Consider the following 71,452-nt stretch of genomic DNA (forward strand, 5'->3'; position numbering starts at 1 on the left):
AAATCGAATCTGGTCTTTCGGTGTTTTCGAATTCAGTAGCGTGTATTTTCATCACATCAAAGATTCTTTTGTAAAGAGAATGAGCTTTTCATGCATTTAAGGAAGAGGCAAAGCATGTATTGGTGGGTGGGGTTCTGAGCAGAGACACAAATCTGGACCACAGGTGTCACACAGACATTTGTTCCTGGAGTGTCTAGGTCACTGTAGCATGCCCTTTCTCTTTCCAGACCCCCAGTTTTCCTCTGCAGTGGATAAAATCCGAAGGTCCCGAAATTATTAGCATTACTGGCTCCTGGCGGCTATAGAAAGGTCTCGTCTTCAGTTCTCAAAGGCCGTCTGCTCGTTTTCATTCGGGACAGGACACTGCTGCGCGAGCTACAGTCTCGTGAGTACCAGAGAACTCTGCACGAATGGAAATACTAACGACCCACGACCCACACAGGTCGCTTTTGGCGAAAAAATACGTCACAGGTCCGAAGCACCCACCCGGACTCGGAGCATGCGCAGAATGGCCGGCGGCCACTCAGGAACCGGGGGTCTTTTTTTTGGGTCTGGGAAAGATTCGGCTTTCTCGTCACTCTCAGGAGATGCTTGGCCGGGGCTCTCCGGGCTTAGCATTTGAAGAGAAACCAAACAAACTGTTCCCTTGTCCTTCTACAGCACATTTCCGGCTTCAGCCACACACTTCCGGTCCGCTCGCCGGTTCCGGCCCCGCCCCTTACTTCCGGTTTCCTTAGGTTCCGCTGCGGCCGGCTTTGGCGTCCGCTGTGGCTGGTTCCGCCGCGCTCCAGGTGAGGGGACGCGGGATCCGGCGGCCGCCTGCCTGTGAAGGCGACGCCGCGGCTGGGGAGTGCTACCGAGTTGCATGCGCCTCGTGGTTTGTCTCGCTGACGGGACGGGCGGGCTGGGACCGCGGCTGTCCCGCCTGGCACTCAGAGGCCCCTGTCCCGCCGCGCTGCGGGTCGTGGCCGCCGCCTTCGCATCCGGCCTTCTCACCTGATCCCAGGGCTCCCCACATCCTAGAATGTTCTGCGTCCCGCAGGCCTCATTCCTCCCTCTTGCTGGGTCTGTCTCGCCGTCCCCTCAAGGTGGTTGTTGAAGGCGTCCCAGGCAGTTTGTGTCTGGGTCTCTGCCTGCCTTCGGATGCTCTCCCGGTCCAGTCTCAGCTGTACACCGCGCGGCGGCTGCTGGCTGGTGCCCGGGCCCGGAGCCCGCCACCGCACACTCGCTCTTGCCGGGCTTAATGAAAAGTTCACACTGTTACTTTTGAAATTGCCGCCTTTAAGCTACTTTTCGATGTGCGGTGTTGGGCGAGTCGCTGTGACTTCTTTGGCAGGTTTCTAGCCTGTACAGCGAGGGCAGCTGTTCAGGACTGTGAAGATTGAGACAGTTACGATGTTTAGCATGTCCTTCTCTCGCTACTACGGCTCATCTAGCTCCTTGCACCTTACAAAGTGCTTTCAGTGTTATCGCTTATCGAAACACGTAAATTTGAATTGACTCGTCTTAGGGTTTAGCAGGCTGAGGGACAGAGGTAAGAATTGACTAGGCAAAGCCAACACTGGATGTTGGGCAGAACTCCGACCTAAATATATATTCTTTACATATCCCATAAAAATATGCTTCTGAGTTTGATTGCTCTTACCCCTTATTGCTCCCATCCCCAATTTGGGACGGTCTTATGTAATAATAAACTATTAGAATTTTATAAGAAAAAGTATAAAAATGCCATGCTTTTACGTCCTGCATGATTCTCAGTAGTGATGAAATAAGATTCCAAAATTAAAAAAAGAAGTTTTAGGAACTTAAGCAATGTAAGTGTGTAACCTTCGTTTTCTATGCTCGGCTTTTTAGGGCATTCACCTAAGCTTCTAGTCAGTATTTGTGGCAGAAGTTCTTTATGAAGTTGTGCTCTGTTTTGCTAAGCACATAGAGCCCATGCCGTTGGCAGATTTTTCTAAAGCTGATAACATGTAAGAGTCTAGAGGAATGGCGTGCTCAGGTTTCAGCATGCTTCAGAGACTGCAGAGCAAGACTGGTTAAGATACACATTATCAGGCCCCTTTCCCGTTCATTACCTTCTGATGGCACTTCCAAGAAGTCTTCTCCAGTTAGGTTGGTGCTCTTGATTAGGAACCACGAGTTAACACTCTCTCATGGTCTCCAAGCGCTACTCTGCCCATCACAGCATAAAGAAGTGGTAGATGCCTTCCTAACTCTTAGGAAGTCATTCCCATTTCTGTGTCTTACAGAAAAATAACATATATAACTATTCCAGTTTGACTCACATGCCTTTTTATTCAAGGTCATAACACTTTTGGGGGCAGATTCTGCCTAAAGTGACATTTATTTCCCCAATTAGCAGGCTTGCTGCAAATTTTCTGTAGAACATTATGAACATATGAGTAAGTATAACTGACTGAAGGGAACCGCAGAAGCCAGTGTGAGTAGGGATTTCTTAATATTTTATAATGAGCATGGTGACAGACTTTCCAAGTTAGGTTTTTGCAGGTTGTCATTTAAGGTTTACCTTCTGTCGTAGTAGGTTGTGACAATCAAATGTTTTCATTACGTAGGTGAAAGCTTTGCAGAGTGCCAATAGAAAGCTCAGTTCCCCAACCAATGAAGGAAATGAGTTTATAAATTCATGGGACAAGCAACTTGCATTTCGTTGTTAGAATAGCAGCTGCCATGTAACATTTTTATGGTTGGATCTATATGAGCAGGTTTGTTTTTTGAAACGGAAATTTGATGGCTTTAACTCCTGTAGATCCACTTAGAGTTATTAGATACCTTTACTAGATGAGATGATCTTTGTACATCTGGTCAGTTTGTAAAACATAAAGCACATAATGGTGTATTATCTAGGACTGCTTTAAATTTGTTTAATTAAGACATACAGTGCTTCCCAGGTAGAGTTAGAAATGTTACCCGATTTAATCATCCCAAGAACCTTAGGATGCAAATAGCATTCCTCTGTTCTACAGACGAGGGAAGGTGTGTGCTAAGCAGAGTAACTTCAGGAGTGAAGTAGTAGGTGGGAGGTCTCGGGTCTGACCCCAGGTAGTTTGTTCTGCATTCAGTGCTCCCAGTGACTGCCTCTCTACCATTTAATGAACACAGATGTCTGCTGTGGAGGGGTTTGCCTCTCCAGCACAAACCCAACCAAACCAAGCAGGATGGGTAAGCAGCTCATTGTTCTTCGCTAGGTGAACAAGAGGAAGAATCTGAAAGAGTGTTAGGAAATACTAACCTTAAGCCAGAATGAGTAAGGAAATTGTAGCGTGTGGGATTCTGTGAGCCCCCTTTGCAGGAGGCACACCCATCTCCACCGTTAGACTGTACAGTAGGGTTCAGGCTGCAAGCACTTACTGTGTGTGTGCCTGTCTCCTAGGTGTTTTGTTCTGACAGAAAGCTACCACTTCATATGTGCGAAGAATGGCGCTCCCCATCATTGTGAAATGGGGTGGGCAGGAGTATTCAGTGACCACGCTTTCAGAAGATGATACTGTGCTCGATCTCAAGCAGTTCCTCAAGACCCTCACGGGAGTGCTCCCAGAGCGCCAGAAGTTACTGGGGCTCAAAGTTAAAGGTAATCTCCCCACTTGGAGGTTTTTACACTGGTGGTTATGGGTTTTCCTGTTTGCTATTATGGTTTATGTTTTTTTTTTTTAAATAAAAGAAACTTTTTTTTTGAGTTTCCTAAACGTGTTTCAGTGATAAAAATAAGGATAATGAACAGTTACTTGAAAATCCTGCTACTGTTTGGATGACTTTGCTCCCCTGACAGTTGGTATTTGCTTGTTAAGGCTTTGACACAGAAATCCCAGGTGAGAGTCACTTGTTTCTGGCATCTATGATTTACCTTTCATTATTACTTGGGTTTGTATTCTTCCCAAATCGTCTCTTGTTTCAGAAGTGGAGATTATACTTAGTTTATTGGCACTGTCCCTGGCTAGCTTACTTGGATCTTTTATGTCATTGACAGGTGAGTTTGAGGTACTAGAGAATCTATAGTTTATTTAGTCTTGGGCTTCAAGGCTTCTAGCACGGTGCCATCTTTATCTTGAGCAATAAAACATGAGTTGATTTTGCTTAGGTAGGTCCACTGCCAGGCCCAGATGGGACTCAGGGAGATAATCCTTGTATTACTAATGACTTACTATGCTAAGTACATACTCAGTAGTAGGATTATTATTATTTTTTTTTAACTGTAAGAAAGAAACAAAAGAAACCCAATACTATCAGACCTGTTGATGTTTGGCTTTTATGTAATGGGATAGTGGAACCAGCACTTGAACTTTAGTGAGAAAACAGTCATTTGCTTGTATTGTAGGCAAACCTGCAGAAAATGATGTTAAGCTTGGAGCTCTCAAACTGAAACCAAATACTAAAATCATGATGATGGGAACTCGTGAGGAGAGCTTGGTAAATGTTTACTTTTGTTACCATATGTCCCTTTGAAGGTGTTACAATAGACACTGCACTGTTATAGTTTTAATTTAATGTGTTAAAACTTTCCATCTCATGATCGGTGAAAAATGACTGCACGATGAATGTGGTATTAACTCAGCAGAGCTAGGTAGTGGGGACCTTCTTAGTATATAGTTAGTTGTAAGTATATATAGCCTATGTGTAAAATTTAATATGTCAGATCTGTCCAGGGGGCCTACAGAACAAGTAATTAACAGTGGAGATTTTCCCACACTCTGTGCTTGAGCTGAGATTGCCAACATGTGTGCTTGTTACAACGAAACACAGCTTTCCTGTCTTAATAGGAAGACGTCTTATGCCCTCCTCCTGACAATGATGATGTCATCAACGACTTTGACATTGAAGATGAAATAGTTGAAGTAGAAAATAGGTAAGTGCTCTTGGCCTTCAAAGAGATTGTTATGTGCGAAGAGAGGGGGTTTTCATCTGATCTTACCTTTTCTGTTAGGGAAGAAAACTTACTGAAGATCTCTCGCAGAGTCAAGGAGTACAAAGTGGAAGTGCTGAACCCTCCCAGGGAAGGGAAGAAGCTTCTGGTGCTGGATGTCGATTATACGTTATTTGGTGAGTCCGTTAAGGTACACTCTGCTGTTCTTTTACCTGTAACAGTTTTCCTCCCGGCAACTCCATGTCCACACGAAGTATTTGAAAGCGTCCTTATTGTTACAAAAATAAATCATTCATCTAGGAAATATAGATAAGCGAAGAAGGCATTACCTATAATTTTAAGAGCCAAAGATGGCCGCTTTTAATGTTTTAATTTTTCTTTTTAGTGTGTTTGTGTGTTTCTTTTTTTGTTATTGTTAATTGCTTTGAATTAAATATATATTGTGCTGGCTGGTTTTTATGCCAATTTGACTCAAGCCAGGATTGTCTGGGAGAAGGAATCTTAATTAACACAAAAATACCTCCATACAGTTGGCCTGTAAGCAGCCCTGTGGTGTGTTTGATGGGTGATTGATCTGGAAGGGCACAATTTACTCTGGGTGGTGCCTTCCCTGGACTCGTGGTGCTGGGTGCTATAACAGGCAGGCTGAATAAACTGTGGGAGCAGAACAGCAAGTGGTGTTCCTCCATGGCTTCTGCTTCAGTTCCTGCCTTGAGTTCCTGCTCTGCCTGCTCTCCATATAGAACTGTGACCTGAGAGCCGTAGGAGCTTTGTGGTCATAGTGGTTTATCACCAGTAGAAACCCTGACCAAGCCACATGCTTAAAAATATTTGTATACACACATAGGTTATTTGTGAGGGCAAAGGATGTTATAATTTAACCAACTTAACCCTGATTGACACTTTAATGAGGACTATTTTAAAAAATAGTGTTTTTATTTTACCCTTGTTTTCTTTTTAAATATATTCAGGTTCTTTTCTTAAATTTAAAATTAGCCATATCAATTGAACACTAAAAACATTTGTTTCGTCTTCTAGTATTGGCAATAAATATATACTTTCTGATAGTGAAGTTTTCTTGCTTGTAACCCTGAGCATGTGTTATAACTTAATGTGCACTTTGCTTAAGAATTAATCAACTGATTGCACTTGTTGTGCAGTGATGTTGTTGATTTTCTTAGGATGATGAGTATATGTGAGAATGGGGGGCTTTGCTTACTGTTCGTTATTGAGAAAAATACTCAAACTAGATGAAAAAAATACAGTGGTCTATTTAAGTTTGAATTGTCAGTGTCGCCCGTTGCATGTTATATAGAATTGATCCTTTGACACTGCAGTTCAAGGGCGTTGAATTCTGTGCCTTGCAAAAACATCCGCTCATCCTCAATGTCCTTCAGCCTCAAGCTTTGTGCAGTTGTGTGTATTCTATCCCATGACAGGTTACCTTTTTATAATAACTTCATTCTGCCCAGTACTTGTCCCTGATAATAAACTAATAATTGTTTTTATGATCCACTTTCTTTTTAGATCATAGGTCTTGTGCAGAGACTGGGGTAGAGTTAATGAGACCCTATCTTCATGAATTTCTAACATCTGCATATGAAGATTATGACATTGTTATTTGGTGTAAGCCTAATTTTTTTAATTAGTTTTCCATGGAAATAAGTTTGTTACTTATATTATTTTACTGTACAAAACACTACTAGAAAAGATTTCTTTAAATGTGAATGTTTTTTAAGTGAATTTCTAAAATGATGTTTGACTTCCTTACGTCATTATATGAAGTACATGTATATTTTCTTAATAGTAAGAAGATAGTTGAGTATAGGACAAGAATGGGCCATTATGTTAGAATAAAAGTGCTTATTCATTTGTTTTTTGCAGTGCTGGGACTTGAACTAGGGACCCTGTGCAGGCTAGAGACACTCTGCCACTGAGCTCTATCCGCAGCCCTTAATCCATAATACCTCCTCTTTTTTTTTCTCACTCTAGTTTCAAAAATATTTGGAGACAGACATTTCTTTACAAAAATATCTTAGCAATGTAGCTAGACAGGAGTAAAGAAGAGTGTGAATTGCTAAGGGAAAGTTAATACATGGCAGAAGCAGTGTTTCTGATGTTGGGTTTGTAGACACACGATAGATCATAAGTTTGCTACAGAGCAGAAGCTTGCTGTATTAAGGTCACACTTTGAGTTTGGTTGACATTTGTCTTTCTGTTTCTTGGTAAATGAGGCAGACATCCCACCCCTATGCAGACATTGAAATTACTTCTTGGCAGTTTCATAATCAGAGAGTTACCATGACCGGAATAAGATTCCATCAAATATAAAAGTTTCCCATGTAATTGTAGTGGGTATTTGATGAGAAGCCGGATCGTTGGTTGCAGTCTGTAAGCTTTCTTTGTCCTTCCCTTGTAATGGAGAGTATATCCCTTGCTCATTGACGCTTAGTTCACAGCTGGTAAGATTAAAAACAAGGGAAAGTGTGGTAATTTCATTTTTGAAGTTGGGAGAAGAGAGCTAACTGAAGCAATTTTTTCCCCACCTGATATGACATCAGAGAAAAGAACTTAAACATTAGTGTTTAGAGAACTTTTTTATATCATATATTTAAAATAAGTTATTGGTAAATTATTTTATGGCTGTAGGTTGAAAAGGGATATTTTAGAGCTAAATATGCTAGGAAGTGGTGTCCTTTGTGGAGTCAGGCAGGTCATTTAATCTCTGTGAGCCTCCCTGTCTTCACCTGGACGTAGTACTTTGACCTATATTTTAGGTTGAGGTCTGGTAACTAGCACCGTCGCTAACACACAGTGATGCCTTAACAGTGAAGAGCTCTTTACTCTGTGTCTCCTCGCTTTTCATCCGGAAATCACTTGTACAGAACAGCTGCTAGTTAACTTTTCTTTACGATTGTTTTCATTGGAAATGCGACATTCTCTAAACTTGGAGTTTTACCGACCAATTCTGCATGTAAAGCGTAAGCTGAGACCAGGAGAGCATGGAAAGATGATGATTGGCCTTTGTGTCAGTGATTGTGTTGGTGCAGACATGTAATGTAACGTAGGGGACTTCTTACATTTGTCTCAGGTTTAAGATGCTGGGCCTAAGAAGCGTCATTTGCTAAGCCTGAATAGCTGGCTAGTCTTCCACACAGACTTTTGACACAAACCATAGGTATGTTTATGCTGACACCATAAGTGCTTATACATTTCCTGGATCCGCTGCCAGAGAAAGTTGAGATCCACACCTCTCAAACTACTTTGGAATGAATAAAGAATAGTGGCAGGGCTGGTTTAAATGGAGTTTGGGTTTTACTTATCGTGGTTACCTCTGTGGTTTAAGTATTATTCTTTTTAGAAGACACACTAATGTAAGTCTATTAGGGACCATTATTTATGATGTTTTAAAAGTTGTGGTCTTGCTTAGAAAGTTTATTTATTCAGAAAAATTCTTTTTAAAAAAAATGAAACTCAAACTTTTCATATGTATTGTATTATTCCTCATGTTTTAGCTGCAACAAATATGAAGTGGATTGAAGCTAAAATGAAAGTAAGTGTTAGAAACAAGCCATTTCACCATGTTCTAAAATCACATTAGACAGATGAAAGATTCTAAGACTGAACCAATTCCATTTTTACTGGCTGTCTTTTAATAGCTACAGAATGCCAGTGTTGGGAGTAGGGGTGTGTTTGAGCCTGCTTAATGATGGGTTGATCTGAATGCCTAAGCTGGTTCCAAGGAAAAGCTAAGCCCCGTTTTTACCTCCCTTTTACTCCAGTAATGTTTCTTTGCCCTTTGCTCTGGTGTGCGATATTGATGAGGCGATTCATTCTAAAATGGGCAGTTAGGAATGAATCCACTTCTGATTTGCTCACCAACACAATTCAACAAAACAAATACTTCCCAGTTGTATAGCAGAATGTGGCTGCAGTTGCTGTAGAAAATTAAATTGACAGTTTGAGAAATTGCAGATAGAATGTTCAGACAGCCCGGGATTTTCCACTCCTGCGTTTTAACCTCATGAACGTTTGTGTTCCAGGAACTGGGAGTGAGCACGAATGCCAATTATAAGATCACCTTCATGCTGGACAGTGCTGCCATGATAACGGTGCACACGCCGAGGAGGGGGCTCATCGATGTAAGAGCTCCTGTTGCTTTCGTTAAAGATGAGTGTAGTTTTTTGTATTTAAACTTTCAGAAAAGAAAAAAAACAGTAGAATTTAGAATTTCACCTGAACAGATCGTAAAGTGGCAGCAGAATTTTGACAAAGACATTATATTTTAAAAGATTTTCAACACTCAGAAGGCAGGCAGATCTTTCTGAGTTCAAGGTCAAGCATGGTCAACATAGTTCCATACCGGTGAGGAGTCAGGGCTCCATAATGGGACCCTGTCTCAAAAATATAAACTAAATGAATTAACTTAAAACATTGAAGTGAAATCTAATGATGCAAGCAAAGCTGTTGAAAGGCTGTCTAGAAAGGAACTGTGTGAAGCCTAGCTGTAGTGACGGCGAAGAACTGCCACACAGGTAGAAGAGAGAAACTGAATATTATCAGGAAGTATGTTGGAAACAAACCAGAGTGTACTCACACTTCTCTAGAAGAAACTGATGTAGAATACATGGACCAGGTTACATCCTGGAAAATAAACGCAGGACATCAGAGAAGAGGACTGGACTTTAAAAATGAGGAATTTTGATGTGGCTTACTCAAGTGACTGCTCCTACACAGCCCAGCCACAGGCACAGTTAGTAATAAAGATGAGGGAAATGTTGTCCCTGTATTAGGAAGGAAGAGAGCTGGTGGTAAAGTGTAAACAGTGGCCTGCATGCACGAGGACTTCCTCAGTGCAAGAGCTACTCACACACCAGGAGAGATGTGTAATTATGACCTGCTGCTTGCCTTCTGCCGTCTAAGTGTTGTGGAGCTCAGGAAACCTAAGCCCAGCAGGGCTGCAGCGGTGGGGCATCAGAGGACAGCTCACTCCCTGTGGTTGGGCGTGGAGAGCTGAGATTGGTGCAATCTACTTCCTCCTTTGATGCAGGAATGGTTAAGGACTTCAAATAAAGGCAGTCTTAATGATGTTTGCAGACCAGTGGGAATGTGTACTTTGTGTACTCTAGGATTCCCCTTAGGGAACTTTCTGAGGCTGGTTTTTTATTGAAAAGACAAAAAGCCAAGCCTGGAGGTGAATGGACTAGACTGTCTAGTTGTTACCTGTCATGTTAACACATGATTTGAAATTTCCCTTTGCATATTTCTTTGTTTTCAGATTATTGTGTGGTCATCAATATTAGTCCATGTTTGGGAGAACAAAGTGTGCTAGACTTGAGATGTAGGATGTCTAGTCCTGGTATCTGAACAGTCTCATCGTCAAACCTGAGACAAGTTCCCTGCAAACCCCTAGAGTTTGACTTACTGTGTTAGTTTCTATATTCTTGATTCAAAAATTGGGCAATTGTGTTTCAGGAATAAACAAATAGTAGAAAAAATTTAGGTGAAAAAATGTTAAAATAGTATTCCTCGGAAGAAGGCATTGTCCTGGTGTTAAGCCGAGCGCTCCTGCAGCCTCTCTCCTCGCTGCTGCTCATCTCACCGTGACTCAGTTCATGGAGTGGAGTCCTGCCACTACCTAGGAAGAGTCTGCTTTTTAGAAATGGATTATTTTAGGCATTTTCTGAATGCTTTGTTCATTCGTATTTATTCTCCAAAATAAAAGGTTCGTAGTTGGTGAACGCCTCCTCCTACCTAGCACAGTGATTCTCAGCCCTTTCACTGGGGTTGCCTAAGACCATCAGAGGAGACAGACATTACAATATGATTCATAACAGCAAAATTACAGTTATAAAGTAGCAGTGAAATTTATTTTATGGTTCGGATCACCACAGCATAAGAAACTGTATTAAAGGGTCACAGCATTAGGAAGGTTGAGAACCACTGCTGTAGGAAGATATTACTCCACCTCATGAATAGCTGGTGAATGGTGATGCTTCTATATGGAAGCGTTGTTGTCAGTTTGGGTTTTGAGAGACTTTTGTAAACTATGTGAGTATCAGCAGATAGGTCTGTAGTGTTTTGTCCCTTTGTAGTCCTGGATTAGGAATTCTGAAACAAAACCAGGAATTAAATTCTGGTGCCTTTGAAGTTTGTAGATCAAATGTCCTAGAAATCAGGCACTGGTGCAGTGACTTAAAGACAAAATCACTGGGACACAGTGACATCCACCTCTGTTCCAGTACGCAGGAGGCTGAGACTGGAGGAATATGAGTTCAAGGCCAGCCTAGGCTGCAGAGTAGGGCTCTGAAATGGCAAAAACAAAGAAATACAACAAGAAAAACCATATATATTTGCAATAAGCTACCTAACTTATTAATTGAAAGAGCCTAGGGTTTTCCTCACTGAGATGTCCCTAGTTTGAAAGATCTTGAGAGAAGCGGGTCTCTATTAGCCCAGAAAACACCTGTGTCTTTTGCCCTAGAATCTTCATGTGAATATTGTGTAAAGTTTTATGGCAGGGCTAGATGTGGTAGACATGCACAAGCCATTGAACATTGTAGTCTCATGTGGTTCCTAGTGGTCATTCAGTACAGCCCTACAGGTAGGAAGAAGCTTGCTCTGCTTTTAGGGGTGAGCTGTTAACTAACACTGAGTAAATATAAACCTTTATTTTAAGGTGAAGCCTCTTGGTGTCATTTGGGGAAAGTTTTCTGAGTTCTACAGCAAAAAGAACACCATTATGTTTGATGACATAGGAAGAAATTTTCTAATGAATCCACAGAACGGACTGAAGGTAAGACAGCTTTACTTGCTCTAGGCTCATGTAACCTGAGTGTGGAGTGTAATGGACTTTTGGATAATCTTTCAGACCGGGAGTGTTAAAATGGGCCCTGTAAGATAACAAAGCAGAAAACTTCCTGTTACCTAGTATTTTTACTGTGTCCTGTCTTTGTGTAGATACTTAATCATTGTGTTACAACTGTCTACAGTGTTTAGTACAGTAACATGCTGTGGTTTTGTGGACTGGGAGCAAGCAGTAGGCTTTACCATTGGACTTAGGTGTGCAGTCAGATGAAGTATATTCTATGGTATTCAAACAGTGGTGAATCCATCTCATGTATCTCAGGAAAGGACATGTTCAGTGATGCATGTACACACATATACAACACAATTTATCAATTTGCTTGCTTTTATTTTATGTGTATGACTGTTTGCCAGATGTATATATGTTTGTCACTGTGTGTACCCACAGATTCCAGGAGAGGGTGTCAGATTGCTGAACTGGAGTTACACATGGTTGTGAGGGTTTTGGATTCTTTTTTTTTTTTTTTAAGATTTATTTATTATGTATACAGCATTCCTTCCCTGTATGCCTGCAGGCCAGAAGAGGGCACCAATGTCATTACAGATGGCTGTGAGCCACCATGTGGTTGCTGGGAATTGAACTCAGGACCTCTGGAAGAGCAGTCGGTGCTCTTAACCTCTGAGCCATCTCTCCAGCCCCCGGTTTTGGATTCTTTTAAGTTAAACACAGATCTTAGAATTATCAGGCACAAGTGATAGAAGGAACCACATATGTTTTGTTTCCCTTTCTTAATCCTAGGATGAAAAGTTAAGACTTACTCAAAATTGTGTTTGTGATGGGTATTTGACAGAATTTGGACAGAGTCTATGTGACTTGTTTCCTGAGTCAGTGATAATCTTAGCATGAGTCACTCAACATCTGTGTAGGAGCTACAGAGTCACTTCATCCTGGCAGCAGAGAATGGTGAAGCTTGAATGCTTCTAATGCCCATGGCTGCTAGCACATCTGCACAGTATGAGCAGAGATGCTCTGACAGTAGTGAGGATGTCTCCAGGTGAAGTGGACATCCTGTTGTAAGAGGTTTCCCTCTGTCCTGAGCTCAGCCAGCCAGGATCTTGATAAAGACAAGGGATGGGGACTTGTAGAAAGTAGGTCCTGGAAGTTTCGGGTTGAGTTGGTTTAGTGCATAGTGAGTGTAGTGCAAGTGTCAGAATGGTGATAGAAGCCCGGATTGTAGCACAGATTCAACCTGTTGCCTTGGAAGAGAAGCAAGTGTGTTCACTCTGTACCCTGTCTTCTAATATTCTGAAACATCCCAAACATTTCATTTAAAATAAGTCATACTTATTTTATGTAAAGATAAGTCATACTTCACTTTCTCACTGTGTAAATCAAGATCCAGTCTCTTCTGTTTTCCTGACTTTTATAATTTGTAGTACTTTTTAAGTGAAGATATAAAATATATCAACCTTATAATTTGGGAGAACATGACTGCCCTTTTATGGAAACTGATCTTTATACATAAATGACAAAGTGAAATGTTTATGGCAAAATGTGGCAGAAAACTGGCATTAATGTGTAATAATCTCAGCATAATGGGGCCTGCACAATGTCAGTTCAACCCCCAGGAAGCACATAGTGGAGGGAGAGAACAGGCTTTTGCAGATGCATATGGCACACACAGGCAAGCACCCAGCAAAGCGACAAGTGTAGACAGTGGGTAGAGGCGTAGAGGAATGCCACAGGAGAGATGACTCCACTGTGCTTAGGTCAAGCTCATATCTGTATAGAGTAGGTAGTGTAAATGAATCAGTTAGTGGGAGCCACTTAGATGACAGAAGGAAATAAAATGTGAGCAGCATACAAGTAGCCATGCAGATCCCAGTGCTGGAGGAGGCCGGTGTCCAATTTAGGCTGAAGATGGAAGAGCTTAAACCTGTACCCAAGACTTCCATAAACTTAGTTACTATGAGTCATTTGCATGGTATTTTAGCCTCAGTACCTGACTGAAAGGTTGGAGTAGCATGACCTTTTGTTAACTTTCCTGCCACAATGTAAGGTTTGTTTGGTTTTTGACAGATAAGGCCTTTCATGAAAGCGCACCTGAATCGAGATAAAGACAAAGAGCTGGTGAAGCTCACTCAGTATCTCAAAGAGATAGCCAAGCTGGACGATTTCCTGGAGCTGAATCACAAGTACTGGGAAAGGTAGATGCAAACCCTCATTGTCTGTTTACACCAGTGGGGAAAGCATGTTGGCATTGCCAAACTGCCCTTCTTTTATTTTCAAGGTAGTGTATCCCTAACTCTCCTGGAACTTGGTTTGTAGACCAGGCTGGCCTTGAACTCACAGATTTCTGTTTGCCTCTGCCTCCATAGTGTTGGGATTAAAGGCATGTACACTACTCGGCCATGCCCTTAATTTTTTTTTATATAAAAAGTAGGAGAATTCTAAAAATATTTTTTTCTATTGGCATTTCCTCAAAAGTATTTCTTCTAGAATGGAAAAGGAAAATGTACATTTACAAATGGAGTGCTACACAGCAGAAAAAAATAATGACATCTTGAGATTTGCAGGCAAATGGATGGATCTAGAAAACATCATATTGAGTGAGGTAACTCAGACCCAGGAAGACAAATATAATATGTACTCACTCGTTAGTGGCTTTTAGACAAAGAAAACCAGCCTACAAATCACAATCCCAGAGAACCTAGACAACAGTGAGGACCCTAAGAGGGACATACATGGATCTAATCTACATGGGAAGTAGAAAAAGACAAGATCTCCTGAGTAAATTGGGAGCATGGGGACCATGGGAGAGGGTTGAAGGGGAGGGGAGAGGCAGGAAGGGGATCAGAGAAAAATGTATAACTCAATAAAATTAATTAAAAAATGGAAAAAAGTATTTCTTCTAACCCCTACCTTATTCATAATCAATCCCACATTCCTTCAGGTCTTTAATGTTGCAATAGTGGGAACTTGAGAGGCTGGTGAGTTGCTTTGTGACAGAAGCAGGCCATCCTCTGACTTCCCTGAGCTCCTCCCACTGTGGTTCTTTAAGGCATGGTCTCTTTGTACCCTGTGCTGGCTTCACATTTTTGGTCCTCCCGTCTCAGCCTCCCAGCAGCTGGGCTGCATGTGGGACTGACTAGGAGTTGACCACTACTATGCTCTAAGTTGTTCAGCACAACACTGTTTCGAATTACAAGGAACTTGAGTGTATAGCAGCAGGAATAGAGAGCAGAACGGCTGCTTATGACTTCTCTTTTTAAAGATTACCGTTTGGCGGAGTCTTCTGGGCTCTTTCTCTGAGTATAGCCATACAGATTGCAATCAACATCAAGTTGACACAGCATGGAAAGCCTAGGGACATGTGAGGGCTTTGTGTCCTATAAGTAAGGCTGCTTTAAAATGAGACCTGTAAAGATCTGGTGCTGGTAAAAACACCAAAAGAAACCCCTGGTGGGCACTTTGCTCCTTCAAATTCCACTTTTGGCTTATTACATTACTGACATATAACTAGTGATGGTAGTTTCTAAATATGAGAAAGGGTTCGAAATTTTAATCTAGCAGCAGATCCTAGTAAAGAATATGAGGAAACAGTTGATCACTTGGTAAAATACCCTTATAGTCTTTTCTTTTTATAGTGCTAGGTATTGAACCTAAGGTTACATGTATGCTATTGTAGGCACTGTACCTCTGAGCTGCAGCCCCAGCCTTCTTTACACTCCTGAGCACAGTCCCTTTTTAAAAACATATTTTGTGTTTATATGTGTATGTGTGCCCTGCCTCCTATAGTATCTTTTATTCCATTATCTTTATGCAGGAAAAAAAATCTGATGTTTAGATGAAGTCTGAGTTAATTAGAAATCACAATGCTATTTAACATTGGAAAAGGCAGTGTACTGTGGTATATAATGTTTGTAACTTCCAAAGGCTAATTGTGAATCTGAGCAGCCTGACTTGGCAAATTACTTAACTTTTGAACCTGAGAAATAGGAGGAAGTTCTAGTAGAAATTCATTCTGCAGCTCCTGTGAAGGTTAAAGTCAACACGTGCTTGCAACCACTCTGAGCATGGGGCACACAACAGTTTGTAATAGCTAGTAACTGTCCTCTTGAAAGGCCCATAAGTCTTTGGCGGGAGAGGCTGATTGTTTTCATGATTTTACCTGATCCAGTGTTTATTCCATTTCTTGCAGGTATCTATCAAAGAAGCAAGGACAGTAGATATGGTAGTTACATTCACAGTTGGAGATCCTTGAGATCTGTGGACATTTGTTTCTTTGCTAGGCATTACCATGATTGTGCTGGACACTGAAGCAGATGCCAGGCTGCCTAGCTGTGGTCTTCCAATGCTGTGTAAATTTTATTTTGTATTTTTTTGAAGATCATAACAAAGTGCTAAAAAAAAAAGTTCTCTTCCCTCTATGTTTATTTACTCCTGAAGAAAATTTTCTCTGGCATTGATTATTGAGGTGTTTTTCCAAACCCTCTAAAAAATAGAAAACAAAAATGAAATGAAAGGTGGGGAAAAATACATCCACCGGTATCATCTGTGACTTTAAAAACTAGTTTTGTCTTACATTTTGTGTCTCCTTGCCTGAGTCTGAGACCAAACCTATCTTCAAACTAGCTAGTGCTTTCCCCTTTAAACCAAAAGCAAAACCAAAAAGCTCAAACAAGCTTTTAAATAGCAAGTTTGTTGTGCTGAAAACTCCCTAGAGTTGTTCTTCCTTGTCACAGAGTTCCTCTTCCGATTTTGAAGCTGGAGTTGTCAGTGTTCTTTAAGAATGGAGGACATCTGCATGATAAGACTATGCCCTCGAAGGCAGGTCAACAAACAAACTGAAATTACACTAGAGGACAAGAGTAGGCGTCCTTTGGGTGGCTAAGTAGAAGCACTTTTGCCTAAAACTGTAGTCCTGAGCACAGCTTACCGCAGTAGGAAAAGGCACATTCACCAGCTCCTCTCTCTGAAGCATGGATAGCATCTGCCTACTCCAGCTGTGCGTCATTGCCAACTACTAACCCCGTTGCAGCAAACTTTTCTGGCCATAAGATTAAAAATACCTGTTACTTGCAATGCTTAAGCCTGCAGATATGTAATGTGACCACTGTTTTGTGTTGACAGTATTGCTTTATACAGTTCTTGTATTTGAAGGGAATTGCTCCTTTTAAATGAACATGGTGTACATTGTTCTTACAGGACTATTTCAGTGGTGTAAATAATAAATATCTTTTCTTAAAATACTGGCTATCTGTTCTGTAATGTCTCAAATATTTTTTTTTCCTTTTTTTCCTCTTTGTGAAATCACTGACCATGTTCAGGCAAGGACCTCTGTATATTAAATGTGAGCCTGGTGTACAGAGGCAGGAAGATTCAGAGTTGGAGGCCCACTGCAGAATAAGTGTGTATATATCACTAGCCTTTCGAAATTATCTGAGCAGCTAATTAGATGAGAAATAATTTATTAAAATGTTTCCTAAATGTATGGTATTTTTTTAAAAAAGTAATTAAGGGTTGGAGAGATGGATGGCTCAGCAGTTGAGCACCACCTGCTCTTCCAAAGGTCCTGAGTTCAATTCCAGCAACCACATGGTGACTCACAGCCATCTGTAATGAGATCTGGTGGTGGAGAATTTTTAAAAAGTATTTATGTGTGTGTGTGCACCTATATGATTTCAGTTGCTTTGTACCTTATTTGTTGAGACTGGATCTCGCTGATTGGACAGGATCTGCCTCTTTGCCTCCACAGTGCTAGCATTATAGTCTTGCTTGTGTTGCTTGGCTTTTCCTGGTGGGGATGTGGGTGTGTTCTGTGTGGGTGCATGGACGCATGTGGAGGCTAGAGGCTGACATTGGACGTTCTCCTTCGTAGCTCTCCACTTGATTTACTCCAGGCAGGGACTCTTGCTGAACCAGGCAAAACAACCTAAGTTTGCCAGTGGGATTCCCTGTCTATCTTCTGAGTGCCGGGATTACAGGCTTTGCCATGTCTTGTGTGTAGGTATTAGAGATCTCATACTCAGATGGCAAGCACTTTCCCCAATGAGCCATTTCTCCAGTTCCTTACCTAGATCTTTCATGAGTGCTGGGGATCGGAACACAGGTCCTCCTGTGTCTATGCAGGTCCTTTTTTGCACTGAGTCATCTCCCCAGTCCTAGACTCGGACATTTTTAAGAACATTTCATTGGTTCTTTTCATTTTCCTTATGCAATGAGTTTATTATTCCAAATAGGAATGGGGAAGGGCCTTATCTTTTCAAGTGAGCTGAACATGAAAGATAACATAGGTCAGGGAAAAACATTCTTAACAGCGCTCAACATTTAACCAGGTGGGTTTTTGACATACATTTCCTACCAGTAGGTGGCACCCAAACCAAAGTTTACTAGCCATTCTGTTACTAAGGGCTGAGGCTGTTTGGGAGCATGAATTTTGTGTGATTAACACTTTCAACTCTTAGGATTTATGGCAGTGACATCCCTGTGATACACAACTGACAGTTCAGCAGAGTATCTGATAAAACTCACCAGGCATAATCCCAAGCTTAAGATAAACATTATCTAGTGATACATATTTAGCCAAACAACTACATAGAATCATGAAATCTCACCTTCAAAGAGTGGTTTGAGACGGGGGAGTCCTTTTGCACTAGAAAGCACTGGGATGTTGAATTGTATCTTTAGTAGCAGTCAGTCCAATAGGTGAAGGATCAGCAGGTGAATAGCAAGCAACCGAAGCATGTCCAGTTATGGAAATAAAGTCGGCTTCTGTGGGAGTAGAGCTATGGAGAGGTAAGAGACTAGAGAGGCTATGCAAAAAATATTTTTTAGATAGTGCCGTTTAGTTGTCAATATTAATATTGTGGTTCTCAAACTCTCCCATGAAACTCATGTGTTGAAGACTTGGACTCCGGTGCTCAGAGGTAGGTCCTCGGGAGGGCAATTGGACCACAAGGGCACTGATCTCATAAATAGGGCCGTAGGTTGCTAGACACGGGAGCTAGGTTTTGCTGCAGAAGTGAGCTCTCTCTGCTTCCTGCCTACCCAGGTAAGCTGCTTGCTTCACCTCATCTCTGTCAAATGTCTAAAGCAATAGAGCCAGCTGGCCACTAACTGAAACCTCCAGTCAAACTAAACATTTCCTTCTTGTAACTTGTTTATCTGTAAATGGAAGTTTCTGCCTGCCCAGTGAGCAGCCATTCAGTCCCAGAGAAACACACAGAGGCTTATATTAATTATAAACTGTTTGGCCTATTGCTCAAGCTTATTGCTATCTAGCTCTTATGACTTAAGTTCACCCATAATTCTTGTCTATATTTAAACATATGGCTTGGTACCTTTTCTCAGTAAGGCATTCTCATCTTGCTTCCTCTGTATCTAGCTGGTGACTGACTCTGCCTTTCCTCTTTCCAGAATTATAGTCTGGTCGCCCCTCCTATACTTCCTATCTGGCTACTGGCCAATCAGCCTTTTGTTAAACCTATACGAGTGACAAATCTTTACAGTCTTTCCAAGAGCATTATCCCACAGCATTTTGGATACTTTATGACAGATGAGTACATTAGAGAAAGCACAGACCTGCAAGCTAGATGTGCATCCCTAGAAATGCCAGGGAGGACCTATGTAGAACATGGTGATAGCGAGACTCCAACAAAACAACAAAACTTAAACACCTTTCAGATACTGGTGGTGGTTCCTGTTGTTCCTCCTCTCCACTCCTTTTATCTTCTACTCTACCCCTTTGTCCCACTCACTTCCTCTTCCTCTCTTCCTCCCCTTCTTCCTTCTTTTTGATGTGAACAGCTTGGTGTTACTACACCTGTTCTAGGGTCTTCTCTCTGTTTCCTGAGCTTTGGGATTGTAAGTCTCCTGCCTCGTCTGTCTGGCATTGCCTGGGGATTGGCGATGCAAACTGGTCCTTACCCTGTAGGACCAGTGCTTTACCCACTCACTGAGCCTCGTCATTGTTGACTGTGAAAGGAAGCAAGTACTTCCTAAATGCTTAGGTTAAAGAGGTTTCCTGATATAAATTGTTCACTTATTTAAAATACGGATTTGGGGGCTGGTGAGATGACTCAGCAGGTTTAGGTATTTGCCACCAAGCCTAACAACCTGAGTTCAGTCCCTGGGACCTACATGGTGGAAGGAGAGAACTGTCTCTCCCAAGAGGTAATCTCTGACTTCTACATAGATGCCATGACACGTGTACCATCTCTAAATAAATAAAAATGGAATAAAGATACGTCTTTGTTTTTGTTTTTTGAGACAGAGTTTCCCTGTATAGCAGTCCTAGCTGTCCTCCCAGGCTGGCCTCGAACTCACAGAGATTCACCTGCCTCTGTCTCCTGAGTGCTGAGATTAAAGGTGTGTACCACCACTGCCCAGTTTTTTTAAGAATTAAAAACTGGCTATTTTGTTTTGAGATTCAGTGCTGCTATTAGGTAGCCCAGGCTGGCCCCAAAGTTGAAATCTTTGCATCTCTTGAGTGCTGGGCAACTCCACTTCCCCAAATTCTGGCACCTGTTTTCCTCCACCAAAGGAGCTATTCCTCATCATGTAGCTCTATCACACTATGGGGGGGGAGCAGTGATAAGAAGATGTCAGGTAGCCAGAGAGAGCGGCTTCCTGCAATGTCTTCCCAGAGCACACCACCAACCGAACCCAGCCCTTCCTCTGAGCCCCAACTGTTGTAAACCTGTCAACACTAACATACCGAGGTCCAAGCATCTACCAAATGGCTCTTGCAGGGATCCATGAAGCCATATTCAAGTCACAGTGATGGCATTTGCACAGAGAGCTGAGCAAGAGCTGTCACTCGGGGTTTAGGGAGAAGGTTCCAGGGGGAAGATGTGGCAAATCTGCAGGCAGGAGAAAACCAGCAGATTCAGGTGCTAGGCTAGTAGAGTGAAGGAGGTAGGTAATTTACAGGAAAGGGACAGTTCTGCAGGTCACAGTAAGTGATCTAGTGAACACTAAGGGACTCAGGAGGGTCCATTAGTTTAAGTGTGGAAATGACAATTTTTTGTTCGTTTTGTGTATACAATCTTATTGGGATAAAATTTCTGTACAGAAAACCACAATTGACGTGTGATTCTTAGTTGTGTAACCATCACAATGATTTGATTTGCTATTGATGATCTGATTTATTTCTGGTGGGATGAAATGATAGCTATCTACTTAGGTAAGGACAATGTTCTAGTAGAGGACGGGAGGTGGCTCGGTCAGTAAAATGCCTTCTTCATTGAGTGAGGGGCTGAGCTGTGACCCCCAGACTTTACATAAAAGCCACATGTGACGGTGAGCAGCGCCGGGAATCCCAGTGCTGGGAGTGGGATGGAGTGGAAACAGCTGGGTCCTTGGAACTCATTGGCCAGCCTGCCTACGTAACTGTATGTGCAAGAGATCCTGTGAGAGACGCTGTCTCAAAAAATTAAGGTGGAGGGTGACTGAGTTGTGTGAAAACACCTAATGTCATTGTTGGGTCTCAACACACACACAAACACACACACACACACCAGCATTATCAAACACATACATTACACACATGCATATACATGCACATGCCAGCATTGACAATCACATATACAATGCACAGAACACTCATAAATATTTAGACTGTCAGCAACTGTAGGTTTGACCTAGGACATCACAAATGTTTATGTTATGTACACGCGTATGGCACAATTAATTCATGAGGAAGTATTTGTGAGATTCGGTGTTAGATCACTGAACTTCTTGGAGATTTAATTTAAGCTATCAATTCTTTTCTCAGATAGAAAACACTTAACTTCAAAACGCCAAGATAGGCTTCTCATCTGTGATATTTTCTTTTAAATAAATTTTGCCACTGCAAATAAAAGAGAATGACCAGATGGATTTTAGTAGCTCTGATTGGTTACTTGTCTCTTTGCTGTGATAAAAACAGCTTAAGGAGAGGAGGATTTATTTTGGCTCACAGCTCCAGTGAAATTTCTCTACTCCATTATGGTAGAGAAATTATGCAGCCCAGCAAAGAACTGTAGGTGGCTGGTCACCTTGTGCCCACAGTTAGCAAGCAGAAAGCAAAGCATGCTCCTGTTCAATTTGTTTTCTCCTTCATATTTAGTACAGGGTCTCAGACAAAGGAATGGTGCCCTCCCCCCACACTTAGGGTGTGCCAGTTAACCTAATCCAGACAATCCATCACAGACATTCCCAGGAATTTGTTTCTAGATCTTGTCAAGTTGACAATATTAACCATCTCTGTGCTTGGATGATCTCCCAAAGTCAGACACCGTATGTCTATTTCTTTGTATTCTTCCCAAGTATCCAGAAAGGTTCCAAACTTGGTGCCTGTTTTTTAAAAATAAATATTAATATTAGGGGTGTGTGTGATTCATGTGTTTGGGAACACATGCAATTGTGGAGGTCAGAGGAAAATTTTGTGGAGCTGATTTATGCCTTCCACTTTTGTGTAGAAGATTCTGGGGATCAAACTGAATTCACCAGGCTTATACAGCAAGTGCCTTTAGTATTGAGCTGTTCACCCCCACCCCTGCATATGAGGCAGTAACAAGCAAGCCACACCAGTTTAATGTCAATTTGTTTTTACCACTTCACCTCTTTGAGTGCTTTCAGCTGTGATGTGAGCAACGGCAACTCACATCAACTCAACAGGTGTATTATTTCTATCCTGTTGTGTATCTGCTCCCCGAGTTTTCAATTTACCTTCCCAGGGAGAGATGCTAAAATTGGAAAAATCTTTTCATGACAGCTTATCGTAAAAGAAGAAATCTGCACATTCTGGGTCTTGATGTGAAGGTGCTGGACGGGTGTGCTCCTGCCGTACATTTGATCTCTGTAAAGCACGATATTTTCTTCCCACTCCTAAATACCTGCTGCTTTTAGTGTTGTAGTAAATTGATTGACGTCATCTCAATGCCTTCATAAACGAAGAGCAGGCATGCACAACGCCGTATCTAAATGCTCCAATATTACTCTTACAATGATGCTCCTGGAGAGTTCTGGGCATTCGAGACTACATGGCCGTCCCTTCTGGTCCCTAGGACAATGAGAGGTGTTAAAACTGATGCGGCTTAGCAGCTAGTGGAAAGGGAAGCCCAGCTGCGCTGCTGCCACTTGGGTCATCAAGCCACCGACACATGCAGCTCCTCTGAGTGCAGTAAGTGTAGGAGGAGTGACATGTCTCTTGGACAATTCAATTTGTACGTGTGTGCAAGACGAGCCCACACAGTCAGACAGCTCTGTATATGTGGAAGGATACTGTGGCTTGCTATGTGATCATCTCAGAGAAGGTCCTTCTGTGTGACTGACCTGGGGAAGTCAGCTGTGTTGGGTACTAGAGAACAGCTGAGACCCAAAACAAAAGGACAGTCTGGGAACAGGAGGGTAGGGTATAAGCCCGGTAAACGTGGGCTTTGGAGTGGAGATGGTGGGCTGGCTATTTCCACACATAGACGTCAAGAACGTAATAGCCTTACACATTTCTGTCCCTACGTGTCTTAGTTAGGATTATTGTTGCTGCAATAAAACAACATGATGAAAAGCAACTTAGGGACAAAATGATTTATTTGACTTGTATATCCCAAATCACAAGTTTCCTTTGAGGGAAGCCAAGGCAGAACTCAAATTGGACGGGAACCTGGAGGCAGCAACTGAAGTGGGGACCATAGAGGAATGCTGATTACTGGCTTCCTTCTCAAGGCTTGCTCAGATTACTTTATTATAAAACCCAGTCCACGAATGCCACCACCCACAATGGGTTGGGCCCATATGATTTAAATACCCCATGTTTATTACCTCATAGTTTCCAAGGTCAGAAGCCTAAGCCTGCCTTAGTTGGATACCCTGGCTCACCCGGCTGACCCTTTGAGGGGGATGTTATAGTAGTCCTGTTTAGACATGTGCATTTAGTCTCAGCACCTTGAGCAGCCGTAGGTCTCTGCATTAACCATCATTCTCTCTGAAAAGAAGCTTATCTAATGGAGGCTGAGAGCAGCTCTCATCCCTACACTGGGTTTCCCATCATACATTGGATTTTCTATGGCATCAGCCCTGAGATATATGGGTCCCGGGCTTACAGGCTAAGGCACACGAATGCATTTAAAAATTCTGTCACCACTGCTGCTATTTTTTTCCAGGGTGTTTGTCCCTTGGGGTCTATGGGTGCTGCTGAAACCTTAGACAAATTACATTTGATAGATATTAGTTGCTCCCGAAGCCTTTAGTCCTGGTGACTTCCAGTGGCTATCCTGCAGCCAGGACAGGGAAACTTTTAGGACAGGAAAGTGGGTGGGACTGGGGCAGAGGAGCTGGACCCTTGCCTTATTTGGGTGTAGTCTGATGGTCTGGGAGTCTGAGATAGTCTGAAACATGGGTGCTGCTATTGGCTGAGGCTCAGCTATTTGTTTGAAAAGAATAAAATATTCCTAAAATAGGTTGTAGTTTGTTATGTAGGGATTCAAGGTATGGGTACAGTCTCTTTTCAATTTAACTTAATTAAACAATCATCTGGAGGTGGACATCAGTTTTAGAATCATGGTTAATTGGCAAATGCTTTCAATTTTGAAAGGTGACAGTCTCTTCTTGGCTGGACAGCGCTGGGAAATATCTTCATCATTTGAAAACGATGTATTTATTTTTTATTTACATTTATGCATGTGTTACTGCTCACCTCTGCGTACCATGTGCATGCCCAGATCCTCTCGAGAGCAGCAATACTCTTAACCACTGAACCGTCTCTCCAGTCCTTATAATTTTAAAGAATACTTGAAGATTCTACAGATGCCCAAAGAAGACATTAAAAACAACTGGTATAACATTATCAATACTTTGACGTAGATTAGTGCCGTCTAAAAGAAGTAAAAAGTACACAACATATATGAATCATATGTAACTTAAAATTATGTTGTATTTACATTTAACAGGAAGGTGAAATAAATGTTAATGATAATTTAACTTATATTAAAAAGATATAATATGCTTTCCATTATAGTCGTATTATTATAGGAGGCATTTTACATTCTCTTACACTAACCCAAGCATACTTAGTGCTCCACCTACTGACGGGTGTTTCATCCCTGGACCCTGTGTGGCAGGAAAAGAGAACTGACTACTGGACGCTGTCCCTTGATTTCTGTTCATGCACAAATAGATGTCATGTGATCATTTAAACAATAATATGAAAGAAATACAGATAAAGCAGTATTAATCACTCTCCACATATCTCCAGCTATATCATACTTACTGACTTTCCAGACAAAGAAATATATTCAAAACTATTAAGAAAAATCAAGCGGAGGAAGAAAGCTTAAAACGTAGAAGGTGAGTGGGCTGTCCAGGGACAGTCCTGCCCCCATCCTGCTCATTACTGGTCTGCAGGGGTCTGAACTGACTCTCTCTTTTCCCGATTGTCCTCCCCTAAAGCCTCAAAATTTCCTGTCCTTTCTCTCAGGCCTCTCTTCCACCCACCTCTTCTACCTCATCTGAGGCGACTTCCTTGTCCAGGTCACACAAAATGTCAGCCTTCCCTCTCCCGCGTGGTGTCTTCTTGCCATGGTTCTGGGTTTAATTCACCAAGAATCCACTACAGACAACCTCTCTGTCTTCCATAAAACTGGAAGCTGGAGTCGTAGGGTTTGGTCTCTTTATTTGGCTTACTGCTTTCAACCTAGCATTTAGAGAACTGTCCAGCTCTCAGTAGCCAATACATGGCTGTGGAGTGGATGCCTAAAAGAAAGAAATAAAGAGACCTAGGCTCCAGGAGCAAAATGTGCTCATGGCTAGTGCCGATATGTGTTTTTCATAGAGCACAACTCAGGGTTTTTCTTTTTTTAAATAAAGGCCGATTTGTTTTCAAGCTCCTAGAATAACATTAGGCTAACTAAGGACTTTTGGAATGCCTTGGGGTTTGTTTTAATGAATAGCTGGAAATTGTATGTAATTAGCATTAATTTTTATGTGTACATCCAGTTGTATAAAAACAGTTCTCTTGAATAATTTAAACAGCCTCTTCGCCTCGAGAAGCATTTGTCCTACGGGGCCTTCAGAGATTCTATTAATGGGAAGTCATGAGGTTTAAATGCAAACTAAAGAAGGATTTTTTTTCCTCCTTTGTGTCGTGTATGGAGACTACTTCAGAAGTGGGCAGCCTCAAGAGTCAAGTCCTAGGGAGCCCACAGAATGTCCTCTGGCAGCTTACATAGTTAAAGAGAGGTTTTAGTTAAAACAATAATAATAATAATAATAGTAATGGGAAGAGTATGTATATTCTTCCTACATATTAAATATTAATTCCAAGGAAATGAAGACCCGTAATGGCTGGAAATAGGAAATGTCAGTAGACAATGATTCTTACAAGCAAATATTAGCCACATGCGACAAGATGACTGTGCAAGTGTGATCATATAAGCAGGGTCTCGCCTGGCGGCGGTGGCACACGCCTTTAATCCCAGCACTTGGGAGCAGAGGCAGGCGGATCTCTGTGAGTTCGAGGCCAGCCTGGTCTACAAGAGCTAGTTCCAGGACAGGAACCAAAAGCTACGGAGAAACCCTGTCTCGAAAATCAAAAAAATAAAAATAAAAAAATAATATAAGCAGGGTCTCACACAGATCACAGTGCACCTCCAGAAGGGATAGTCACCCCCCAGGGAGAAAGAGTGGAGAACCCCTGAAGGAAACACCCAAACCACGTGGCCAAGTTAACATCACCAATCCTGGCAATGTCAGCCCCGTGGTAGGATTCACTGAGAAGGAAGGGCCCCAACTGGCTGGTGTGAAGGCCTGAGGGATGGTTCTATGGGGGTAAAAGTGCTTACAGCCATCCTGACAGCCTAAGTTAGATCTCCACGACTCACATGGAAAAACCAAACTGACTTGGGATGGAAGTTCTCTGGCCCCTCCATCTTGCTGGGGCATGCTCAGTTCCCTCCCCCACTATACAGAAAAAAAAAGTGAATAAATAAATAAATAAGATAACCAGTGTGAGATTATTGCACACACACACACACACACATACACACACACACACACACACGAAAACAGAACTGGATTTATGCATGAGGAAGCAGCAGACAAATCTGAGAGATAATAATGGCAAACCAGCCGCCGCTCTTCAAACGTTTCAGGACAAGCATGAGTAAGGAAGATCAAGGAACTTTCCTAGACGGAGGTGATGGTGGGAAACTAAGTACACTGGATTCCAGAGTCAATCCTACCCTGCCACCAGGACACTAGTGGGGTAGATCTGAATTAAGATATAAAAATAATGTAATAACATTGCGAGGATACTAAGTCAAGGTTTAGATAATCATAGTGCAGTTACGTGAACATAAGGGAGAGTTTGGGAGCAGTAATAGCAACAAATATGTTTAAGTAAAATAATACTGAGTGGTTCAAAAAAGAGATATGTATCTTTACTGGACAGCCTGGCATGCGAATGCAAAAAGCAGTAAGGCTTAGCAGTTAAGGTTGGAACACGTTTCCGTAAAATCTATATGTAGGAAGTTACAACACGGTGTTTTCACGTGTGCTAGAAGCGGGCTTCTGCGAATATAATTATTAAGATGAGGTCCTATGGCAATAAGGTGTGTTCCTAATCCAGTATTCCTGGTGTCCTCATTAGAAGTAGAAATTTGGGCGTAGATGGGGACACAAACAGATGCCTTGAGGAGATGAAGGCAGGGATAGGAATGGTGCAGGAAAGCTGAAGGATGGTAGGCTTGCCAACAAAACAGCATGAACTAGAGAGCGGCTCATTGCCTCCTGGAGTCCCTCCTCACAGCCCTCACAGGTTGCCAGCCTCTCGTCTAAGCCACCTGGTACTTTAACAGGAGACTTGGGAAATGGAGACACTGGTAACCTGAATGAGAACCAAACATTAAGGCTCCATGCTGAGTTCTTGGCCTCAGGTTCTCACAATAGGCTTTATTACTGCCCCCTACAGCACAGAGAATTGATACAGCGAGGAACTAACTGCGCTGAGGTTGCACAGCCAGCAAGTGGAAGAACAGGTTTCTAACCTCTGCACTTGCCCTCAGTATATTCCTGAGCACCGTGCAATGGGTTATTTCGCCTGGATTCTCATTCCAAAGGCTTCTCACTGGATTTGAGACGGTTGCTGTTCTGTTGTGACAAAACACCAGGACCAAGAGGAGAAAACGTTTATTTTGGCTTCTGGTTCCAGAGTGCGAGATTCATGATAGTAGAGACAGCATGGGAACAAACAAAAGTAGCTGGAGCCGGCAGCTGAGGGGTCACGTGTTGATCAGAAGCTTGAAAATAGAGAGCAAAACGTAAGTAGACAAGAACTCTCAAACCTAGCCCCCGTGACATACTTCCTCCAATAAGGCTGTATGAGCTAACCCTCCACAAATAGTGTCACTAAGTGGGCACCAAGTACTTCAATGCTCAAGACTGTGGGGGATATATCTTATTCAAACCCCCACAGTTGCCTGTGAGTTTCCTAACATATGCCGCATATAATTTCCAAGGACAGTGAACAGTGAACTGCACATGTAGTTACTAAATCAAGTTTCATTATTGCCCATCCGTTTTCGACCACCTCGGTCTTTTGTTGTTGTTGTTGCTGGACACATTGAAAGTCAAACTTGTGAGTTCTCCTAAGAGAACGCATTAGTCATTCGGGAGAGGATGCACTTTGGAAGCATCAACTAATCTAAATGGAAACTAGAACCCAAATTCAGCATCTAAGCCACAAGGGAGGACATTCTGGGCCCCTGGAATGCCTTTAACAAAGCAGAGAGCACGGCTTTCCTCTTTAATAGCCGTGGTCTAAGAGAGATGCGTCTGCCGGGTTTCATTCGCTTGCCTTTTACAGTCATTCCCCCATTCAATTATCTTTAACGGGCGCTCCCGGCCCTTCCTGGCATCAGTTCAGCCAGCCTGACTGAGAGAAGGCCGGCCCAGTTTTTCAGCTGCTCTCTCACTCAGGGTGGGGCCTTCTGGATGGCAAGCATGCACTGGATCACCCGAAAGAGTCAAGATTATTGTCTTGTATCTTTTAGTAATCCCCAGTCCCTGCACCCAGGCCAAATCTCACATGTAATCCAGGGTCCATTATTACAGTCTTAAGAATCCTGCCATTGATTAAGTTATAAATACATCCACAGATACAAGGTAGTACTCATTATTTAAAATTAATTATTACTTTATTTTACATCTGACCACAGCCTTTCCTCCCTCCTCTCTTCCCACTTCCTTCCCCCGACTCTACTCTTCTCTCCCCTCCATCCACCACCCCTCCATATTGACTCAGAAAGGGGACAGGCCTCCCATTGGCACCAACAAAGCGCGGACCATCAAGCAGCCTAAAGACTTAGCACTTCCTCCTGTATTCAGGATCAGCAAGGCAATCCAGCATTGGGAGTAGGGTCCCAAGAGCCAGCCAAAGCACCAGGGACAACCCCTGCTCCCATTCCTAGGAGTTCCATGAATAGATCAAGCTATACAGCAATCACATATATACAGAGGGCCTAGCTCGGTCCCCTGCAGTCTCCCTGTTGGTTCAGATTCTGTAAGTTGTCGTGAGCCAAGATAGCTGTTTCTGTGGGTTTTCCTGCAATGTCCCTGACCCACCTGGCTCCTGCAATCCCCCCCCCCCGGCAGGACTTCCCAATGTTTGATTATGGGTCTCTAAATTTTCTTTCATCAGTCACTGGATGAAGGTTCTTTGATGACAACAGGGGTAGCCACCAGTCAGAATACAGGGGATGGCCAGTTCAGGCTATGTATCCACTGTTGTCAGGAGTCTTAGCTAGGTCAAACTGTAGACTCCTGGGTATTTCCCCTGCATCAGGCTTCTGTCCGACTCCATAGAGGCCCCTTTTCCAGTTATCTCTCTCAGCACTCTCCCCCTCCAGTCATCCCCACTCCCAACCCAATCCCTCAGGTTCCCATGCTTACCCACCCCCAGTTCAACCAGGAGCTCTCTTCTATTTCCTTTTCCCAGGGAGATTCATGTGTCACTCCCTTGGGCCCTCATTGTTACCTAGCCTCTCTAGGTCTATAGATTGTAGCATGGTTATCCTTTACTTTACAATTAATATCTATGTATGAGTGAGTACATACCATGTTTGTCCTTCTTGGGTTACATCTCTTAAAATAAGTTTTTTTTTTTCCATTCATTTGCCTTCAAATTTCCTGGGGTCCTTATTTTTAACAGTAGAGTAATGTTCCATTGTGTAAATGTACCAAATTTTCTTTATCCATTCTTCAGATGGGAAGCATCTAGATTGTTTCCAGGTTCTGAATATTACAAATAAAGATACTATAAACATAGTTGAGCAGTTGTCCTTGTGGTATGATTGAGCATCCTTTGGACATATTCCCAAGAGTGGTATAGCTGGGTCTTGTGGAAGATTGATCCCTAGTTTTCTGAAAAACCACCATATTGATTTCCAAAGTGGCTGTACAATTTTGTACTCCCACCAGTAATGGAGAAGTGTTTCCCTTGCTCCACATCCTCTCCAACACAGGCTGTCATTTGTGGTTTTGATCTTAGCCATTCTGACAGGTATAGGTAGAATCTGAGTTGTTTTGATTTACATTTCCCTGATGGCGAAGGATGTTCAACATTTTTTTAAGTGTTTTTCTGCCGTTTGAGATTTTTCTGTTGAGAATTCTCTGTTTAGGTCAGCATCCCCCTTTTTAATTGAGTTATTTGGTTTTTCGATGTCTAGTTCCTGGAGTTCTATAAATATTTTAGTGAACAGCCCTCTGTCAGATGTGGGGATGGTGAAGATGTTTTCCCATTCTGTTGGCTGCCATTTTGTCTTGTTGGCTGTGTCCTTTGTCTTACAGAAGCTTTTCAATTTCAGGAGGACCATATATTAATTGTTGATCTTAGTTTCTGTGCTACTGGTGTTTTATTCAGGAAGTAGTCTCCTGTGCCCATGCGTTCAAAGTACTTCTCACTTTCTCTTCTATCATGTTCAGTATAACTGGATTTATGTTGAGGTCTTTGTTCCACTTGGACTTTGTGCATGGTAACAGATGTGGATCTATTTGCATTCGTCTACATGCTGACATCCAGTTATGCCAACACCATTTGTTGAAGATGCTTTCTTTTCTCCATTGTATAGTTTTGTCTTCTTTGTCAAAAATCAAATATCCATAGGTATGTGTCTTTACACCAGGATCCTCCATTTGATTCCATTGGTCAATGTGTCTGTTTTTTATGTCAATAACATGTTGTTTCTGATACTTTAACTCTGTAGTAGAGTTTGAGATCAGGGATGGAGATACTTTTGGTAGTTCTTTTATTGTCCAGGATTGTTTTGGCTATCCTGGTATTGTTTTTCTATATGAAGCTGAGTATTGTTCCTTCAAGATCTGTAAAGAATTGTGTTGGGATTTTCATGGGGACTGTAGCTTGGACTTATGAGTTAAAGCAAACCTTTCTCTTCCAAGTTGCTGTTTTTTTTTTTTTTTTTGGATATTTTATCACAGCAACAGAAATGGAGCTAGTGTGGACATTAAAGGGGCCAATGTTTCCCTGCCACATGTCCCTACCTTCAAACCTGGGTTTCATGTCCTTCCCTGTGCTCTGGTGGCAGGCAATGTTGATAGTCTAATATACTGCTGTTCCTTACTCTTTGCTCCTTCCTCCTCTCCGTGGGTGAAAAGACCAGATTTTTTTTTCCCTAAGCTCCTGCTACAGTTAAAGTGTGGGCATATTTTCCCAGGGGATTCTGGGAAAAATTATTTTTCCTAGTTGAAGAAAACACAAAACCTTCCTTTTAGAAGAGAGCTGCTCTTCCAGTCTTGGTACATGAGGAGATGAGGGCCTGATGTTTGCTGAGGTAGCAGATACCTGGTGGGAGGAAGGACAGAATATCAAGACTGGTGGGAAAGACCTGAGGTTGCAGATGTGGCAGGGAAACATTGGCCCCTTTAATGTCCACACTAGCTCCATTTCTGTTGCTGTGATAAAATATCCAAAAAAAAAAAAAAAAAACAGCAACTTGGAAGAGAAAGGTTTGCTTTAACTCATAAGTCCATAACATCACTCAATGCTGGATTAATTTATTGTGCCACAGCTTATGGCCAGAATTCCTAACATTTTCATCCTCCATGCCCTTTATTCCCCAGGCAGTTTTAATAGGGTTCCTTTTACTTGCAACACGAAATATCTCAGTTTATAACTCTCATCCTCACCTAGGCAAACACATGCAGCACTGTCCTTGGGTTATTGGTAAGCTCGTCTTCTTTTCTCTCTAGGCTGGGAGATCTTAACGTTGACCCGCCCACTTTGCTCACGTGTTCTCTTTGCACCTAGCATGCTAAATGAAAGAATGAGTAAATAACTGAACAAAACTCCTCCTCCTCCAATTTCTCCCAGGACCAACACTCTTTATTGAGTAAGGATGAGCTTTCTAATCTAGCCTGCTCTCTATTACCCAACCGCAGAAACTGGTTTGAGGCCGCGTACCTGCAGCAGGCACGACTTTGACCTAATTAGCAAAGAGTTGCTGACAGCAGGCAGTGCAAGACAAGCCCCAAACATGGCTTTCTATGCTGATAAGCTGCACCGGTTACACACCTTGTTACAGTGTCAAAATATCTGACACCACCGCCCCCCCCCCAAAAAAAAAATTAAGTACAAAGAAGAGTTTATTTTGGTTCACAGTTGGAGAGTGCAGTCCATCACAGAGAGGAAGTCAGGGTGGCAGCAGGCTGAGGGTGTTGGTCATGTTACATCTGCCATCAGGAAGCAGAGAAAGACAAGCGGAGCGCTAGTACTCAACTTCCTTTCACCCCTTTACTTGGTCTGGAATCCTAGTTCAGGAGATGGTGTAGTCCACATGGGGTGGGTTTGCCCGCCTCAGTAAGCGCAGTCTAGAAGCTGGCTCACAGACATGCTCCGGGGTTTGTTTCCATAACGATTCCAAGAAGACAACCAGGAAGAGCCATCACACAAAGTCACAAAGGTGCTGGTGTTTTTCCACCCTCTTGTGGTGTGGAATAGAAGATGCTCTCCAGGTTCTGAACACCATGATCCAAGGAGAAGGACAACTATTTTGAGAAGCTAATTCGTGCTAGAGTGCTGTAGGAGATAGTAAATTTTAATGTGCTGTCTCACTCTGGTGACGGACTGGTCATTTTAATGTAGATCTTCTGGGGGTTATGACTCATTACAAGGAACGGGCAAAATGGGAGTCAGGAGATCCAAGTTCAAGTTTGAGCACTGACATTAATCAGGCTCAAGGTCTTGGGCAAGGCACCAGACTGCTTCCATTTTCCTCTTTTTATAAAGCCAGAACATTTTCAACTGTGCCCTGTAAAGTGAGGGTATTGTGAGGTCCAGGGCTGTCTGTGGAGAAAAGGGTCGAGGGGGGGCAGGTGCGGTGGTCCTTTAGACACCTCCTGCCAGATCACTCAGTGTGGTGGCACTTCATTTAAGAGCACCATCTGAACAAAGAGACACCCCCATCCCCCACCCTGCTCAAACCAGTCAGGCAACTTTTGGTTGTTACCCTCTAAGGCAATGTGTGTGTTTGTGGATGGGAGTGGTAGGAATTGGGGATGGGGTTACTGAGTGGGTGGGTAGATTTCAGTGAAAGGGACAGGCCATGGTGGAAGAGGGAAGAATGTTTTAGAAGGTCCCACAGAACACTTGTACATGTATTTTCGAAACAGGCCATTGCTCTGTGATTTGGGAGCCAGGTCACTGCCATGTTCCTGGTAGGTGACAGAACACAGCTTTGGGGACAGTTCATGGTCTAAACCAGCCCTTGTGTACATGAGGATGGGAGAAGAGATGGTTTAGGATTGCCTGTACTGTGCTTGACCATTGGTGAAGGAGGCTGCTTGTTCTTCCTGGTTGCCCTGCTAGCTTAGACCTGAAATAATCACACAGAAATCATATTATTTAAATCGCTGCTAGGCCCATTAGCTCTACCTTCTTATTTGCTAACTCTTACATATTAATTTAACCCATTTCTATTAATCTGTGTATTGTCACGAGGTAGCTTACTGGGTAAAATTTCCAGTGTCTGTCTCCAGTGGCTCCAGGGCTTTTCTCCCTCTGACTCTGCCCTTTTTCCTCCCAGCATACAGCCTAACTTTCCCTGCCTACCTAAATTCTGCCTTGCTATAGGTCCAAAGCAGTTTCTTTATTAATCAATGGTACAGAGGGAAATCTTACATCACCTGACCTTCGAAGATCAATAATTAGAGCAGACAGTCTCTATGCTTCCCACTCCCTCAACCTGAGGCCACCGGAGCCCACCTGCTTCACTTGTACCTCTTCCTCTTTCATTCTCTTGTTAACACATCCTACCAGCAACCAGGGAAGGTGCCAGGTGGGCTGTAAGTAAGAGATGGTCTGTGCTGTAGATCAAAGTTTCTGTCCCACCCAGTCCCATAGCCGTTCAGTCCCAAATAAACACACAGAGGCTTATGTTAATTACAAACTCTTTGACCCATTGTTCAGGCTTATTATTAACTACCTCTTACAACTTAAATTAACCCGTAATCCTTATGTATGTTTGGTCATGTGGCTTGGTACCTTTTCTCGGTAAGGCATTCTCATCTTGCTTTCTCTGCTTCTGGATTGCAACTGCTTCTCTGCCTTTCTTCTTCCTGCTAGTCTCCTAATCTGACCGCCCCACCCATACTTCCTGCCTGGCTACTGGCCTATCAGTGTTTGTTTTTGTTTTTGTTTTTTTATATTAAACCAGTGTGAGTGACTAATCTTTATGGTATATGAGAGCATTTTCCCACAGCATTGTGCTCCTTGTGAGGCTTGGCAGGAGCTCAGAGAGCAACTGTGGAGTTCCACAGCCCATCATGCCCTTGGCCACCAGTTCAGAGGTTAGACGACTCCATGGATGGGCAACCAGAGTGCCAGGCTCTAAAGAACCCAGGCCTGTGTGAAGGGAAATGCAAATAAGGCCCTCCAGCATGCTTCCTACAGAAGGAGGGCTTTCAGTGCAAGCACCCAGTTCCCTCAGCCTTCAGCTCGAATGCTGATTTTATTTCTGCATTTTATGAGCTTGAGAGAGGGAATTAATTTCCTTAGTGTAATACGGCCCTCTGGAGAAAGTCTTGTCTAAAGACATTTTCCTCACAAAACACTGCCCTGGAAGAAAGGCTGTGCTGAAAGAGAAGGACATGGTTAGAGTCTGATTTACAGGCAGGGTGGGCCGTTAGGTTTATGCTGAGGTACTATATCCTGAGAAGATGACAGAGAAAGAGCTGGGAACCTCTGTAAAGGAAACATTTGTGGTACAAATGTCTTTATCTGAGCTGGGTTGTATTTTAATATACTCACCTTAGTGATAAATTAAATACTCTCTTAACAAGTTGTATGATCCCTGAAGTGAGGGCCTGGGGTCGCTGCATCTTGATATCGCCAAGTGGAGGAGGGTTTGCAAATTTATTTGTAAGAAAAACATTTGATGCCAAATTATCCACACCCAAATCCCTGAAGCTGATGAATGATCCTTCAATGCCAACCTAGTTCTCGGAGACATCAGCAGCTAGCCTTCCATTCTCACCCCTACACGAAGCGCAGGTCCAGCCTCAGGATTATTTCTGGTGATAAACAGTATACGCTTATTGTGGTTTAAATCAGAAGCACACCCACGGGCTCATGTTTTGAACACTTGGCCCCCCGGTTTGTGGCACTATTTTGAAGACCGTGGAGCCTTTAGGACGTGGCGGCTGACTGCTGGAAATGGGCCAGTAGGGTTACTCCTCGGAAACTCATACTTCCGGTTTCTGTCCTCTTTCTTTCCTTTCTGAACCATGACCGTATGAAAATCTCGCAACATTCTCCAGTGGCCACATAAATGTCCCTTCCCTTTTACAATATCCTTCTTAAGCCTGACTTGAAGTCAATCCATCGCTCTCCCCATAAGTTGTTTCTGCCGGATGTTTTATTACATCAACACAAAAGTAGTTCACACATAAGAGCAGGAAAATCAGCTTCCTAAGCACCACTGGGGCTTAGAATAGGGAGGTCCAGCATGATGCTTTGGCATGCAGGGAAGTTTAACCCAAAGAACATTGGAAAAGAGCTCCAGAGCAAAATCTCCCTCTGACCTCTTCTCCTCCCATCTCTATCCCTCTACTCTCAAAGCAGCTCGCATAAAATAGAATTGCTTTTTCTAGACAAATTATAGAGCCTCTTGCCCCCAAGAAAGCTACAAAACTTGAAGAGCGAGCTTGCCCTCTCTCTCGTCTTCCTTCCCTTTTTAAAACACCCATACCAGAGATGTCCTGTTCCATCCCTGACAGCAAGGGCCGCTACATAAAGGGACCAAGATGATTAAGAACACACAGGCTTTGCTGGGATCAAGTCCCCGGTTTCTCACCATTAGATCACACCCTTCCACCTGATCATATGTCTATCTGCTGTTAGTCCTTTCATTGAACCAAAGCACACAATGGTTTTCTCTGGAGCCTTAAGCCTGTGTTCATTTTTAAAAAGGTTTAATTCAATAAAGTTAGTGTTATTTTTCTCATGTGAACTTGTCTTTGCTATGGGGAAGTTAGTATGACTCCTGTGGTGGGTACAAGAGGTTGATGTGGGATTCCCCTCTGTATGCTGTGAATATGTTTTCTTATCATTGTTTAATAAAGAAGCTGCTTTGGCCTGTGGCAAGGCAGAATAGAGCTAGGTGGGAAAACTAAACTGAATGCTGGGAGAAAGAAGGCGGAGTCAGAGAGATGTCATGTAGCTAGCTGCCAAAGGAGATAGACACTCTGGAACCTTACCAGTAAACCACGAACCTTGTGGTAAAATATATAATAATAGGAATGGGTTAATTTAAAATGTAAGAGTTAGTTAATAAGAATCCTAAGCTAACCAACGTGAACCACGCGGCAAGATTCCATGCCCCCGCCTCCATCCCAAGCCAAACTCCTTACCCTATATAAGCTGTACCCCATCTCTAATAAACTGAAATTAAAAAAAAAGAATCCTAAGCTAATAGGCCAAGCTCTGTTGTAATTAATTTAATTTTGTGTGATTATTTTGGGTCTGGGCAGCTGGGAAACGAACAAGCAGCTTCTGCCTACAGGAAGTATCCTCTTTTCTGTTTCCATAGCCCTTTAATCCTTGCAACTGCCCTGCAAGACAGTAGATATTACAATGATGAGGTGGATTGGGTCTTGGAGATGTTAAGTGATTGATTCAAGATCAAGCTGTCAGTGTGCATAGCTGCTATTTACACTGTGCCCATCATGTTAAACTGATGACCTTACTTCATGGTGACCTACTATATTAAAGTGCCAGCCTTTTGGAATTCAGAAGTCTGGGACCAAGGTGAGGTTATGTATGGCTTGCGCATCCTGTAGCTGTGAAGTCAATGTGGTCCCAGGGACAGAGCAGTAACTCAGGAAACGTGGTGAAGTTGCAGCAGAGGTTGTTTCCCAGGACCCTTATGGTCCACCCATCACTGTTCATTGCTGACAGCTTCCCATGGAAAACAGGGCCCTGGCTCTTACTTATTTGAGTTAATGGGAGAGTGACATTCTCCTCCTTATGGTGATCAGGGGACCTAAGGAGACAATTTTCATGAGATGCAGTGGGTCCTTAGCTCCTTCATCTCCTCTTAAATGTGGGCAGGAAAGAGTAGATTTTTTTCTTCTGTAGACAAGGCTGGCTTTGAACCCACAGAGATTCACCAGGAGCAGACTCTTAATGGTTTGATTCTTGTGGGTCTCAGAGGTTGGCCTGTGTGCTGATGCTTGTGACAGTTAATCTTGGTTGTCAACTTGACTGGATCTGGTATCAACCTTCAGAGACACGCCTCTTGGTGGGTGTATATGGCAAAGGTATTTCCTGGAAGGATTAAGTGAGGAGGAAGAACCTTCCCGCAGAGTTAGTGGCACTTTTCTGGCATTGGCCCGGTTATGAGGAGGCTTTGGGGAAAGCAGGGCTGCCTTCGCCTGCCTGCCTCTGGTCCCTGCTCGGCTGGCTGATTGCTGGTGCTGCTTCTGCTGCTGCTCTCCATTGCTGATAAAGGAATTCAACTTCCTCCACTTTCCAACATGGACTCACCAGGAATCCTCCAGGCCTTTGGATAGGATTACTGAGACATCCGGCTTCATGATCTGAACAGATACCACGTCCTCAATTTCTTCTGTGTGACAATAGTCACTATTGACCTGTCCAGCCCACAGTGTATAAAATCACTACAAACCCCTTTGTCATATATGGTCAATTAATTTGTTCTTTTCCTCTAGAGAACCCTGACAAGTACAGTGTTCAAGGAGTCTCCAACAAGGGTCCCACACGGCATTGTTGGAAATGGACTGTTTCAGTTCTTTGCCAGCCTTCTTGATGTCGAGCTCTAGATTCCTTTCTGAACCCAGCATCTGATGTGGTTGGCAACTTCCCATAAGTGGGGGTCTAGATATTTAGGGTAATTATTTTTTGAGATGGTGCCTCACATAGCCTCAGCCGCCCTCAAAACTTACTGTTCGTCAAGGCTATCCTTGAACTAATCTTCCTGACCCCATCTTCAGAGCATTGCTAGGACCGGAACGCACCCCCACACCTGGAAGGGAGGATGCCATTGCGGTTCCATCTTTGGTTTATTCATTTTCTGTTTCAAAGGCAAGGGTAGGGGATTTCTGCTTTAGTGGGTACAGGCTTTCGCTGTTAGAAGAGAAAACAGTTTGGGAGGTGGACAGTGGTAACAGCTGTATAGCCTGAAAAACTTTCTAACGCAGTGAACTGTATACTAAATGAATCATGCAGTAAAAGATACATTGTCTGTATTTCAACACAATAGAAAAGAAGCAAATACGTTCTTGCTTTCTCATGGGATGTGGTTTGAATGTGTATCCCCAAATTTCATGTGTCGGGTTAGGGTGTAGCTCAGGTGGCAGTGTGCTTGCCCAGGCTGTTCAGAGCCCTCAGTTAGATCAGCATCACATAACACTGGATGTATGGGTTTTCTGGTTCTGTCTTTGACTCCTCTGGCTCCTATCATCCTTTCTCCCCCTCAAGTTCTGCCTAATGTTGGACTGTGGATTTGTGTATCTGTTTCCATCAGTTGTTGGACAAAGACATCCTGATGACAACGGGGCTTGGCACTAATCTATAAGTAGAGCAGAAGATCGTTAGGTATCATTACTTTGACATTTCTTTTCTTCCGTTGTGTTTGGTTCTATCTTAGGTCTCTGGGTCATCCAGCCAGTGGGTCTGGTGCGCCAGGCAGTGTCAGGGGTGGGCTTGCTCAGTCATTGGCTGGCCACTCCCCAATTTCTAGGCCACCCTTACCCCAGCCCACGTCATAGACAGACTGTAGGTCTAAGGTTATGTGGCTGGGTTGGTATCCCAATCCCTCCACTTGAAGTCTTACCTCGTCATGGAAGATGACCAATTCGGGCTATGTATCCACTATTGCTAATCTGACCTCTTAGGGGCTCACAGAGACTGAACCGACAGCCAGGGGGTCTGCATGGGACTGACCTAAGCACTCTGCATAAGTGACAGTTGTGTAGCTTTGTTCTCTCGTGGGACTCCTAATGGTGGGAGCAGGAACTGTCTCTGACTCTTTTTCTGGCTTTTGGGATCCTACTCCTCATACTGGGTCACCTTGCCCAGCCTTAACACATGGGGAAGTGCTTACTCTTACTGCAACTTGAGACTCCATGTTTTGCTGATGCTCATGGGAAACTTGCTCTTTCCTGAATTGAAAGGGAGGAGGAGTGGTTTGGGGGTGGTGACAGGGGAGATGGGGGAGGGACTTGGATGAGAGGAGGGAGGGGCAAACTGAGGCTGGAATATAAAATAACTAATTAGTTAATTAAAAAACTGGATATGTGCTTGCAATTCCAGTTCTTAGGAGGTAAAAGCAGAAAAATCAGAAGTTCCAAGGACATCTTTGGCTACATAGGAAGTAATTCTGAGGATATCCTGAACTACTTGAGACCTTGCTCCCGTCCCTCCTCCCCCACCAAAAAAACTTATAAAGTTTATGTCTTATCTTAGCTTCCGATGACCTCCAACATGAACATGGAGTACAACCCCCAGTGGGTACTGGCATTGTGCTCTTAAATTCTCCAGTTTCAAATCCATGAGCTGAGTAGATCTCTATTCTTCATACATTATCTGGTCTGAGGCATTTTTCTGTAACCGCAGGAACAGACATGACTAAACCGGATTTCAAGGCAGATCTATATTAGAAGTCTGTGTAACTGCCTGACATTGTCACGAGGATCTGGAATCCCACCATACAGATTTTACACAATGGCTTTCACTCCAAGTGCTAGATGTCCTCTGAAGTGTCTCGAGTTCTATCTGCGGAAGAAAGGAAGGAGAGAAACAATGATACTCATGCCTCTATCTCTCATCAGGAAAATGGAGGTGTCTGTCTCAGCATTTCTCTGTGGAATTTTCTGACTTCTCGGCGAACTGGCCTCCTTGGTTTCGCTGAGCAGGAGGAGTGCCTAGAAAAGTGTTTACTCAGCTTCGCAGCCAGAGAGGAGCAGCAGAGAAGGACTCTGGGGGCGAGTGTTGGACAGTCAACAGGTCATGACCAATGCCTTGCTCAAGGTTATATGGTCACATAACAGGTCTGCCTTAGGGCCTGGCCTTTTGATTCCAAGTTTCGAGATATTTTGCTCAGATCTTTAATAAACTTTTTTATTAGCTTGCATTGGGGAATGGAACATCTTCAATAACACTTTATTCATCAAAGCAGACCACTCTCATGACAAGATATAGAAAAATGAAGCAGGAACTGACCTGAAAACTTGCTGCTGGCTAGTTCTGACAGTTCCGGAAGGTACCATGCAGGCCTCTGAGAGAGAAGATTCATGAATGGTACCACCCAATGGAGCACTCGGAATGCTGTAATGCCATCCTCATCCTGCCTTGAAAGTTGTGTCCACTGGTGCAGCAGTGGCATGGACGTCAGAGTGACAACCAATGATCACTTTGATTGAATTTGAGGCTTGCTCCATAAAAGGAATTTATGCCTGGTATAAACCTGGTTAGAAGGCAATGGCTTGGAAAATTGTGGCCCTATTTATCGCTATTATTTAGCTAAATGGACATGTTACCAAACTGCCTTTTAAATATTTGCAGCAATGTTCTTTGATTAGTGTTGTTCTCAATCCCAGTCACAGAAGTGTCTGCAGTGGGCAGTCGCTAATGCAGAGATTTACAACTATTCAAAGTACTGAGAATAAATGCTTGTTGGATGTTTAACTCTTAATGGGGCATCTGTATCAAGTTGCCCAAAGCTCAGCGAACATCCTGAAAAAGAAAGTGGGAAGTATATAAGAGCCGGAGGATGGGAAGGAGTGCTGTGAGAGTTCCCAGTCTAGAAGCAACACAGCATGGCGTATTTGACCTCTGTGCAGTTAATAATGACTGGCACTAGACTCTGGGTTCCTAAGAGCATCTGCATTGAATTGAGAGCTGACTACCTGCTCCTCTCTGGTCCTGGTCCTATAGTGGCTCTTTCAGGAGCCTGATGATTCTACACAGGCCTCCATGGTGCCCCTGAGCATGAAAGTTTTCACTCTTGTGGGCACAGTGCCCATTCCTTCAATTGCACCTAAATATGCTCTTCCTCATCAGATGGGCTTGCCATTGCTCTTGTCCCTTGCTTTCTTGTCACCCAATGACTTGCAGCCCCTGTAACCACTGGTTCTCCATCCAGTTCCCGACCTTCAGCTTCTGGGGCTCAGAGGTGTCCTCCTGTGCCCTGTGCTCCACCAGGACCACTCTCCTGGGCTTCTGTGTTTTCTGTACCTCAAGAATGAACTCTTACCTCAAAGTGCCCATGGTCTGGTTACCATCGGACCATGATGCTAATGTCCTGTCAGCCCTTCACGGTCTACTATTGGAAGCATCTTCACCAGCCACACCTTAACCTCATCAGGATGGTCATAGCAGGTCTTAGGACTTTGAGCATCACCGGGGCCTGTTGGTTGGCACTTGCACTGCATGACCAGGCCACTCAGTGCCATCACTACATCCAGGTACTTGACTTTTATGAAGGTCTGTCCTGGAAAATCAACTTCAAATTGAGAAACCCTTCATTGCATGATGTAGGAGGTCCTTCTGTCTATGTGCTGCTTTCATTGGTTTAATAAAGAAACTGCTTTGGTTTTTTGATAGGGCATAACTTAAATAGGTGGACTAGACCAAACTGAATGCTGGGAAGAAGGGCAGTGTGGCAGATGCCATGAAGCTCCTGCCTGAGACTGACGCTGGTTAGAATCTTTCCCAGTAAGCCACGACCTCGTGGTGTTATACAGATTATTAGAAAAGGGTTGAATCAAGATGTGAGAGTTAGCCAGTAATAGGCTAGAGATAATGGGCCAGGCAGTAATTTAATTAATACAATTTCTGTGTAGTTATTTCTGATGTAAGCTAGCCGGGTGGGATGAAACCAAAGGACCCGCTCTCCCTACTATAATTGCATGCACTAAAGTCAATCAAATATTAAGAAGTCATGTCAGAAGAGCAACTGTGTAGCGAGGGCTAGAACAGCACAGCCAAGCCTGCCCTAAGCTTGCTGGAAGTTTGGGGAAACATCCCTAGGTGTCTGTGCGTCTAAAATGTGGTTATTCTTTTCTTATCATTGTTCATTTAGTTCCTCCTAGATATTGTGGTATCACTAGATGAAAGAACTCATAGGAAGATCAACCGGTGTTAGAAGCCGTTCCCTGCTGTCAAGTGTGGGCTCATAACAGGATGTTGTACTTCAATGGCTTGAATAGAAAGACAGAAACTCACTCCCACCCTTCTAGAAAATACTACCAGGACTCTAAGTAAATACCCAAAATCCCCCTACTGTTTTAAAGAAGCCCAGCTGTGTACAGTTGGATTTTGAGGATAGCAGGGAGTTGATCTCCATTCTCTCTGAGTTCACCCTTAGTGAACTCTTCCCAAAGGGGCCACTAGAAGAGTTTGATAGGGTCTGCTCATGATTTATACAAAGGTGACTTCTCTTTTCTGTTCAGCCTGTTGAAATCCTGGGACATCATACACAGTGAGCACCTCAGCACTCAATAGATTTAGACATGTCCCGCCTTATTTTTTAAGTAATACCAGAAATGGGCACTCTGAGGAGAAATATAACATGAGGTTCATTGGAAACCCCAAAGACTAAGGACTACTGGACATACAGACACAATACGGATCTTCACTGAGTCCTGGAGCTGAGTGGATGAAATGGGGGAAATGAGGAGGACATTCATCTCTCAGAGTTTGATTTCATGGTGTAGGATGTGTTGGTTAGGGTTTTGTCAACTTGCTAGAGTCATCTGAGAAGAGGGACCCTCAGCTAGGAAAATGTTCCTGACTGAGAAACTCTTAAGGAGATGCTCCATATTCTTAGTCATCAGAGAAATGCAAATCAAAACAACTCTGAGAATTCATTTTACACCTGTCAGAATGGCTAAGACCAAAATCACAAGCGACAGCTCACGCCAGAGAGGATGTGTGGCAAGGGAAACACTCCTCCATGGCTGGTGGGAGTGCAAACTTTGAAAGTCATTTTGGAAGTTAGTGTGGCAGTTTCTCAGAAAACTGGGAATCAATCTACCTCAAGACTACTCTTGCACATATAGTCAAAGGGTGCTCAATCATACCACAAGGACTCTTGCTTGACTATGTTCATAGCAACTTTATTTGTAAAAGCCAGTACCTGGAAGCAATCTAGATGCCCCTCAACCGAAGAATGGATAAAGAAAATGTGGTACATTTACACAACGAAGTACTACCCAGGTGTTAAAAACAATAACACCAGGAAGTTTGAAGGCAAATGGATGGAACTAGAAAAAAATCATTCTGAATGAGATAACCCAGGCCAAGAAAGACAAACATCATATGTACTCATTTATAAGTGGACATTAGCAGCAAAAATAAAGGATAACTGCTATAATCCACAGACCCGGAGAGGCTAGGTAACCAAGAGGACTCATGGGAGGACGCCAGGGTCTCCCTGGGAAGGGGAAATAGACTCTGTGAATGGGCTGAGGATGGGTGGGGATGGAAACATGAGTGATTCCATGTTGGGGGGCAGTGATGCCAGGTTGGGGGGCAGTGAAGAGAGTCATGAAAAAGAATACTGGAAAGGGGGGGTGTATTTCAGGGTCAGGTAAAAGCCTGGTGCAATGGATTCTCCCAGAAATCCACAAGGTTGAGCGATGCTAAGACTTTTAGCAATAGTAGATACATAGTCTAAACAAGTTGTCTCCTGTAACCAGATTGGTACCTAGCCCAATTGTCATCAGAGAGGCTTCATTCAGCAACTGATGGAAACAGATGCAGACCCACAGCCAAACATTAGGCAGAGTTCAGGGACTCCTGCAGAAGAGCAGGAGAAATGACTGTAGGAGCCAGAGGGGGTCTACGACATTACAAGAAGCTTGGTCCTCTTGTGGGACTCCTAACAGTGGGAACAGGAGCTGTCTCTGACTCTACTCCTTATATTGGGAGGCCTTGCCCAGACTTACAATGTGGGGAGATACTTAGTCTTACTGCAACTTGATAGTCTTTCTTTTGTTAATATTTATGGGACTTCTGTTCTTTCCTGAACAGAAATAGAGGAGGAGTGAATTGGGGGTAGGGACAGAGGATGGGAATGGGGGTGGGACTGGGAGGAGAGGAAGGAAGGGAAACTGTGGCTGGGATGTAAAAAGGAGAACAAGAGATGGAGGGAGAGGAGGAAGGGGAAAGGAAGAGGGAGAATGAAAAAAAAAGAAATTATTAGAAAAAGAAAAAAGAAAATGTCGCCATCACATTGACCTATAGGCAAGCCTGAGGGTCATTTTCTTCATTGATTGCTGACGTGGAAGGGCCCAGGCTACTATGAACAGTGCTATCCTAGGGCAGGTAGTCCTGACTTGTATAAGAAAGAAAAACTGAGCAAGCCACAAAGAGCAAGCCAGTGCTCCTCCATGGCCCCTGCTTGAGTTCCTATCTTGAGTTCCTACCCTGACTTCCCTTCACAGTGGACTACACGCTTTAAGCTACAATGAACCCTTTCCTCCCCAATTGCTTTTGATTGTGGGGGTTTATCACAGCAATATAAAGCGAACTAAGACAAGGGGGGAAATCAGAGTATCATTTCAGGATTGATGATGGAGCAGCAAACCCCTAAAGAGGGCACAGTGAAGTGTTGTGCCCTCGTGGAGTTCCTGGTGAGAAGCTTGCAAAGACCTTCCCTGAGCTCAGCAAGATGCCGATGTTGGAGATACTATAAAAGGGTGATTCTGCACAATTGGAGATGAAATCACTTCAAGGAGAAGCAGTTCTTAGACGATGGGGTGATAGGAGAGGGGGGGAGGAAAGGGAAGGTGGAGGGTACCCAAATAGGCTTGGAAACGGAACGCCATAGTCAGCTGAGAAAGAAGCAAACCATGGTTGCAAAGAAAAGTTTTTATTCATTTGGTTTCACAAGGCATAAATAAATAAATAAATAAGTGAATAAATAAATAGACAAAGGCGATCACTACAAGAAGCATGGTATTAGGTCATTATGTGGCTGCAGTACCTTGGGGGCATGAGGGGTCCTGTCAGGTCATAGCTGTACTCAGGCTGATGAGGCAGTGATTCTATATGGTTTTCTTTGCATCCATTTGCAAGGTTGTTAAGGCACTTCAGATTTTATGTCCTCTAGACACAACTATACTTATGTTCCCTCTCAAATGCCAATTCAAAGAGTCCCTTTTTTTCCAAACACCCAGGATGTCTCTATTCTGTGTCTTATGAGTGTTGGAGGTGGGGACTGCCAAGGAGGTAACCAACTAACTCTCCCTACCCCTTCTCTCCTTCCCTTCTTCTTGAGGTAGTATATCATGCAGTCTAGGCTGGCCTTGAACTTGTAATGTAGATGGGGATGATGCTAAATGTCTGGTTTTTCTGAAGTTCTTCTATTTCCCTAGTGCTAGGATTAAGGTATGCACCTCCATGCTTAGTTTATACAGGGCTGGGGAACAAACTCAGGGCTTCATGAATTCTAGGCAAACACTCTACCATCTGAGCTATAGCCCCAAACCTGGATTTAGAAAATCTTTTAAATTTAGGTACCCAGAGTCTAATAGGAGCACAGGTGGTCCTGGCTTCTTATCAATGCCACTGCTAGGAAGTCTTCACTGATGTTGGAACCAGCACTAATTTCTTCGGAATTTCCTTCATAGCTTCTTCATAGTCTCCTAATGTCCCCTGTGTCTTTCTTTACTGGTCACAAATACATAACATTGCTTGTGTCAGAATATTATGCTCTTATTGGTTGTCTCAAAAGCCAGGGTACCTGTGCACTGGTTGAAAAGGTGTTGAACAAAATAATAAATTCACACTTTGCATAATAGGGCCTGGTCCCTGTGGATCAGGCCATGAGAACATGAAATATTCAATACATCTTGGTATACAAATGTTAAATACAGAAATAAATTAATAAATACATAAATTACTTAAATATTTAAATAACATAAGGCTATGTTAATAAATTAGCTCGTTGTCTCAGTGGGCATTTGACATTTAAATGTAGAAATATAGCAAAGGTGTCATTATGAAGCTAAAACACTGGAAAAAGCCAACTAAGTAGAAAATAGCTTTTGGGAGGGGTCTCTTCGAAGCATCATGAGTTTAAACTTTTTTTCCTAACGTGTTGCACTTTTTGTCTTCCAAAGTTGCATCCTGGGATTAGACCCTGTGAGGAAATGTGGGTAAGTCTGTGTTAGTCAGAAGCGTATTTCCCATTGCTCAGCACGCCTTCTCCCTAGCCATTGGGTTTGAGGATTCCCATGCGAGAAGGACCAGTCCGTCCTTATGAGACTCAGAATTCAGTTAGTCTCATGCTCGCCAGGGGCTCTCGAGAGATTTTTCTAAAAAGGGCATCGCATCAGGCTATTAAAAAGCTCCTCAGTGGTCGTCAGAGCCCCTAGGACAATGTTCCAACTTTATCTACTTCCGGGTCCTCCTGACTCTGATGCCTGGCTTCCTCGCCGTGGGGCCTTCCTTGCCGCCCATCCCCTCCCTACAAAGATAGGACCCTTGCCTGTTTTATTTATTGTAATATCCCTGGGCCCAGGACAGTGCCTGAACTAACAAACACATCAAATTAATATCTGGGAATGAACAAATGCTATCCTGATATCCCTGTGCCAGGAACTCTATCCCCTCCTCTCTCACAAGCCACGCCCCCACTGTTGTCCTCCACAAGAGCTGAATGTGTAGGTGTGTCTGGGATTTTTGGACCTGCTCACCTAACTGCAGATCACAGATGTCCATTTGCTCCACGATGAATTATAGTAGCGATCCTGAGCTCTCACGCAGACCTCTGTACCTTCGGGGCATGTAACTTTGGTAAAGGTCTCGTCTACAAGCCTGGATTTATTTTCCTACAAAGAAGAGGAAAGTGTGTAAGGGCTTTAGGCAATCTAAGGCAGGCTGGCATGTTCCTGCAGAACATAACCTCCTTAAACAAACACGGTGTCGTCTTAAGGACGCTATCCTTGCACCACCTGCTGGCAGAAGCTGTAAATACATGTATGTGTAAATGCGAGTGTGCGCACGTGTGCGCACTTGTGCCATGCCAGGGTTATAAGCATTCCATCCAGCTTTTACATAATTTCTGGGAGTTAGAATCCAGGTCTTCATGCTTCAGCAGGAAACACTTCACTGACTCGCCCATCTCCCGGGGCCTCACTTTTCTGTTTAGTAAGCTTCACCTTCTGTCTCTCTGAATAGTAGTTTGTTCACAGGCAAAGACTCCAGTATGAGGCTCATGGGGAGGGACTGAGATCAGCCTTCCTTAGTTGTATTCTGGCTATCCAGAAATACGACATCCCCCATCCCTCATGTGCCTGTCACCTTACATTGGTGACTTCAAATCCTGGCAGTGCTACTAAACAGCTTTGGGGCTTCAGGAACATGTCTTTGGCTCTCTGTACCTCTCCTTATTTATGAATGGGGCCTGCCTCTAAGAATGGAAGCAGGTAAATACACTATTTATGTAAAAGTGCTCAGAAAGCTTTTAGCAAGTAGAAAACACCCAACATTACCTATTTAAGATATGAGTATTAAATACATATACACAGGGCTGAAACTTAGCAAAATTTAGCTAACAGTTACAATCTGTTTCAAGATAACCTCATTTTCTGCTCCCACTTTTAGAGAGTGATTGAATCTCTGAGCTGAATTATCACCACATTCTAAATGCTATGTAGGAAAAGGCCTTTGATTTGTGACTTTAAAGGCTCTATAAAACTGTCTCCAAAAACTTACGAGAGATCACTGTGTTAAGGGCCAGAGGACTGGAAAGTGACCATGTTAGTCTGTATAAGTGCGGGCACCTTGTTTGGTGAAATGATTGCTCCTTATATTACACAAGTAGGGATTATCCATATTGTGTGAGGCACAGCACCAATGTTCTAGCATTTATTACATTCACTTGGTTGAAACAATCATTTTAGGCTCCTGGAACCCAGCTCTCTTTATCATTGACAATTATCGTTAAGGATTGGCAGTTGACTGTCCTGGAGGAAGTGGGGTGGTTTGGGTCACAACCTTTGCCTCCAGCAGAGTGATACTGAGTCCTGGTTCTGTCACTGCTCTAGCTGGGTGAAATTGGACAAGTCATTGCCCTTCTGAACTTTACTGTCCTCAGTGAAGAGGCGCCTCTGGGCCTTTGTGTGGGTTGTGTGTGATACACAGAGAGAGAAAGAGTCCTCAGCACAGGTCTAGCCCTGGAGCAAGTGCCTGCCTGGTTGTTAGGATCTTCACATTGCCCCACATGGGCTGCATAAATCTGACCTGGATACACCCACCACGCCTGTGTCCCTGCCCCCACCTTACCCTTTCTGTCCCGCAATGGAGCTGGACAGAGAACTTGAGGGAGAAGTAGGAGTGGGGAGTGCTCCAGGAGTCAGGATACTCCCAGGACACCTCCACCTCAGAGTTCCTCAGCGGCTTCACCTGCAGGTTCTTGGGCGGGTCCGGTTTGACTGCAGAAGAGGACAAACCTCCTTTATTATCTTGCCAGACTTTGGAGCCTGGGTATAGGCTTCTGATCTTGGATGGCTGATCCTTCCACCTTCGAGTCCCTAGAGCTCATTCTCTTCTCTGAGCACCTGGGCGGCACCTGTGAGGTACGGCGGTGGAGGATGCTTCTTCCACGTGAGGAAGTCACTGTTATGGACAGCATCCTATGTTTTTGAGCCTTTTCTTCACTGCAAAGACTGGCAGGCCCTGATGTCATTCTGCTTAATAAAGACTAGTATCTGGGCTCTGCAGTCAGGGACACCCTCTCTGGGCTTGATCCCCCACTTTGCACTAAGCATGTAGCTGACCCAAGACTTATAATCTACTAGGTGCCACCCCTGGATTCTGTCTGACAATACAGTGAGTATCATGATCTTCAGGTGGCACTTTCTTCTTGATGGAGAGACATTTCTGGAGTATGCTCCCATTTAAAGCCTAGCTCTATTCCACACAATGATTACACTGTTCCTGGTAGGCACTTCAAAAATGCCCTTCATAGTATTGTTACTACAATTAATAATAATAATAATAATACTGTAATAAGATGAACAGAGGCTTTAGGCCTCTGCCAAACGTCATCTTCTCAGAGGGTACCTCCCTGACCATCCCTGTGTCAACACCCAACCCCACCACCTATAGACTTTCTGAAAATTATGCATCAAGGTCTCTGATTCCATCCCATTTTATCAGGATGACCATTCCATGAATATGTGGTAAAGGCAATGAGAAAAGACAAACTCTCTGTCTGTCAATTTAGAAGTAGATGTCCGAAGGATTTTATAACTCCACACATATATGTGATTGTTAGAGAAAGATGAACTGTGCAAACTGCAGATGGTAGGGAAGTGTTGGCCTCAGGGTAGATGACCCAGTGACTCTCAGATCCATCACTCATCTACCTGGGGAGCAGACTAGACATGTCCCCAAATGCCTGCTGCATGAGGGAAATCAGGGTCTGAGCTCTGAGACTAGAGATCTGGAGAAAGGCAGCTTGATCTTTCAGTCTCCTCCTCTGCAAAATGCAGACAAGAGTTTCTATGTCATGCTTTTCAGGAGGTGCAGAATAAAAAAGGCTGCAGGGGATCATGACCATGTGGCACATGGCATCTTTGCTTCTTGAGCGTCTTTGCTTCCCAGGTACATGCTCCCATGTAAAACTCACTGATGTCCCTGATGAAGAAGCTGGTGCTGTAGTTTTCATATTTATCCCTGTGCTGCGCCTCCATCACCAGCTCAATGGGCGAGGTCTCCTCGGCAGTCGGGCAGGTGACATCCTCCTGGCATGCCACTGAGTACTTCTTATAGTCCCTTTCGTTCACTGTGACCTTCTCTGCAGACAGAGATGCTGCTCCACATGTTACTGCTCGGGAATCAGAGGAGCTGATGGGCAAGACAGAAATCGTTCTGTGTTACAGATCAGAGAGCAAGTACCTGGTGACTGTCGTCTGAGAAGTGGTTAGATTTATCCTCTGGGGTTCAAAAGCCAACCCAGCCTTTTCCAGCAGAGGAAGCTATAAGAGTCTAAAACTTACATTTCTTGCCTAAATGAACCTGGAAATGTTTTAATGCCAGAGAACCTGTTTAAACCCCGTCATTGAGAATTTAAATTTTCTCTCTATCATTCATAAGATCAATAAACACTAATTATAAAGAATTAAAATGACAAGGATGGGCCGGGTGGTAATGGCACACGCCTTAAATCCCAGCACTTGGGAGGCAGAGGCAGGCAGATCTCTGTGAGTTTGAGGCCAGCCTGGTCTACAGAGAAAGTTCCAGGGCACACTCCAAAGCTACACAGAGAAACCCTGTCTCAAAAATAAAACAAAGCAAGAACAAAAACAAAACAAAACAAAATGACAAAGATGTTTATAAAGAAAACATTCGTGTCTCTGCTATCCCCATTTTAACTCAAATCTGAGTCCCAGATATAGATATTATTTACAATTTTCTGGAACTTTTAAATGACTATTCAACATAATCATATACATACATACATGTACATATGTGTTTTTATTTCCATTTTAGCATGACTTTAAAAAGACAAGAAAATTATATATATATGATTTTGTAACCATCTTTTTCCTCTCTGAAAGTATTGTGGGGAGTTCTCTATGAAGAACATATGAGTTGGGTTATTCTTTTGAATAAATGCACATAACTGCTCTATTTGAGTATTCCTTTGCCTATTATGCAAAGTATCACAGTGTCCCTTATCCATGCACCAGTGTCTTCATGAACATGTACAAGAATTTCTCTAGCCAGAAAAATAATTTTCTTATAAGCACATAGAGGTCTGGCATGCTACCCCAGGTATGCCTCTTACAATGTACGTGAGTCTACCCAGGGCCCCAGCTCAGAAAACTTTCCTATGAGCAGCAAGGGCTCTGATGTCACCCTGAACCATTATTTTTCCTAGTTATGTTTAAGTCATAGTAAATTCATGCTGAAGACGGGGAACTGAGTCCCTAATTTACTTATTTAAGCAGTAGTGGAGCCCGGGTGTTTGTTCCACTGCCCTCCACGTGGCTCAGGGAGTCAGCTAATAATTGATGTTAATGGCAGAGCCGTCTGACGCACCGGCTCGGGAGCTCTGGGAAACGGTTTCTTAGGGAAAGCCCAAGGGTACTGGACAAACTGGACTTCAGAATAGCGGAGCAGGGAGGGAGGCAGGGAGAAGTTGAAAAGGCTCTAGGAAAATTTCAGACGGTCTCAGAGGTTTCTAGAATCTGCTTCAGCGTTTCCGTGAGCGAGGCCCCAGAGCACTTGTTTCTGTTTTTGGCACACGGTAGAGTTTTGGCAAGTTATTTGTGGCTAAGAGTTCTCTTTAATTTCTCCCCATGCTGCTGTAAGCCTTAATGAAGGGCTGCCAGGCAATTTGCATGAGTGAATTCAAACTCACCTAACAACTATCCTCAGAGGGCCGGCTTACAGCTTAAAGCTGAGGGAAAGTGGAAAAAAAAATACAGAATCGACTTTGCTGTCCCCGTATCCTTCACTGATAATCCATGGACAGTTTGTACTTAGATTCTGTGTGAGCTAGGTCTAGCAAAATGTTGAGAAACCAGAGGGACTCCGTTCCTTACCTACTGCTGCTCTTTACGTTGAACTTCAGGTCAGAGCTGATCTCTGTCAGCCACCAACAGGTGAACCGTCCGGAGTAATTTGGTGCCTCGCATTTCAGGAAGGTCTTATTTTTGGGATCTGTGTCAGAAAAGAAAAAAAAAATCAAGCTTCTCTCTCTCTCTCTCTCTCTCTCTCTCTCTCTCTCTCTCTCTCTCTCTCTCTCTCTCTCTCTCTCTCTCTCTCTCAGAAGAGATGTAGAAGAAAAAGTACTATCCCAGGGAATGGAATTACCTTTCTGGTCCTTTAAGATATCAGTGGACCAGATTCCATTTTCATTCTTGTGAAGCAACAGGTGTGAGTGGCTCAGAGTCTTGCCTCCTTTGTGGCAGGTGTACTGGCCAGCTTCTAAAAACTCTTTGACTAGGATGGTCAGGGTTTTCCCAGAGCCCACGATTTTGCCGCTCTTTTCAAAGGTCCAGATGATATCTTCTTCTTCAGGAGTGTCACAGGTGAGGACCACTCTCTCTCCAGGGGCACCAGGGGACCAGTCCACCTCTACAACATAAACTGGAGAGGACCAACAGTGAAGACCTGGATGGTGAACTTCAGGAACCCTGGGACTAGGTTTCATCCACTATGTCAGCATCCCCACTGCCTGGACACATCACTGCTCACAAGAGTTTTGAAGTGCTGGCTGAGATGGTCTTAGGGCATGGAGCCCTGTCTAGACTCAAGGTCACAGAACAGGGAAACAGTGCTATTAACTGCCACTGAGTCATTAACTGGCAGGCGGCCTGTAATCATTAATCCCTGGTTAGTAGGCACACAGGGGAAACCTTGAAACAAGACAGATACAAACAACACAAGATTGGTTGTTAGCGGTCAGGGAGTGGAGGTGGGGCTGGGGTGGGGAATGAGCTGCCAGTTGCAGTTCACAGGGAATATGGCTGGGTGTGTGCTGAGCAGAGTAACACAGTGGTTAAAGTATAGGTATGGAAGAAGATAGACTGGGAAATCCCAAGGCCTCTAATTGGATTTTGAGTAAGGTGCTGAACTACCAGGAGCCTCAGAGTCCTTGCAAGATGATAGAAACAATAGTGTCTATGCTTGTAGATCGGCTATGAGGATAGACGGATAAAAGCACACACCTCAGCACAGTAACTACAGCCTGACTCTGTCCTGGCTTCATCGTCATCATCATCACCATCAGCATCATCACTACCCACAGACCAAAGTACCAGGCAAATGCACTGAAAAACTCTTAACAATTATCCAGGAAGACTTAAGGTTTTCATCCCTTCTGCATGAACCTCATCAATGGAGACTGTCATTAGCAGCCTTTTGTTTTTTTAAAGAGCTAATTTACACTAATATGGGTAAGTAGATGAAAGTTTCCTCATTTTTGAAGGAAGGTGTTGATGCCAAAAGGCTAAGCAAGGTCCCATCAAGTGGGAAGTGTTTGTCTCCTGTGCCATGCAATGGGTTTCTAATGCACTGAAATTTTCCAAACGAGCCTCCAGGAATAGCTCCATAAGGTATTCTGGAGAGTGTCATATCAAAGCTTCATTCAGCTGGTTACCCACTTATGAATTATTAATCAAAAGAATAACTTAATGTAGTGGTTTTCAAAGCCTGGTGGGTTCCCAACTTCTATCATCAGCATCACCAAGAAACATCCATGATGCGTGCTCTCTGTTTCTGAGTCAGAAATGTTGGGGTGGCCCCAGTGACCCCTTTGGTAAGTCTTCTAGATGGTCTTGATGCCTGATTAGATATGGGAGTCATAGTGGCAAAGAGCTGGGGATTTGGAATGGTACAGCTATGGACCAGAACCAGCCAAAGGCCTTAAAAAAGCCTTGGGTGTAGAAAGGCCAAACTCTTTGGAAATCATTAGCTTGAGTTGACACCAGACCTCAGGAACCCTTGGCTTCCTCCAGTTTTTCTTTTTCCCCCAGGCAACTGAACAGCACTGCAGGTTGTTTTCCTGTTAGAACCTGGACTCAGAAACCTCAGAAGACCTTGGCCCAAGGGCAGGGAAAGAACTTCCCAGGGATGTTGGAAGCAGAGCTTAGGTGTCCCCCTGGGCTGCAGGCTATCACTGTGACTTCATCACAAGCCTTCTCTGTTTCTCACATTGGTTTTCGAAAACTTCTGTGGTTTGCCAGGTCTGAAGTGATGAAGGAGTTAACTCAGCCAGGGCTTCAGTGCCTTCCTAAGCTCTCTAAAATCTCCAGGCCTTAGATCTGACTGTGGCAGCAGCTTTACTTAGGAAAGGGTCAAACATTCTATTGGGGTGGGAGGCCAGACTTTTTGATATTATTATTTTTAAAATAGCATTTAATTTTTCCTTGTGTGTATGTGTGTGTAGACGCGCGTGTGTGTTTGTAAATGTGCTATAGCTCGTGTCTGGAGATCAGGGAGCAGTTTGGAGAGATTGGTCCTCTCCTATCATGTAGATCTCAGTGATCAGTGGTAAAGTCCAGGTCATCAGAATTAACAGCAGATACCCTTACCTGCTCTGTTATTTTCTAGTTCCTGCGAACCTTTGGATTGAAAATACTGACCAAAGGGTCCAAGAATAAGAATATATAAATGTAGATTCCAGAAATAAGAATGTAGAAATAAAGAAATATAAAGTTATAAGCCTAGAAGAATGAGAGCAGGCAGTCAAAGGATTAACTTTTAACAGTGGGTTACTCCGCTTTACAAAGTATTTACAAGGCCAAAGCATCTCTCTGCAAACTGAAAGTTAGCTTAAGATAACACCCCCCCCCCCGCGCCATCTGTGATTAACGACAGATACAAGCTGAATTAACCTCTAGGAGGTGGACATACATGACCTCTGGGTTATGCATTATCCTTGCTATGTGAAACTAGCAGCATTGAAGGAAAGAATGCAGAGATTCAATAAACACCACCTGAAGATACCGGGGAAGACAATAGATTAACTACAAACACTAGTTTAACTGAAAACCTCTGTCAATGAAGATTGTAAAGTAAGGCACTCTGTATTTGAGTTTTACCTTGAGATTGTAAAAATTCCTTTGTTCAGACCTAATATAAGAAGGTGGGTCCAGAAACCGGCCTTTGCCACAGCCTTATAAGCCCACCTCGGACTGTGGTCTCAGCTAGCTGATAAGCTTTTTATGCCCTGTGATTTATTTTTTATTTTCGTCCTAGAATAAAGTTTGCTTCTGGTTTATTAGACTTAATGGTATGTCCCCATCTTTGCACTGTTCCCCTGGGGACCCAACACTGACCTCATTTTCTTCAGGTGCCAATTTTGGTATTGTACTGTCTGGGTTCTCAAAATATTGTTTATAATCATCAGGCAAGAAATCTTTTCATTTTTAATGTATGTCCATTTCTTCCTGATGGGCACAGGAAACAGTTGCTTTCTGCCCTCCCTGTAAAATCATCTAACGCTTAAACACACAGACTCGGAAGTGAGACTAACTGGGATCAAGTCCTGTTCTAATCTCTTGAGCCTTGGTTTTCAAAATCTGTAAAATGGGACACTGATAGCTCCTACTTTATACAGCTGTTGTAAAATTAAATGAGGTTCTATGTTCAATAAATATTAGACATTGCAATAGTATATGTGGTGGTTTGAAAGAAAATAACCCCCAAAGGGAGTGTCACTATTAGGAAGTGTGGCTTTGTTGGAGTAGGCGTGGCCCTGTTGGAGGAAGCATGTCACTATGGGAATGGACTCTGAGATCTCCTTTGCTTAAGCTACACTCACTGTGGCAGACAGTTCACTTCCTGTTGTCTGTGGATCAAGATTTAGAACTCTCAGCTACTTCTCCAGCACCATTTCTAGCTACACACTGCCATGTCCCATCATGGTGATAATGGACTGAACCTCTGAACTGGAGGTGAACCACCACAACTAAATGTTTTCCTTTGTAAGAGTTGCCCTGGTTATGGTGTCTCTTCATAGCAACAGAAACCCTAACTAAGACAGTGTAGCTATGAAAGCATAAATTACCAATATTATTACCTTGGATTTCAGGAAGCATTTGAGGTTCTTTTAGGTCCATATGAAGACTGAGTGGATGGACATTTGATAAGTGTGAGGTAGTACAAAGACAGAGAGAACTCCTTGCTGTGCCAACACTATTAGTCTGCAAATAATCTTATTGCCCTTGGGATAATGACAAGTTTGGAGACTTTGTTTTGAACAATAGGGCTTGCTAACATTTATGTTCATTTTACCATATGTTGTCTTCTGTATTCATTAACATAGTCAATAGCCCATGTGGTCAGTGACCTTATTGACACCCAACTAAGAAAACGGAGGCCATGAGGCTATCCAGCTCAAAGTTTCAGAATCAATACCTGGCAGAATCATGATTTGAACCCAAGTCAATATGAATGCCAACCCTAAAGTGGCCAGAGGAAACCCATCATAGAGCCCACTCAGAGGACAATGCAGAGTGGAGGAGCAGTTGAAGGCAGAAGACAATTTTGCTACTTTTGAAATTCTCTACCAGGGAATTTCAGTTGCTTGGAAGAGTTGTTTTCTAGTATTTCAGACAAAGGTCATGTCCCCATTGTCACCACAATCCACTGAAACTCTTTCATCCAACACGAAAACCAAACCAGGCAGAGACTGACCCCAGAGATGGAAGAAGTGGGGCGGGGCAGGAGCGGGTAGCTCTGCATCTTTCCCAAGGCAAGGCTTTCCTGAGGAGACCTCATGCATGGTGGTCCATTTCGGTCTCCTTTCCCAGCGGCTGCCCTGGGCTCAGGCTTAGAACCTGGAGCCCCACAGGAAGAAAGGAAAGATTGCTTACCACCCTTCTCCAGCTCCCATATAGCCATGAGTGGAGACGCCAGCAGAACCACAGCGAACCAGGAGATGGTCAGTCTCTGATGACACATCTGTGTGGAGAAGCAGAAGGAAGAGGATGAGGAAAGGGAAAGAAGAGGCAGGAAAGCAGGGCAGAGAATGTCAACTATAATCCAATTAACCAAAGCCATACGTCCTCTGCCTTCTAATTATGGCCTTTCCCCTTCCTATTCCTCACTGGCAGTTAGTAGGATTATAGGAAGTCTATCTTTGGGTAAAAACATCTCTGAATGAGGAACCATAGGCTACCTGGAACTGAGAGAATCCTAGGACCCACACATCTGATACTATTTGTTTTTTTAAATATGTATTTATTTCTATTGTATGTGTGCGTGTGTGCACTCACATGTGTGGAGGTCAGAGGGCAACTTTTGGGAGTTGGTCCTTTCCTTCCTCTGTGGGATCAGGGCTCAAACTCAGGACATCAGGCTTGTGCAGCTGACATTTGAGCTGAATTCGTCTTGCTGATAACTGCTCTTCTCCCCTTTCTTCCTTTTAGAAACGTAGCCTCGGCCCTGGCTGTCCTGAAACTCATGCTACAGACCAGGTAGGCCTCAAACCTGCAGAGATCCACCTGCCTCTGCCTCCTGAGTGCTGGGATTAAAAATGTGTACCATCACATCTGGCTCATTATCTAATCAGTTTAAAGATCAGAAACACAAGCTTGGAGGTGGAAGGCGGCTTCCTAAACCTACACGCAGCACTTCCTTGGTTCTGATTGTAATGTTAATATAACACCTATGGAGCTTTGTGCAGAGTGGGGAGGGGGGAAGGCTTCACCTATACACTGCTTCCCGGGACCAATACTGCCGCGGTACGAATATTTACTCAGACAGTGTGAGCTCTGCTTCCCATCTCATTGAGCTCTGTATCCCTGTCTATTGTGCAGAATTTACTGGGATGCCCTAGGCTAAAGGACCAGGTCAGGTGTGGGAAAGGTAATGCAGGGGTAAACTTTCAAGTTCTGGCAAGAACCTGTAGTGGCTTAGATTTTCAAAACATTGTCAGAAAGTACCCCAAATTCCCATACAGCTCTCACCCTCAAAACAAAAGTCCGCATTTCATAAGCTTGAGTATAAGGTATAACCTGGGCTTACTTAAGACTGCTGAGTCTCAGCCCAGATTGTCTGATTTAACATGTCTTGAAGGTTCCCGAAGCTGGTGCTTCAGGTCCATGGAACACATAAGGTAAATGTGTTAACCAATGTAAACATTGGTCCAGCATGCCTACAAATCAGGTGTTCTTTGGCAGAAGACCATAACATATTGATTGACCCACCATGGAATTTTGAAGTACATAAGTCAGCCACCATCTTATATCGTAACCCAGTCTAGATTAACACCCAGGGTTAGCAGAAATCTTTCGACTGGAAAGTTTATACCACACTCATAAATGTGTTTGAGATAATTGGTGTCTAATTAATTCCCTTCAGAATCACCTCCCTCTACCTTGGAGGATGCTACCATCTGGCAGGGATAAGATTTGAGAGACCACAGGTCTAATCCATACGAATTAAGGTTTAACTATTCCAGGCAAATGCCTTAAAAAATGAGCACACATTGGTTCTAGATCTGGCTTTGTCAGAATATGGCTAACTTTTGCGGACCTTGCTGTGTTCTCTCTTTCCTTATAAATATCATCAGTGACAGAGACAGGACTAGAATCCAGGCCTTGTCCAGGTCCAAGTTATCATACAGCCAAGTACTAGCTGAAACGGGCACTGGTTGGCACATTCACAGGCTTGGACTCTGGCCCTGCTACTCAGTAGCTGTGTGGTGTTGGTCTTGCTCCTCTGGGCCCTACTCGCATCACCTGTAAAAGGGCATAGTGAAGGCTTATGTGGTCTCAAAGGGCTGTTAGGTGTGCAGTGATAAATATGTATAGCACAGTGGGCAACTGACGGTGTGTTATCTCGCGCTAGCCGAAGAACCAGGGGCACATGCAAAATTCTTTCTGTTGTGTATACAGAGGGTTTAAAAATAAAAAAAAAATCTGCCAGGCTGTAGAGAGATGCCCAGGGAAAGCGATGCAATTATACCTGGCTGTAAATCCCAGATGGCAGCACTCTGGGAAGGGAAAAGGGCAGAGATTCCTGGCATCTCCTGGTGATATCTTCATATGCTCACAACACAGGGGTTTTCCCTGTTGGCTACATGCCAGAAATTTCCTCTGTGGGGCTCGGATGCATCTGAACATCACGCGTGTACTGTGTTTCAGGTTCACGGGAGCCCTGGCAATGGTTCAAGGAACACGCTCAATCTCAGCATCACCTTGTACATCTTAGAGCACAGAGTACCAGCAGAGGGTGAAGATGCTGCTGAGTCACCTCTTAACCAAACCCACACAAACAAAAAAGGGTGCAGGATGTGGCCAAGCTTTGGCTTCCTGGTCGAGCAACAGACACCAGGCCACAGTTCTCCAACACAATAAGTTTTGATGATTCATTTTTTTCTTTTTGGTTTTGTGGTTTTTTTTAAAAATATTATTTTGTTAGTTTTCTAAATTTCTGAGATTCTTGCACAGACACAGGAACCCTGGGTCAGACAGTAAATGCTCCTAACATTGCTGCCAACCTGGGCACAGCGCACCTGAGTGGACATCCCTTTTGCAAGTTTCATCCTGTTTTTTTTTCTTAATTCAAAAATGGAAATAGTATTTAAAAATAGAAATGCTCAGAAATAAGAATACACAGTGCAGATGGCCTGAGTGGGCAAAGGGCCATGGTCCCAGAGCTAGGCAGACCTTGCTCTGCCCATTGTTAGTTATGGGACCCTGACAAGTTGAATTGACTTCTGTAAACCTTATACTCCTAGACTGTAAAATAGGAACCCCATCAGGACAGGAGTTCATGAAACGATCCATAGAAAGTGCCTGCTTGATCTGCAAATGAAATCAGGACCCCCAAATCCCCACTCTTCTCCTCCCTCAGCACTTACTGCGATGGCAATAATTTGGTTACATCTTTAATGTCTATGTCCTCCATACTGAGGCCTGACGGCAGAATTCATGTCTGTCTTGTCTTATACCTAGAGGGTGTAAGAGTCTAACCTAGAGGGAGTTCCATGGATTATTGGTGTATTTCAGATCTCAGCAGAATGAACCTCGGAGACGACCTAACCTCATCCTGAAACACAGCTTGAACGAATCGAGCAGCCAGCTGAGGCTTAGTGGTTGTTGTGTAAAAATGTGTTGTCACCCTGATCTCTCTGGTACCCCTGACTTTACCTGGGCAAACAGAAGAAATGAGCCCATGAAGATGATCTTTCACCCCCTTTCTCACAGATGTTAGACACTTTAGGAAGGAATTTTGAACACGACCAAGGTTTTTCGGTTTTGTTGAGGTGGTGAAATTAGTTAAAAAGCCACAGGGAACCACAGAACACAGCTATGCAGTGCGACCGTCACAGCTGACTCTATAGCCCCCCATAGGGAGGGAAGCAAGCGTGATGTTCAGTTACGAGTTCAGTAACTGTAAGGGATGCACAAAAGCTTTTTAAAAAGTTTCGCTAGTAAGCAAGAACTTAACTACACTCGTTAGGAGACAGCCATTAGTACCAACAAACATGTCCACATGTGTATGTGTCTATATAAGACAAAGCAAACCAGCTGGGAGGTGGTGGCACACGCCTTTAATCCCAGCACTCGGGAGGTGTAGGCAGACGGATCCCTGTGAGTTCAAGGCCAGCCTGGTCTACAAAAACTAGTTCCAGGACAGACTTCAAAACTACAGAGAAACCTTGTCTCAAAAGATAAAATAATAATAATAATAATAATAAAGACAAAGCAAACCTATCTATCAAATACACATCTGTTAAAGGGTTTCACACGTTATTAGTTTTTTTTTTTTGAGACAGATTTCAAACTCATTATGTAGCTGAAACTGGCCCTAAACCCCCAAATTTGTTCATTCTGCCCCCACCTCCAAAATTTGGAGATTACAGGTGTACAACATCACATCTATAATTAGCTGACTTTCTAAACAAATATTTGAGTCTCCAAGTGTCTAGTTTTCACCAGTAGATAAGCCATAAGGAACACTTCCAGACTCCCTTCACCCCTGCTCCCATACTGCCTGGTTCAGGGGTAGCACAGCCCCTAGAGTCTGTACCTGAACAGCCTTTAGGCTCAGGGAATTAGTGGCAGGAAGCAGGAGAGTACTCACCTTGGTAGTTCCAGGCTGCCTGGTCTGGTGTACCTCGACTGCTGCTCCTTCTGCTGTTGCTGTTGCTCCTAGAGCTTATATACTCTACTCCTACAGAACTTTCTGATGGAAACCCAAACTAGAAACTGACTAGTCCCAGTTGCAACATTGAAAACTAGTGTCAAAACATTTTGGGGAATTTTAAGAAGTTCCTCCCCCCACCCTCCCTGTCTCTCGGTGTGCATCCATCACACAGAGGGAATACAGACTTCAGAATCCCAGGTAAGAGGAAATGACTTCAGGGTGTGGAAAAAGGAAGAAGACAGATGCTAATTTCTGTTTACATCATGCCCAAGGTGAATAGAGGCAGCAATAGCCAACCTCCCCAGGATTCTACAGGCTGGGGAAAAAGGAAGGTCATGTCCCCAGCTGAGTTCATGGTTCACGCCACAATCTAACAAGGTGCTACGGGTCCTAAAGAATAATCTACAATTCTGAAGTCAAGGTAGATGAGATGATCAGCAAAGAGCATCATGTATCTGGGCCAGCTTTCTTTGTTAACATCTGGGTTCAGAAGATATTACCACCTGTTTGATTGCATGCATCCCCCCACCCCTTCTGTATCTACAGGCAGCCCCAGGGAGATGGACAACTAAGATTCATTGTGTTCTGAGGCATCTTCTTTGCTCATAGGACCTTACTCATGGACCAATGATAACAGGAGCTGAACTAGCACAGGTAAGCTTACAGATGCCCCACGCCATACTCAAAAGTCACTTTTGCATACCCAGACTATACCGTTTCATCATGCACATATCTGTGGTCCTAGAAACCCTGAGTTATTTCTCCTCCTGGGGAATTTAAAATTGCAAAGAGGTGAGCAATGGTGTACACGGCGTTAACTCCCTTTCCCATCTGAACCCAGAAACACCAGTACGTGCACTTCTAGTTGGCTTACAGATGTGGGCCACTCTCAAAGCTGCCAATAGAGGGCGCTTCCTTGAACCTCCTCGCAGTTGGGATGCACCCGCCCGCTTCTCCATTCCTGCCCCAGGCCTGGGTCCCCGCCGCCTGGGAAGTTCCTAGGGCTGAGGCGGGACTCGGTCAGGTTTCGGGTGGTGCAGATTTCCGGGCTAACTTTCTTCGAAGTGTCAGCCTGCATAGGGGGGGAAAACGGGAAACTTGGGTGAGAACTGCGGAGCTTCCCAGCTGCAAACTTCCTCCCTTCTGCAGCCCAGCTGCAATCCCTCTGGTTCTAACCCGCTCTAGGCTGAGGGTGGAGACATCAGTCATAGCAAGGTAGCAAGTGGCCTCCCTGAACTTCGATTCCTAAGCTTCGAGTGAAACTGATTTTGTATACAAGATGATTCTTAAGTGAACAAAGTAGCTTTCATTGCATATTTGTTGTGCTGTAGAGTGTGTGTGTATGCGTGTGTGGTGTGTGTGTTTCACAACTCACACAGAAGGGACTTTCTGCGGTTTCCTGAATTTGATTGTTACAATAAATATTTAAATATGTAACAACTTGGGGCTGTGTGTGTGTGTGTGTGTGTGTATCTGTCTGAAATAACGTTTGAAATGCCCCCCAAGTACTAGAGGGTACTGAACAGCTAAGGTGATATAAAATTGACACGGGACTACAGTGATTGCATCATTGTATCTGCCCTCACACCCTCCCCCATAAATATACACAAACATGAGCTATGGCACCCCCCCCAAAGATGACAAATATTTTGTTCATGTGTTCATAAGAGCATCTACAAAATTTTGGATATGTATGATTGATGACATAAAATTTCAGTTAAAAAAAATAACATGCTGGTTATGGCAAAGCTCTGAGGGCTGCCATAGTCTCTACGACTGCAATTGCTGGTCAGGCTGATCCTACACCCAAAGCTCGGGGTTATCTCTGCTCATCTCCAAGGACAGATGGGGAATACAGTAGGTCATGGGATCTGCTCTCTCTTAGGACTGGATCCAGCACCATCTTGGCAGGCTACCTAACCTCTCTGAGCCTCACAGCCATGAGGCAGGGTTGGTAGGTGTCCTCTGAGTTTAGATTATCTGTGAAGATTAAACGGATTTATTTCATGGGTGCACCAAGCAAAGAAGGCTGGGCTTGAAGAATTTCTCCTTAGGCTTATTTAATAGTTTATTCCACCCTGTCCCTGGAAGGCTTTAGGTGGCTCATGAGGCAAGGTCAAAGATGGCTAGAAGAATAGAAGATGCAAGGTCCTGATGGGAGGAGTAACAATGGGGCTCCCAAGGAGGCTTCTTCATGAAGCTGCCTGGCTTGTGGTTGAACTCATTGGACTTAGAGCCTTCAGGCAGCCAAGACAAGTATGATAAACCTAACCTCATCCTGTAAATTATTTTGATTGGTTCAGCTCACCCACAGGATGTCTATCTGCATAAGACCACAAAATTCAGCTTTTTAGACCTCATACTAGGAAACTCATTAGCTCATTCAGTAGACCTGCGGTACAGGGATCTCCCTTTGAACTAGGGCACTAATCTATCAGGTAGTTCTATGTGGGTTCCACAACTGACATTTTGAGGCATTCTACACACCTGAGTCCCATTGAGCAACATGCCATCTGTTGCCTCATTCATTTTTAGATATTCTACAAGGCCACCAGGTCCCAGGATGATGTCAACCAACATCCACCGACCTGATTCCTCTGAAGAGATCTGGACCACATGCAGATCCAGACCCAATGGTACCCTGTGTTCTTCCTGTGGGAGAGGGAGGTCTGGCGACACAGAGCAAGTGTGCCAAGCTATCAGGCCAATAGCACAGAGATTGGCATGGAGCCCCAGACCCCTGCCTTGCAGCTGAGAATCACTGGAAGAATATTTGGACCAAAAAAAAATCATCTTCCCTTACCAGAAGATGGCTATAAGTATGCATTTCAAATACAGTATAAGTCATGGATGCTGAAAAACATTAGTGCTTAGACAGTGCAGAGCAAGTCGTGCATTCACGCTGTTCTCAAAAATCCAAAACCAAAATGCACCTTGAATAAGAAGCTGAAACTTTGATTTACAGTTTTTAACAGTAGGCATTGTCAAGCTTTTGGTGTGTGTTCCTCTAGAGTCAGCCGAACCCCTTGTATATATAGAGAGAGTCAGCTGAACCCCTTGTATATATTTATGTATTTGGCTGTCTAAGCCAGATCTCATTACAGGCATGATCCTGAAAATTCCTTTCATGTATTGGGTGAGAACTGGGCAGGCTTGAGTTAGATCATGATCCAAGTTTCAAATGTAGTGCCAAGGGTTTTCTTGAACGTAGACCTTCCTCATGTTAGTCAAGAACTTTACTACAGTTATATCCACAGCCCTACAGCAGTCTATAGTGAAGCTGTGGCTAATAGTCTCTTGCTAGAAGTTGACTAGACAGATTCCCACATCTGGATCAGCTAGAGACTTGGGCCTTAGTCTTCCAACTAGATTCTCTCTACACATAGCTTTGTGGTTCTAGGTAACAGACTATCCAGGATGGAGTTCAGGGAGTGGTGTGTGTGTGTGTGTGTGTGTGTGTGTGTGTGTGTGTGCTATATATATATGTGTGTGTGTGTGTGTATATATAGATAGACAGATGATAGATAGAATATCAGAGACCTGTGCATCTCTCTTAAGAGCAAAGCTGTCTTAGAAGCCCCCATAACCTTTCTTCCAGTCCCCTGGCCAACTATAACACAGGCTTATGAGGAGAATGTGTTTGCAGTGACTGAAAGTTGGGTTCTCTCTTAAGCTGGCCATAGAGTCCTGATCCCAGAAGCATGGGTATGCCAACGAGGTGGCAATAGGTGAGCAATGGGGTGTTAGCTAGGTAAACCTGATGGTTAGTGCTGACATCAAATGAAGAAATAGGGTGACTGAACAGTGAGAAATGAGGCTTCCTCCTCAGTCCATTCACTTACAGGAGATGTGTCTGTCCTAAGGCTATGGTTACTCCCGCCTGCCTTCTTACAGATATAGATGCTTTCACAGGGAAAATATCAGGAGTATATGTGTTAATGTGGGACTGGATGACTGGATGATTCTTGTTTTTTTTTTTTATGGCTTCCTATTTTCCCCAAATGTCTACAATGAACTTGTAGCACTATTTTACAGTTTACTTTTTTTAATGTATGTGTGTACATGTTGTTTGTGTACATTCATGTGTGTTTACATGTGTGCAAATGCAGGCACATGTGGAGGCCAGAGTTGAAGCTGGATTGCTCTTTATTTTAGTAATTTAAAAAAAAAAACTTAAATTGCATTTTAGTGTGTGTGTGTGTGTGTGTATGTGTGTTTATAGAGAGAGGCATGCACACATGTGTAACAACATACAGGAGTTGGTTATCTCCTACTGTGTGACTCCCAGGGTTTAAACTTAAGGTGCTAAGTTTAGAGGCAGGCACCCTTATCCACTGAGCCTTGTCCCTAGCCGACCATCTTATTCTTTGAACCCAGAGTTGACCAATTTGGCTAGACTGACTGGCCAGTGAACCTCTGGATCCTCCTGTCTCCACCACCCTGGCACCACAACTGCCGGCACATTTTGATGTGCCAAGTTTTATATAGGATCTTGGGATCAAATCCAGTTCTTTCTGCTTGTGCGACAAGCGTGTGCACTTTATCCACGGAGGAATCTCCTCAGTCCCTTATGTCACTCTCCTTATTGAGCAAAGTACCTGAAAGAAGGGGTGAAAGAGTCATGTAGAAAGGGTAGTAATTAGGAATTTAGACTTTAGACACAGACCTAGGTCAGGCCATGATTCTGCTGCAAATGTAACAGAGCGCACTCCCGTATACAACATTTCCTGCCAAAAAAGTCACCAGGTTGTTACTGAGATGTAGCAGACTGAAGTATATGTTGCTCCGATGAGTTCACCCAGGCCTTCACATGTCCTTTGAACATATGCTTGCTCCTTTAATGCTTTGAGGATATGCAGGATCAGCTTCATTCTTCAAAGGATTAAGATGTCTTCAAGCCAGCCTCTTCCCTGACAGTGACTCTGAGGAGACTTCTTCCTGGTCACACTTCCTCTCTCAGCCCAGGATTGGAAGGCAGAGGATGTGGAATGAAGCCAGGACATCATCCCAGTGGTCACCTGGGCCTGCCTGACTGGATTGACTGCAGGGTCAACTAGACGCTCCAAATGGACAGGGCAGTGTGCGTGTGGAAACCTAGTGTTTCCCTCTCTAGGTTAATCCTAGTGAAAGAAATGGGTGTAACGGGAACGGGAACCGGAAGGAAGCGGGTGTGTCCTAGCTTCTCCACCTGCTGAGGTGTAGAAATGCCTTACTAGGGAGGCCTGTGGGAACAGCTGGTCTCGTTAGAATATGGCAAAGTCAGCAGGTGGATGGGGCTGGAACTGGGGGATGACCTCTCCCGATTGTCTGAAGTTCTCCTTTCTGCTTCTCATCCACACGACAAACTGATTAAAGAATCAGGTGTGTGCCTGTGTTTATGGGAGGTTAAGCCGACATCCAACAGAATACTTCACCGACCTAGAGCACAGAGGATTCTCTGAGGGAGAACTGGCTTCACTCCAAAAATCAAGGCCTAAAATATAAACATCTTTCATGACCAGTGATGCGGGCTACTGAGTTGAGTCTCTGTTTTTTTCTGAGATTAAATTTATAAATTATATATAAATTTGTTTAATAAATGGGACTTTATGAAATATTGTTCTGTAAAATCTTATCTGTATTATTAATTTTCTTTTAAAATGTTTATCATCATCATCATCCATTGTCATCGTCATCATCATCACCACCACCATCATCGTGGTTCTAAATTCAAGATCTTATATATGCTTATCTTATATATTCTACCACTACATTCCCAGCCCCTGCAAATTTTATTTTGAGACAGTCTCGTTATATATTTTGGGCTGGTCTTGACTTCTTAGACTGGGTTTGAACTTGAGCTCCTCCTGCTCTGCCTCTGCAATAGCTGGGGTTACAAGCAATTGCCATCACTATAGCTTCTTTATTTCTTATTGATGCTCATTTGCAGGGACTTCATGCCTTAACTCGACTATGTAACAATCAGTTGACATGAATTTTATTTATGTTGCTTAATAAGAAAAAAGATAGCACTCTTAGGTCTTGGGTGATAGAAAAATCGTGAAACATAGGCACCATCACCAGTAAGTTCCACTTAGCTGGGGCTGTGTAAGAAAGCATGGAAGCTGAAGAAACTCAAGATGAGGTAGATGGTGACCAGTCACCCACAAATTTAGTGTCAATCTGTAGTGTTAATGCAGTAATGGTTTTTAATTTGAAGATATGTGGGAATCCTAGCAGGGCTGAAGAAATTTTCCATAAAGGGAGTTTCATATCCTCAGTTCCATGAGGAGGCAAGGAAGTCTTCAAACAATGGGGCTGGACCTGTCTTGGTTTGACTCCCTGCTTATTCCAGCAATTAGGGACCACAGGTGAACAACCTCAGCCCTCTTATCTGTTTCCTGCTGTGTAAAATGAGACTCGAATCATCTCCACCTCAGGAAGCAGAGTGAAGAATCAAGTTGTTTCATATAGAGGGTGAGTTAATACATATTAGCTCTTACTGAGATTAAATAACATAAAATCACATGCAGTTGGTTATCAAATGAATCTATAAGGTCAATACAGTGACTTCTTTGTTCTATTTCCTTGATACAGGGTATTTCTATGTAGCTCAGGCTAGCCTCAAACTCTTCATCCTCCTGCCTCAGCCTCCTCAGTGCTAGGACAGACAATCATACTTGGCCTCATAGCAACGTTTTAATAACCAGTTTGACTCTATCTGGTTATTTGTTTAACTAATTATTTTTCAGTTGACAAGATTTTTAGTGATACTTGCTCTGTGTCAGAGAAGGAATACTGTCTCTGTGCGTAGTGCACTCGGAACACCAGGGCACCACACAGAGGAACTGACCCTGCCCGGTGACCGTTGGGCAATGTGCTTCAGAAGCACACAGTTCTTTAGAGGATGTGGTCGGGGAAGCACTGGAGAGATGTATAAGTCAATACTTGACAAATGAGGTACCCGGATGAGAAAGCACAATAGCTAGCTTTATCGAGTGGGCTTCCCACAGACCGGACACTGTGTGCACGCTTTGTGTACATTTTCACCTCCAGGCCTCACAATCCAGCCATGAGCTTGATACAGTCCTGCTCACTTCGCACGCGAGGAAACAGAGGCTCGGAGCATAAAATCAACTTGCCACGGAAAATGTAGCAAGAAGCTGGGACGGTTACACATACTGTGCTCGAGTCTCTCAGTTCCATCTGTCACACAAAGCCACCCTTTGTTATGGTAATAGAACAGAAAAGCTGCAGGTAGGCTGAGCAGGCATTGTTCTTAGCTAAACCACACACAGAAGGTGTATGGACAATGTGGCTTTCTGAGATGTGGGAATTCGAGAACCAGGAGGTGGAGACGGTTGTTGGGGAGAATGTTTGAGACATTTGTGAGAAGGAGGGCTGGAGAGAGGGCTCAGCCGTTAAAGGTTAGGCTCACAGCCAAAAATGTAAGAGAATGAGGAAAGGGGAACTGCAGTCTGGTGTGAGCAAGTGACAAAAGGTGCTTATGTTTCTTCCCATGGCAGAAGGGAATCACGTGGCCTTTCTTCTTTGCAACCCCCAGTGATTCCCGACACTTGGGCTGCCCAGGTACTAATGGAAAGGTATCAGGGTGCACTGGGCCGCTTGAATATAAAAACCCAAATGGTCTGATTGAAAGGGAGCAATGGGTTGAAAGGGTTGGAGGTGGGGTGCAGAAAACACTCTTGCTTCTGTGGTCACAGGGAAGTGATTGAAACGAATTGGCAACAGTTCAGTGTCATTGCTCTATGAGAGAGAGAGAGAGAGAGAGAGAGAGAGAGAGAGAGAGAGAGAGAACAAGCACAAAGAGGAGAGAGGACGAAGAGCCAAGCTAGTGCATGACTGAATGGCAGGGTTATATAGAAATGACAAACTGGGGAGGGGGAAGGAAGCTCAGGAGCTGGAGAAATTTAGGGCAGGGGGATACTGAGAGCCTGGAGGCCAGCATGTGCTTTAGTGTGCTGATAGGTGACTTAGCTACTTATCCTGAGCTTCTTCTGGGCCTGACACTGACCAAGTGGTGACTGTGTACAAGATGCTGTAGTAGGCTTCTATGAGTACAACTGTGAATAGAGCAGCCCCCCCCCCCTCTCTCTCTCAAAGCAGTTTCATTCTCTCTCTCTCTTTTAGGGAGCTAAGCATGAACTTCTGTATCCATAGATTCCCTACTCAAACTGCTGGATTATACTGAATGAGAATAGTACGGATTATATCAGAAGAAAAAATACAGAAAGTATTAACTATCCATGTGCAGATATTTTTGAGCGGTCCTTTATTCCTAAAAAGTATAATATGATAATATGATAGCTAATTGTGTGTCATTTAGATTGCATTTGGTGTAATAAGCCATCTAGAGATGATTTAATGTTCAGGAGGATGGGTGTAAATCATATGCAAACATGATGTAAGCGTTTATTTGGGACTCGAGTATCTGTGCATCTTGGGGAGAACAGACCTGGAATCGCCATCCCTTGACACTGAGGGAAAGCGCATGCTCAGTAGACACAGTCCTTTGAAGGACTGAATGTCAGAACTACAGGAGCACTCTGCCTTTGGGAGGCAGGGGGCTGCCACTCTCTGATGAGGTGACATTTAAGATCAGACTTAAAGGTAGGCGAGGATAAGAACCAGCAAGAAGCTCTGAGGTTGGGAAAGGGCTTGGAGTGTCCGAGGATCTGAAAGGAGGCCAATATGAGCAAACCAGAGAGGGTGCCAGGAGATGCTCAGAGAGGCTGAGGCAGGCGGTGCAGATACGTGAGGCTCCATGGCCCTGTGAGACAGACACACAGCATGGGAAGATGGGAAAATCACCGGACCGAAACATCACACGCACGCACGCACGCACGCACGCACGCTCACCCTCCACCTTGTTTTGTAATAAGTGAGGCCCATGGAGTTGAGAAAAACAAACACCAAGAAAAAACTGACTGGAGCAGAAACTCCATATCCCCTAGTTTATGGATCCCTGAGTAACTGAGCTTATTATCCTGCACCACAGACCAAAGGAAATATCTAGCAATTTTATATTCAGTTAAAAAACAAACCAAAAACAGCTGGTGTTCTAGAGTACCTTAGTAACTCTTTGAAAAAAACTTGAAATAAGTAGCTAGTATTTTTACTGAATCCTAAAATCCCCGCGGTTATCTAATTGAATGTGTGTGCTTGACAGCTCAGTTCTTCTAGCTCTGGAACTTGATTGAAAACACCATCCTCATTTTCTGCCCAGCACTTGCTCTTTGTTACCGCTGAAAGCATGGAGTCCACCAAACGTGCCGTTCTGGAAAGGGCCGTGGCATGAGCTAGGATTTATACTGTGAGCCGGCTTGTTTGTGCAGCATCCAATAGCTGTATACCCGGTGCGCCTTGGAGACTTCCGATACCTTACAGCACTCCTGAGAATAGGCAACCCTGGGGAGACCCGCTGGGGTTTGGGAAACACACAGACAGCAAAGCCTATTGTTTCCAGACTGTGAAGCTAAGGTACTCCTTTGTCGTCAAGTCCTTCTTAAATAGTATCTAAGCACATTTTGTATGAAAATTCTGAAAAGCAATTGTTATATTTTATTTTTGTGTATGTTTGTGTGCGTGTGTGCGTATTCATATGTGTGCTAGTGTGGATGTACATGTATGTGGGGTGCGTGTGCACATGTGTGTAGAACCAAGACAACACTGTTGATTGCTATTCCTCAGGAGGCCACATTAATTAATTAATTTGGCCAGGGTCTCTTATTGAACTGGAATGTGCCCCAACTCTTCTATGCTGAGATTATAAGCGCTCACTACCCAGCTTTTTAATGTGAGTTCTAAGTGCCAAATTCGAGTCTCCATTCTTACAAAGCAAGCCCTTTACTAACAGAGCTCTTACCCCTGCCCCTGTCATCGTCCTTTCTGAAATTGTATCCCATCGCCTCGAAATCATCAGCCAATGCTAAACTTAATCTGGTTCATTGGGCCAGAGACGAAGGGTGAGAAACCCCACAGCCCTTTAGCGACAGCGCGTCAGCACATCAGGCGGAACCAAGGGGAAACGAGTAGGCAACATGCTGAGATTCTGAAAACTTTTGGTCAGACTAGCAGTTCGGCTGGCAAACTTGAGGCGTTGTCCTTGTGACTAGGAACATCCTGTCAGGGGAAATTAAAGAATAGGAGGGTTGAAATGCGCAGAAGAAACCTAACACCTAGCCCCTTCAGCACATTCCTTTGGCCGTTCTCATCGGCTTCCTCAGCGGGTTCCTGTTCTTGGTGAGAGAAAGTGTGAGCGCTAGTGATCCGACATCTGTCTGTGGAATACCCCACTGCCGTGATGCAATATGACTACCGCAGTCTCAAAGGAAAATGGCTGGTAGAACTAGTTGACTTTAAGTCCATTCAACTTTTTCTTTCTGTGTGACATAATATATGCAAATCCTCCCGGCTGGTGGAGTCACTGGTGAAACCAGAGGGAGATTTTTCTTACATCATCCTTGTCATGGCTTGCTCTGGGTGATGGGATGGAGAACTTACATCGCTCAGATGGAAGGCATGTGTTCATTGGTCAATATTGCAGGCATAAGTATACGTTCTGAATGAGGGTGAGCTACCAGGCTGGCCTAGGACATCTCCTGTCTTGCAGATGACCAGGGTGAGA

At 43.7% G+C, this 71,452-nt stretch overlaps 2 protein-coding genes across 3 annotated transcripts; one reads left to right on the forward strand and one right to left on the reverse strand.

The window, feature by feature from the left end:
* Positions 1-503: 503 nt before the first annotated feature.
* Ublcp1 (ubiquitin like domain containing CTD phosphatase 1) lies at positions 504-16,942 on the forward strand. Of its 2 annotated transcripts, none has more exons than XM_075941286.1 (11): positions 504-791; positions 3,395-3,592; positions 4,337-4,428; positions 4,779-4,864; positions 4,943-5,058; positions 6,410-6,508; positions 8,398-8,435; positions 8,926-9,024; positions 11,562-11,678; positions 13,770-13,897; positions 15,892-16,942. In XM_075941286.1, the coding sequence occupies exons 2-11, from the start codon at positions 3,439-3,441 to the stop codon at positions 15,917-15,919; spliced, it is 957 nt and encodes a 318-aa protein (XP_075797401.1). In that variant the 5' UTR covers positions 504-791; positions 3,395-3,438; the 3' UTR covers positions 15,920-16,942. The 2 variants fall into 2 exon arrangements, with proteins under 2 accessions (XP_075797401.1, XP_075797402.1); XM_075941287.1 differs by having other exon boundaries at positions 711-791; positions 4,973-5,058.
* Positions 16,943-45,060: 28,118 nt separating this feature from the next.
* Il12b (interleukin 12B) lies at positions 45,061-60,815 on the reverse strand. Its single transcript, XM_075989653.1, has 8 exons — positions 60,763-60,815; positions 56,544-56,631; positions 52,036-52,311; positions 51,765-51,882; positions 49,844-50,061; positions 48,496-48,644; positions 46,905-47,039; positions 45,061-46,348 (listed from the first exon to the last, which is right to left on the reverse strand). Exons 2-7 carry the CDS (start codon positions 56,629-56,631, stop codon positions 46,905-46,907), a joined length of 984 nt encoding a protein of 327 aa, XP_075845768.1. The 5' UTR covers positions 60,763-60,815; the 3' UTR covers positions 45,061-46,348.
* Positions 60,816-71,452: the final 10,637 nt, after the last annotated feature.

The sequence above is a fragment of the Microtus pennsylvanicus genome, chromosome 11 (genome assembly GCF_037038515.1).
Source record: "Microtus pennsylvanicus isolate mMicPen1 chromosome 11, mMicPen1.hap1, whole genome shotgun sequence".
Taxonomy (NCBI): Eukaryota; Metazoa; Chordata; class Mammalia; order Rodentia; family Cricetidae; genus Microtus; species Microtus pennsylvanicus.

Excerpts from the sequence above, each read along its gene's own strand:
- Il12b (XM_075989653.1), bottom strand. The coding sequence starts at position 56,631 with ATGTGTCATCAGAGACTGACCATCTCCTGGTTCGCTGTGGTTCTGCTG. Across the intron at positions 51,883-52,035 it reads TATCTTAAAGGACCAGAAAG|ATCCCAAAAATAAGACCTTC; the intron begins GTAATTCCATTC and ends TTTCTGACACAG. Across the intron at positions 48,645-49,843 it reads CTTCTTCATCAGGGACATCA|TCAAACCGGACCCGCCCAAG; the intron begins GTGAGTTTTACA and ends CCTCTTCTGCAG.
- Ublcp1 (XM_075941286.1), top strand. The coding sequence starts at position 3,439 with ATGGCGCTCCCCATCATTGTGAAATGGGGTGGGCAGGAGTATTCAGTG. Across the intron at positions 8,436-8,925 it reads GGATTGAAGCTAAAATGAAA|GAACTGGGAGTGAGCACGAA; the intron begins GTAAGTGTTAGA and ends TTTGTGTTCCAG. Across the intron at positions 13,898-15,891 it reads AATCACAAGTACTGGGAAAG|GTATCTATCAAAGAAGCAAG; the intron begins GTAGATGCAAAC and ends CATTTCTTGCAG.